The sequence below is a fragment of the Microcaecilia unicolor genome, chromosome 5, assembly GCF_901765095.1.
Source record: "Microcaecilia unicolor chromosome 5, aMicUni1.1, whole genome shotgun sequence".
Lineage (NCBI taxonomy): Eukaryota > Metazoa > Chordata > Amphibia > Gymnophiona > Siphonopidae > Microcaecilia > Microcaecilia unicolor.
Genome location: NC_044035.1, coordinates 164,027,222 through 164,099,310, shown reverse-complemented (window position 1 = coordinate 164,099,310; position 72,089 = coordinate 164,027,222). Strand labels below are relative to the sequence as shown.

General features: G+C 43.2%; 1 protein-coding gene across 3 annotated transcripts; it reads left to right on the top strand.

Annotated features, from left to right (window-relative positions):
• The first annotated feature begins 39,077 nt into the window (after positions 1-39,077).
• On the top strand, positions 39,078-65,466 carry FAM241B (family with sequence similarity 241 member B). 3 transcript variants are annotated; one of them, XM_030204907.1, is made up of 3 exons: positions 39,078-39,152; positions 52,339-52,462; positions 64,996-65,466. In XM_030204907.1, the coding sequence occupies exons 2-3, from the start codon at positions 52,373-52,375 to the stop codon at positions 65,254-65,256; spliced, it is 351 nt and encodes a 116-aa protein (XP_030060767.1). In that variant the 5' UTR covers positions 39,078-39,152; positions 52,339-52,372; the 3' UTR covers positions 65,257-65,466. The 3 variants fall into 3 exon arrangements, with proteins under 3 accessions (XP_030060767.1, XP_030060770.1, XP_030060769.1); XM_030204910.1 differs by lacking the exon at positions 39,078-39,152 and adding an exon at positions 39,271-39,324; XM_030204909.1 differs by lacking the exon at positions 39,078-39,152 and adding an exon at positions 52,139-52,175.
• Positions 65,467-72,089: the final 6,623 nt, after the last annotated feature.

Genomic DNA, 72,089 nt, shown 5'->3' with positions numbered 1-72,089 from the left:
AACACACCCAGCCTTTCTCTCTTCAATATTATTCTTTCCCCTATCGACACCTGGACATTGTTTTAACTCAACTCCTCATAATGTAACCATAATCAAGTAATAACTTATTGTACTTCCATCGTTACAATGTATTGTAAGCCACATAATCATGTAATAACTCATTGTACTTCCATCGTTACAATGTATTGTAAGCCACACTGAGCCCGCAAATAGGTGGGAAAATGTGGGATACAAAAGCAATAAAATAAATAAATAAAAATCAAAACAACAGACTTTAAGTTTAATTCGGGCATCAACCATCAGCCAATGCAAATCAGAAAGCAGAAGAGTCACATAATCAAATTCAGATCTACAATAAATCAATATAGCTGTTGTATTTTGGATTATACATAGTTTTTTCAAGAGCTTAGAGGACTTGGATATACATATAAAGTATCACATACCATGTAAAATGAGTTTATCTTGTTGGGCAGACTGGATGAACCATTCAGGTCTTTATCTGCTGTCATTTACTATGTTACTATCAGGCTTATTTTTGAAAGAGAAGGGCGCCCATCTTTCGACACAAATCGGGAGATGGGCGTCCTTCTCCCAGGGTCGCCCAAATCGGCATAATCGAAAGGCAATTTTGGGCGTCCTCAATTGCTTTCCGTCGCGGGGACGACCAAAGTTCATGGGGGCGTGTTGGAAGCATAGTGAAGGCGGGACTGGGGCATGCCTAACACATGGGCGTCCTCGACCGATAGTGGAAAAAAGAAGGGCATCCCTGACAAGCACTTGGGTGACTTTACTTGGTCCATTGTTTCTTATGACCAAGCCTCAAAAGGTGCCCAAACTGACCAGATGACCACCGGAGGGAATCGGGGATGACCTCCCCTTACTCCCCCATTGGTCACTAACTCCCTCCCACCCTCAAAAAATAGTTAAAAAATATTTTGTGCCAGCCTGTATGCCAGCCTGAAATGTCATACTCAGGTCCATCACAGCAGTATGCAGGTCCCTGGAGCAGTTTTAGTGGGTGCAGTGCATTTCAGGCAGGTGGATCCAGGCCCATCCCCCCCACACCTGTTACACTTGTGGTGGTAAATATGAGCCCTCCAAAACCCACCACAAACTCACTGCACCCACATGTAGGTGCCCCCTTCACCTGTAAGGGCTATGGTAGTGGTATACAGTTGTGGGTAGGGGGTTTTGGGGGGGCTCAGCCCACAAGGTAAGGGAGCTATGTACCTGGGAGCAATTTCTGACATCCGCTGTAGTGTCCCCTAGGGTGCCCGGTTGGTGTCTTGGCATGTGAGGGGGACCAGTGCACTACGAATGCTGGCTCCTCCCATGACCAAATGGCTTGCATTTGGTCATTTCTGAGATGGGCGTCCTCAGTTTCCATTATCGCCGAAAATCGGGAACGACCATCTCTAAGGATGACCATCTCTACGGTCGACCTAAATTTTGAGATTTGAGCATCTCCAACCATATTATCGAAACGAAAGATGTACGCCCATCTTGTTTCGATAATATGGGTTTCCCCGCCCCTGCGTGGGAACGTCCTGCGAGGACGTCCTCAGGAAAACTTGGGCGCCCCTTTCGATTATGCCCCTCCATGTAAAAGGGCAACCAAAATGATTAAGGGGATGGAACTCCTCTCATAAGAGGAAAGGATTAAGAGGTTACAGCTCTTCAGCTTGGAAAAGAGTTGGCTGAGGGGGGATATGATAGAGGTCTACAAAATTCTGAGTGATATAGAAGAGGTAAGCATAAATTGTTTTTTACTCTTTCAAAAAGTACCAAGACTAGGGGACACTCAAGGAAATTACATGGTATTACTTTTAAAATGAACAGGAGGAAACATGTTTTTACTCAATGAATAGTTAGTTCTGGAACTCATTGCCAGATGATGTGGTATCAGCGGTTGGTGTATCTGGGTTTAAAAAATGTTTGGACAAGTTCCTGCTTTTAAGATAGACATGGGGAAAGCCATTGTTTGTCCCTGGGATCAGCAGCCTGAATCTTGTTACTATTTGAGAATCTGTCAGATACTTGTGACCTGAATTGGCCATTGTTGGAAGCAGGATACTGGCCTAGTTGGACCATTGGTCTGACCCAGTATGGTAATTCTTATGAAATGGTGTTACAGTCTCTCCATAATGACATGTGACACCTGGGGACAGAGAGAGTCCTGCAATTAATGAGGACAGATTTTATTGGTCCAAACAGGCCAGAGATGTTAAAAGGTACTGTAAGCATTGTCCCAGCTTTATAAAAAGGAAGATTTTGCCACAGAGAGCAGCAGGTCTGGTGCACATCACTAGCCAGGGCCTTATGGATTTAATATGTATAGATTTTTTGACACTAGAAATGGATTCTCAGCAAGAGGAGCATATTCTAGTGGTAATAGATCATTTCACTAGATATGCACAGGCATATCCTACCCGGGACCACAAGGCAGAGAATGTTTCTAAGGTTGCGTTGGAGAAATTCTTTGTGAACTATGGACTCCCAGCCCATATACACTCAGTTCAGGGGAGTGATTTTGAGAGGAGACTTATTAAAGAAATATTACAGGTGGCTGGCATTAGAAAATCTCACAACTGCTTATAATGCACAGGGGGATATGCAGTCAGAGAGGTTTAACAGAACCAGGGCTTTTTTTGAGGGGTACTTGGGGGTACTGAGTACCGGCACCTTTTCCATTGTGTGCTGAAATTGGCCCATGGTCCCCAAGTTTTAATGAAAGAGCTCAGGTTCTACACACCAATTCTGTCTTGTCATAGATTCTGTGACTGGTTGCAGGGGTCCTGGCTATTGTGGGGTGAGTCCCTCAGTGATCACCTCATCCCTGAAGGGTGGCCTGACATTTGAGTACCGGCACCTTTTTTGCTAGAAGAAACACACTGAACAGAACACTACTGAATATGCTGCGTAATTTGAGACCAGTTCATATATGAGAAAGAGCAAAGATTTGGATCTGGAATGTGAGGAGAGGAATGGATTATGATGGGAAAGTTTGTATTGAAATCTTAGAGTAAAGAAAGTAATGAAGAAATAATATATCTTCCTATAGATAAATGAGAGATTTAGGAAGGGGAAAGAGTGGAACCCATATATAAATTTGGTTTGATAGAGGATAGTTTGTTTGTTAGTGAAGCTGGCATTTTGATATGTGATTTTCCTCGCGGAGCAGAAGCAGTGCGATAATTGCAAATCAAACTGAGGAAGAACGGCCATCACCGAACAAGCGAAACAGACAAAGAATGGCTCAAATACGTGTCAAGGAAGCAGCAGAGCGACGTGCAGCCAGACTTGATGATGCACGGTTGTGTGCACAGCAATCACGTTCTGCAGCTTCAGATCTGCTTCGTTCTCAACAGAATCAACGTGACAGGCTGAGAGTGGCTTAAATCTCCGAAAGTTCTTCACCGATTGCTTTGAAATTACGCGCATGTTTTTATATACCTACTATTATACAGATGTCACAGCTGTCATACTCGCGGAGCGGAAGCAGTGCGACGAGTAATTGCAAATCAAATTGAGGAAGAACGGCCATCAGCGAACGAGTGAAACACACAAAGAATGGCTCAAATACGTGCCGAGGAAGCAGCAGAGCGACATGCAGCCAGACTTGACGATGCACGGTTGCAAGCATGGCGATTGCGTTCTGCAGCGTCAGATCTGCTTCGTTCTCAACAGAATCAACACGACAGGCTGACAGTGGCTTTGAAATTTTGACACAACGTTGCATTCAAATACGTGTGTGTTTTTATATACCTACAATTGCAAATCAAACTGAGGAAGAACGGGCATCAGCGAACGAGCGAAACAAAGAATGTCTCAAATACGTGCCGAGGAAACAGCACAGCGAAAAACATCGCTCAAGGCTCTTGATTGATCATTGCAAGATTTGCGTGGAAACATCAGACCATTTGGGAACACATTAATATTGCTTGCAGGAGATTTCAGGCAAACATTACCTGTAGATCCTCGATCGACACCAGCGGACGAAATAAATGCTTGCCTAAAATACTCTACTTTGTGGCAACACGTAAAGACATTAAACTTAACTACAAATATGCGTGTCCAGCTATCAATCAGCTCAGATATTCTCACATCAATTGCTGAAAATTGGGAACGGAAAGGTGCCGGTTGATCTGACCTCAGGACGAATTTCATTGCCTCATAACTTCTGTAATTTAGTGACCTCAAAAGAACAATTGGTTGAAAAAGTATTTCCCAATATTCAAACCAATTATAAGAATCACGATTCGCTGAGTGGACGAGCTATTCTTGCGGCCAAGAACAAAGACGTCTACGAACTGAACAATATTATTCAGTCTAACATTCAAAGTGAGCCACTCATATACAAGCCCGTCGACACTGTTCTGGAAGCAGATGAAGCGCTTAATTATCCAACAAACTTTTTCAATTCACTCGATCTGCCAGGGATGCCTCCGCACGTACTGCGATTGAAAATCGGCGTGCCAATTATCATGTTGCGAAATATCAACCAGCCAAAGCTTTCCAACCGCAAGCGGCTTGCAGTAAAAAAATTAATGACCAATGTCGTACAAGCAACAATCTTGACAGAACCTTTCAAAGGTGAACATGTCCTCATTCCTCGCATTCCTATGATTCCAACAGATATGCCATTTCAATTTAACAGATTGCAATTCCCAATTCGATTGGCATTTGCAATCACCATCAACAAAGCTCAGGGCCAATCATTAGAATTCACCCATTTACATCTACACACGGATTGCTTCTCACATGGACAATTATATGTTGCATGTTCTACAGTTGGCAAACCAGACAATCTGTATCTCTGCACACACAATGGAACAACAAAAAATATTGTATACCCACAAGCATTGTGAAATTAAACATATTAGAAACTTGCGCTTCCTCTTTTCTTTCTTTTCCATTTAACCAGACTGAGCCACAGCAACATGTGGCCGGGTAGAGCTAGTAAGTAAATAAATAAATAGATAGATAGAAACTCTGAATGCTGAGCACCTGATTCTCATCACATGATGTCTTTTAGTGGCCCTTTACCAGAAGAAAAAAAATCTCTGCATGAATATAACACATGCTAGATTGTCCCCTCCAAATGACACTGATTACGATTTATAACAAATTACTACTCTACCTATGAAAAGTTATTCCATTATTATAGTTCCTCTGTGTACATTCGTATGCTGCACAAAAATATAAGTGAGATACCAACAACATACCCACAAACCACAATCTCAACAGACTACCCAGAAACAATATATCCCACCAAAATAACAACAACCAAAACAATAAGAACTACCACACGCGGACAAAATCAATACAAAGGAAAGAAAGGACATAACAAACTCAGACTGCAAGAGAACAGACAACTAACAAAAATTCACACAACTTCGAACTTAACCGACCCCTACCAAGCAATTCAAGTGGGATATATAAACACCAGATCAGTAGTCAACAAAACAACAATAATAACAGACTGGATCACGACAGACTACCTCGACCTTCTATTCATCAGTGAAACCTGGATCCATGATTAAAGTGACCCCATAATTCTAGATCTATGCCCCCCAGGCTACAAAATCACTCATTGGACAAGGAAAGAAAAAAGAGGAGGACGCATAGCACTAATCTATAGATCCCACTTCACTATAACAACAACAGCCGAGTACATAACACCCCAACTCGAAATCGCCTCAGTCAGAATTCATCATACAACCTTGCTCGACCACCTAAACGTTGTTCTGGTCTATAGACCACCAGGTAACTGGCATGAATGCCAACCACTCCTCATGGACTTTATATCGAACACATGTGTATCTAACTCCAATCTACTTATAATAGGAGACATAAACCTACACCTAGAAGACCCTAACTCAACCAATGCACGTGAATGCAAGGATTTCCTCCAACTATGGGACCTCAACTGGCCAAATATGCAAAAACCCATGTCAAAGGACACACACTCGACCTCATCACATACAAACTGTCCTCAGATCTAAACCTAATACTAACAGATACAAATTGGATAGACGTACCTTGGTCAGACCACCACAAATTAAACCTACCCCTACAATGGCGAAAAAAAGACTCACACCACAATCAAGAACGCAAAACCTACACCACAAGAGGCCAAATTGACCCAGTAATATTCTGGCAACAGTTCTACAAGAATGAATGGACAGTACAAACAGACTCAAAACACTATCTCCTAGATTCGGACAACAGATGTAGAGGCACATTAGATAACATAGCACCACTACAAACAAGAACCTCACGAAGACACAACTCAATACCATGGTTTAATGAAGAGCTGAAAAAACTAAAAACACAAGTCAGGAGGTTTGAACGAGCATGGAACAAAATAAAAGATGAATACACACTTAACGCATGGAAACAAATGCAAAGAAAATACAAATATGCAATAACACAAACCAAAAGGACATACTACAAAACCAAAATAGGGCCAGACTACAAAGACACGCATAAAGTTTTCATACTCGTGAGCAAACTACTGGATACCCACCAGTCACTACAACCAACACAGACATCCCATCAGCAGACAACCTTGCTAAATACTTCAACGAAAAAATTGTGAAGCTATGGCTCACATTACCACATAATACTACCAACCATGAAAAATTCATTGACTGTCTGGACTCAATCCCCGATGAATATCTTGCAGACAGAATCTGGACAACCTTTGCCATACTTACCGATTAAACCGTCACCCAAGCGATCAACAGGTTCACCAAATCCCACTGCAAACTTGATATATGCCCCAACAACCTAATAAAATTGCCCCTCAACACTTCATAACAGACCTCACGAGGCACCTAAACTACATGCTACAACACAGACTATTCCCTAAGGATAAAGGAAACATACTACTTACACCAATACCTAAAGACACAAAGAAAAAAGCAAATGACATAACCAACTATCGCCCAGTAGCATCTATCCCTCTGGCAGTCAAACTAATGGAAAGTATGGTAACCAAGCAACTTACCGATTACTTAAACAATTTCTCAATATTACATGAATCACAATCAAGATTTCAAACCAACCACAGCACCGAAACAGTACTAATCACTCTCCTAACCAAATTCAAGCAAGCAATTGCAACTGGCAATAGTGTACTTCTCCTACAATTTGACATGTCCAGCGCATTCAACATGGTAAGCCACAAAATACTATTAAACATCCTAGAATATGTCGGGATTGGAGGAAGCATACTTAGTTGGATCAAAGACTTCCTAACTGCAAGAACATACCAAGTGATATCAAATTTGAATACATCATCACCATGGAAACCAGAATGCAGAGTACCCCAAGGATCACCGCTTTTACCGACCCTTTTCAACCTAATGATGATACCTCTAGCCAAAGCACTATCCAACCAAGGCCTCAATCCTTTCATCTACGCAGATGATGTCACGATCTACATCCCATTCAAACATGAACTAACAGAAATCACAAATGAAATCAAACACAGCTTCCAAATCATGAACTCATGGGCGGATGCATTCCAACTAAAACTCAACGCAGAAAAAACAGTGTCTCATCCTCTCATCACAACACAACACGAACAAACCCACTACTATAATCACCACAAATTTTGCCCTTCCTGTTTCAGATAGCCTGAAAATTCTAGGAGTTACAATTGACCGAAATCTCACACTAGAAAGCCATGCGAAAAACACGACAAAGAAAATGTTCCACTCAATGTGGAAACTCAAAAGAATAAAACCTTTCTTCCCAAGGAAAACATTCCGTAGCCTGGTACAATCAATGGTACTAAGTCTAGATTACTGCAATGCAATCTGTACTGGATGCACACCCTTGCACACCTCAATCCCATGGCCTTTTCAGAAAATATTTTATTTACTAGCCTAATACCCTTTTCAATTAACTTCTAAAACCTCATGCCTCAGGTCAAGTCAGGACAGTATAATGCTGTTATGGTATCCTCTCCTGACCTGAGAAAGGAAGTGCTGGTCTCTGAAGGCTAATCAAAAATGTTTTAAGATCAGTGAAGGTATCACCTTCTTTTCTATTTTGTGTTTTATTTGCATTTATTAACTTTTATTAACACAGCTACCAAATTACTTTATCTTAAATTAAAAATAAATTATTTTCTGAACCTTTGTTGTCTGGCCATTTACTTTTTCTAATTGTGTTGATCCCAGTCTCTTGATTCTGCTTTCCTTCGTCTTCTCTTAACTCTCTTGCCACGGTTTCCCGTCCATTTGTCATTTTCTCTCCTTTTTCTTTGTTTTCTTCAATTTATTTTTCTGCCTCTCTCTCTATCCAGGTTTAATTCATTCTTACTATCCATTCTTTAATGTCCCTCTTTTTACTTCATCTACCTATGGATTTTCATCTTTTCCTCACTTTTGTTCTCCCCATACCTCTTCCTCTTATTCTCCAGTCTTTCACTAACTCTATCCTCTCCCCCTTTCCATCCAGCATCTCCCCTCTTTCTCTACCCATCCTTCCAGTATCTCCCCCTCTTTCTCTCTGCATCCTTCTATCCAGCGTCTCCCTTTCTCTTCCTATCCTTCCATCCAGCACCTTTCCTCTTTCTCTCTTACCTTTCCATCCAGTGCCATCCATCTTTCTCTCCCCATCCTTCCACCCATCTACCCTCTCCCAATCTTCCATCCATTGTCTCCCTCTATCTCTCCTTTCTTCTAGATAGTTCTCTCTCTATCTCTACCCTTTTCCGTCCAGCATGTCCTCTCTCTCTCTCCCCATCCTTCCAGTGTCTTTCCTCTTTCTCTCCCAACCCTTCCATCCAGCATCTTCCCTCTTTCTGCCCCTCCTTCCAGCATTTCCCCTCTCTCTCCCTCCTTTCATCCAGCATTTCTCCATCTGATCAGCTAGGGTCTCCCCCAATTTCTCCCCATGTTTCTTCCCAGCAGATTCTCTCTCTCCTGCCCTTTTCCATGTCCCCTCTTTCTCTCCCCATCTTTCCACTCATATCTTTCTTTCTTTCTCTCTCTCTCTCTCTCTCTCTCTCTCTCATGAGAGAATTGGCGAGAGATAAGTCTTTTATAACATAACATAAAATTATGTATTTCTCTAAAACATTTTTATTTGATCAATATCTCAACTCCTCCTTTGGGATTGGATTTCTCACACATTGTGTATCTCTTTGTAGAAATACTGCTGGTACTACTGTTTATCATTTCTATACATACATAGAAGACTGACCCTGTTCTGGGGAGCTTACAGTCTGTTCGGGAGAGATATACAGGAAAAATAAGAGAACTAGACAGTTTTGTTTTTTGTTGTATGGTTACAAAACATGCATATGACCAGGAGAATTAGGTGTTAAGTTTTAAAAGCAGCCTAAAAGGTGAGCATTTAGACTGGATTTGAATAGTACCAGAAAGGGAGCATGATGGATCAACTCAGGAAGTTTGGAAAGAATGGAGTTACCGGTGGAGAAGGGCACAGAAATGACTGACTTGCCTGATGAGCGGAGTTCCTGAGGAGGGATATAAGAGAGGAAAGGTAATGAGGAGCTGCTGAATGAATGCACTTGTAGGTGAGTAAGAAAAGTTGAACTATATACAAAAATGCATTGGGAGCCAATGAAGTGACTTGAGGAAAAGGAATTTTATGATTGTAGTATCATGGGAGGAATATAAATAGTGCAGCTGGGTTTTGAATAGATTGAAGTGGAGAAAGATAGTTTAGTGAGAGCCCTGTGAAGAGGAGTTTGCAGTAGTCTTAGTAGGAGCTGATAAGAGTGTGGATAAAGGAATAAATTTTACTGGTGAGAGAGAGAAATGATGGGTTTTAACAGTGTTTCAGATATATGTTGTAGAGAACCAGAGAGAGGATTCAGAGGTGGTGCCAAGCTTACAAGCTGAGGTGACTAAGGTGATAATAGTGTTAGCCAAGACTTAATTTGTAAACAAAAAAGATATGGAACTGTGAAGTTGGGGAAGGCAGGAGGAAGAGAGCAGGCAGCCCAGAGGAAGGGGCAGTAGGAGAAGGGGGGCTGTTTTCTGCTTTGTTGCAGGCTCACCCAGTAGGTTGCCTGGAAGGAAAAGGCAGGAGCACAACATCCCTGCTACACTAGAGTCCCAAAAGAAGTGGCAGATCTGTGTTCCAGGGCCTTCCCCCAGAAATTAAGTCTTGATGTTTTCCAAAGATATATAAGTAGAGAGGTGTGGTAGCCGTGTTAGTCCACTCTTAAAGGTTATCAATAGAAATCAAACAAAATAAAACATGGAAAAGAAAATAAGATGATACCTTTTTTATTGGACATAATACATTTCTTGATTAGCTTTCGAAGGTTGCCCTTCTTCCTCAGATCGGAAAGTCCTGATAAGTTTCATATGGCAGCGGCACATCATAACATAATATAGTAAATGACGGCAGATAAAGACCTGTACAGTCCATCCAGTCTGCCCAACAAGATAAACTCATTTTACATGGTATGTGATACTTTATATGCGTACCCGAGTTTGATTTGTCCTTGCCATTCTCAGGGCACAGACCTCAATACCTATGTGAAATTTACTACTACGAATCATTTCTATAGCACTACTAAACATATGCAGTGGTGTACACATTATATACAGGTACTTTCTCTGTCCCTAGGGGGTTCACAATCTAAGTTTGTTTTTTATGTAGCTGGGGCAATGGAGGGTTAAGTGACTTGCCCAAGGTCATAAAAAGCTGCAGTGGGACTCAAACCCAGGTTGCCAAGATCAAATCCCACTGTACTAACCATTAGGCTACTCCTCCACTGGTGTAGAGAGATAAAGATGATGCTGAGAGCCATAGGAGAAGATCAAAGCACCAAAGGAACAAGTAGAGAGAGATGAGGTCCCAAGACAAGAGCCCTGAGCTACACCAATTGATAGTGGATTAGCACTGAAAGAGGATCCACTAGATCATTCCCAAAAAGTGCAATGGGAGAAATGGGAAGAAAACCAAACCAAAACAAAGTCCCAAAATACAAGTGAGGACAAAGTTTCAAGGACTGGGTGGTGATTAGCAGTGTTAACAAAAGCAGATGTTGGGAATAAGGAATGTTGGGTTTAGTCAGGAATAGGTCACTGGAGACTTTAGCAAGGGCTTTTTCTGTAGAACATAGAGGATGAAAGCTAGATTTGAGTGGTTCAAGAATGGCTTGAGGTGAAGGAAAGTCAAGACAGCAGAGGTGAGCAGCATGTTTGAGTAACTGATGTGAAAGGGGTTTGGGATGATAATTAGCAGGATAAGTAGGTTCCTGTGAAAGTTTTCAAGGAGTGATGTGATCACAGCATGCTTGAAGGCAGCTATAACAGTTGCAGAAGAAAGTAGTAGCTTGAGGATAGGATATGATAGCAGGAGAGAGAGAACTGAGTAGCTGGGTATGAATGGGATGAGAGGAACAGGTAGTGGGTTTGGAGGAGGAGAAAAGATGCACAGTTTCTTCCTCTATAATTTTAGAAAAGGAAGAGAGGTGGCAGGAAATTGACAGAGGAATTGCATTAATGTAATACGTTGATTTACCTAATGCTATTATTTGCTTTAGCCACTGGACCTACAACTAGTGAGAATAATTCACAAGAAAAATTCTGAAAGTGTAAACGGTTTATCTTCCTTTCTTTTACTCCTTTTTTAATGTACTCAGTCCTTTTGATGGTTGAAGACCCAAGATTAATTCTTATTGGCAAAATCATGTGTGATGTTGGTGGTTCCTGGTTAGATTCCTCCCTGTCTTTTGATCAGTCACCAGAGCTCACACAGGCTGACAGGACAAGATAGGATATAACATTGGAGAACTCTCTAGATCACCTGCCTATACAACAATCCCACCAAAATTTCTGTAACAATCACAGTTTTTGCAAAACCCATTCTAGTTGCTTGACCAGAATTCATATAGACAAATTAACTTGGGTGTAAAATTTAGTGGAATGTGGCACTATTATTATGTCATGAATGACCCTCCCAGTAACTGGATTGCTATTATATTTCAGTAGTACGCTGATGTCTTTTTGGTATCATATAAGCTATTATAAGTGTATCAAAATGCATTTATATTGGGTTTTTATGGTACATCTATGAGCAACATTTACTTGGTTTAACAGTTCTGGTACATGGATGTAACTCATCTCTGAATAAATTTAGCACATTAATGCTATTTCTTTACTCAGCACTACATAATGTAATATATTAAATAATGGGTCCCATATGGTGCAGAGAAACTCAATGATTATCTTCTCAGCAGGAAGAAGAGCACAATTTGAGTACAGAAATAATGATCAAAATTCACTGCACTCCTTGGGTTGCCATTTATACACCTGAACCTAATGAAGGAAGAATTACAATGCTTAACTTTGTTCTTAGCATTGGGATCTTACTTGAAGTGAGAAATACACATTTATTCATGTTATCTAAATCTTAAATAGAAAAAAAGCCACATCTGTCTTTCTTTTAAGTTGGACTGGAAGAAATTTAACAGCTTTCCTTGATGTATGATGTTTTACATCAGCACTCAGAATCATACTTAACTGATAAATCTGGTAACACCTCTATATCACTTTTATAATCAACTGTCCAAATAATCTTGGAAAATGAATTTGGGATTTTAAGTATATATATAATATATGTATGCCTACAACTGTTGAGAGAGAATGCCAAGAGAAACTGAATGACTTCTGAAAGTTGACAAAATTATGACGCTGGAAGGGATACATCCCAGGATATTGAGGGAGCTCAGAGAAATCCTGGAGGACCTCTTAAGGATTTATTTAATAGATCTTTAGAGATGGGAGAGGTTCAACAGGTTTGGAGATGAATGTATGTGGTCCCTCTTCACAAAAGAGGGGAAAGGAAAGAAGTGGGAAACTACAGTCTGGTAAGCCTCATATCGGTGGTAGGAAAACTAATGGAGTCACTGCTGAAGGAAAAGATAGTTTATTTATATTTTGCTCACACCTTTTTCAGTAGTAGCTCAAGGTGAGTTACATTCAGGTACTGTGGATATTTCTCTGTCCCAGGAGGGCTCACAATCAAAGTTTGTACCTGTGGCAATGGAGGGTTAATTGACTTGCCTAAGATCACAAGGAGCAATAATGGGATTTAAACTGGCCACCTCTGAATTGCAAGACCAGTGCTCTAACCAGTAGGCCACTCCTCCACTCCTAGAATCCAGAATCCAAAGGGTTGCAGGTTCCAAGGCAACATGGCTTTACCAAAGGAAAATCCTGCCAACTGAATTTGATTGATTTCTTTGACTGGGTGACCAAAGAACTGGATAAAGGACATCTGCTAGATGTAATCTACTTAGATTTCAGCAAAGCCTTTGATACAGTTCCTCACAGAAGACAAATAAGCTGAGAGGGCTGAACTGGATTTGAAACTGGTTGACCAACAGGTGACAGAGGGTGATGGTAAATGGAAGTTGCTCGGTGGAAAGGAAGGTGAGTAGTGGAGTACCTCAGGGTTCGGTACTGGAGCTGATTCTGTTTAATATATTTGTGAGAGACATTGCTGAAGAGCTAGAATGACAAGTTTGCCTTTTTGTAGATGACACAAATATAGCCAATAGAGTGGATATCCTGGAGGGAGTAGAAACCATGAGAAGAGATCAAAGATCTGACAGTTAAAATTTAATGTGAAGAAGTGCAGACTGATGCACTTGGGGTGCAGAAATCCAAAGGAGATGTACGAAATAGGAGGAAAAAGATTAATAGGCACAGCTCAGGAGAGGGACCATGGTGTGATGTTGTCTGAGGATCTCAAAGTGACGAAAACAATGCAATAAGGTGGTGGCTACAGCCAGAAGAATGCTAGGGTGCATAGGGAGGGGTATAACCAGCAGAAGAAAGATGTTGATGACCCTGTACAAGTTGTTGGTGAGGCCCAGTTGGAGTATTGTGTTCAATTTTGGAGGCCACATCTTGCTAAGGACGTAAAAAGACTTGAAGCAGTTCAGAGAAAAGCTACGAAAATGTTATGGGGTTTGCACCACAAGGTGTATGAGGAGAGACTTGATGACCTGAAGATGTACACCCTGGAGGAAAGGAGAGACAGGGGTGATATGATACAGACATTCAAATATTTCCAGAGGAGGGAAGGTAGAACTAGAGGATATAAATTTAGTTTGTAGGGGGGGGGGACGACGACTCAGGAATAACATCAGGAAGTACTTTTTCATGGAGAGGGGTAGATGCATGAAATTCCCTCCCGCAGGTGGTGGTGAAGATGAAAACAGTAATAGAATTCAAACATGCGTGGGATAAACATAAAGGAATCCTGTATGGAAGGTATGGAACCAAAACAGCTTAGAAGTGATTAGATTGCAACCAGTAAGTGAGAAGTGTAGCTGTGGTTAGATGGCAACATCAGAATTGAGAAGCAAAGTCAGTGCTGGGCAGACTTCTATGGTCTGTGCCCTGAAAATGACAAGGACAAATCAGGATCAAGTATGCATATGTAGTATCACATCATACCTTATGCTATGAGTTTATCTTGTTGGGCAGACTGAATGGACCATACAGGTCTTTATGTACCATCATCTGCTATGTTACTATGAGAGGCATAATCGAAAGGGGTGCCCAAGTTTTCCTGAGGACATCCCGCGAAGGGGCGAGGAAACCCGTATTATTGAAACAAGATGGGTGTCCATCTTTTGTTTCAATAATATAGTCGGGGACACCCAAATTGCGAAATTTAGGTTGACCTTAGAGATGGTCATCCCCAATTTTCGGGGATAATGGAAACCGAAGACGCCCATCTCAGGAATGACCAAATCCAAGCCATTTGGTCATGGGAGGAGCCAGCATTCATAGTGCACTGGTCCCCCTGACATGCCAGGACACCAACCGGGCACCCTAGGGGGCACTGCAGTGGACTTCAGAAATTGCTCCCAGGTGCATAGCTCCCTTACTTTGTGTACTGAGCCCTCAAACCCCCCAACCCCCCCCCCCAAAACACACTCCGCACAACTGTACACCACTACCATAGCCCTATGGGGTGAAGGGGGGCACCCACAATGTGGGTACAGTGGGTTTCTGGTGGGTTTTGAAGGGCTCACATTTACCACCACAAGTGTAACAGGTAGGGAGGGGGGTGGGCCTGGGTCCGCCTGTCTGAAGTGCACTGCACCCACTAAAACTGCTCCAGGGACCTGCATACTGCTGTCAGGGAGCTGGGTATGACATTTGAGGCTGGCAAAAAATATTTAAAAAGGTTTTTTAGGGTGGGAGGGGGTTGGTGACCACTGGGGGAGTAAGGGGAAGTCATCCCCAATTCCCTCCGGTGGTCATCTGGTCAGTTCAGGCACCTTTTTGAGGCTTAGTCGTGAGAAAAAATGGACCAAGTGAAGTCGCCCAAGTGCTCGTCAGGGACGCCCTTCTTTTTTCCATTATCGGTCGAGGATGCCCATGTGTTAGGCATGCCCCAGTCCCGCCTTCGCTACGCTTCCGACATGCCCCTGTGAACTTTGGTCATCCCCATGACAGAAAGCAGTTGAGGACGCCCAAAATCAGCTTTCGATTATGCCAATTTGGGCGACCCTGGGAGAAGGACCCCCATCTCCCGATTTGTGTCAAAAGATGGGCGCCCTTCTCTTTCGAAAATAAGCCTGTAAGCTATGTTACTTTTTTCTGGCATTATGAGGTTGATGCAGAAGATCACGGAGTAGAACCATGCACTGATGGCTCAGTGTGCGTTTAACAAGAAAATAGTCTGCAGTGATACGAATAAGATACAAATTCAAAGGGTGCAAAATGTGCACACTTATCAGGGAAGGTCTGCTGGACACATGCACACAAAGGTTCTGCAATAAGGGCGGCTTCACTGTGTGCAGGTTCAAAGAAAATGAAGGTGCCAGTGTAACTCACTCCTCTCACCCAGAAGCAGGTTCACGCTCAGGAGGTGGACTCTTTGAGTTGATCTTGGGTTTGAGAGACTGGGCGCACACTACTCACTTCAGGGTCCCTCCAGGTCACACATAGGAACCACACAGTAACCAGGAGAGTCAAGAAAAAGTAACTGAAGTTTATTTAACAATTGGAACACTGCAGCAATAGTCATAGTAATCCTCAGCACACAGCTATGATGGTAATCATTCACGATCTTATGCAGTTACAAGAGCAATTAGTCTTTCCTTATTGGGTTATGCACTCACACAAAACCACTGTCGCCTGACCTGCAACCAATTGACACTCTACAATCACCTTCTCTGATGTATCTTCATCAGCAGGGGAGAATTAGACCCAGTATTCACTGTCCAAGCCTTTCAGGGGTTTATCCTGAAAGGAATCACCAGCCACGGGCAGACAGCATCCTAACCTTAAGACCGGTTTGCAGTGAGACTTCCCAATCTCCAGTCCGCAGGTTGGCTTCTCTATTCGGCTCAGGAGATTCACAGCAATAGCTTTGATCCTGCTCCCCTCTCAAGGGTTTCTCAGCAGGCACCCCCTCTTTAGTTCCAAAGGGTCACTTGGTGGGGGTTTAGACTTCATTGACACAGGCTCCCAAGGACAAGTTTCATAGCACTGCCCTTCCTTAAATAGTAATTAATCAGCTCCACCCCACACTGACACTGCACGAATCAAGACATCCTCCAGTGTGAGATGGACTCATGATTATTTCCATGCTGGGTTCCTCCCACACAGGGCTTCAATATAACAGGGGCTTATACTAGCAAACATCTGTACATGAACCACAGTGTTATTCTACACATAAATATTAGACTCACAAAAATTTCTTGCACATAAAAGTTTTGCAAGGCTAACAGTGATGTGCAGAACAGCATTCCAGTTCATGTGTAGATGTGTGCTGGTATTGTCATTTTCTTTGAACAGACACACAGAGTTGTTATCTTCCCATTCTGCTTTTTAAAATTGCATATTTACAGGGCCGTGCCAATATGGTAAGCATGGTAAGCACCGCAGGGGGGCGCCGACCTCTGGAGGGCGCCGTCGCAGTGCTTACCCTCGCCGCTTACTTGAGCTCTGCGCCGCCGAGGCCTTTAAACCTTTTACCTCCGAGGCTCAGACGGTCGCAGCAGCGACAGTGAAAGCGCTGCCGACATCTCCCTTCCCTTTGCGCTCGTTGGTTCCCTCAGTGTCCCGCCTTCTTCTGACGTCAGAAGAAGGTGGGACACTGAGGGAACAACAAGCACGAAGGGAAGGGAGACGTCGGCAGCGCTTTCACTGACGCTGCTGCGACCAGACGTAAAAGATTTAAAGGCCCCAGGGCGCGGAGCTGAGGTAAGGGAAGGGCAGAGAGGCATGGATGGGAGGGCAGGGCCCAGGGAGAGGACAAATTGCTGGAAATGGAGGGGAGGGGATGGGAGAGAGGAGAATTGCTGGTTATGGATGGAGGAGGGTAGGGCAGAGAGGGACAAGGATGGACATGGATGGAAGGACAGGGCCCAGGGAGAGGAGTAATTGCTGGAAATAGAGGGGAGAGAGAAGAATTGCTGGCTATGGATGGAGGAGGGAAGGGCAGAGGGACAAGGATGGACATGGATGGAAGGGCAGGGCCCAGGGAGAGGAGAAATTGCTGGAAATAGAGGGGAGAGAGAAGAATTGCTGGCTATGGATGGAGGAGGGAAGGGCAGAGGGACAAGGATGGACATGGATGGGAGGTCAGGGCCAAGGGAGAGGAGAAATTGCTGAAAATGGAGGGGAGGGGAGAGAGGAGAATTGCTGGCTATGGATGGAGGAGGGAAGGGCAGAGAGGGACAAGGATGGACATGGATGGGAGGGCAGGACCCAGGGAGAGAGGAGAAATTGCTGGAAATGGATATAGTGCAAGAAATGAAGAAGAAAGGAGGAAAGTAAAGAAATAAATGGAAAGGAAGCCCTGGAAATGGAGTTAAGAGGACAGATAGCAGCAGAATCAGATACTGGGCCAGCATGATCAGAAAAAGAAAGTCACCAGACAACAAAGGTAGAAAAAATCATTTTATTTTTATTTTAGCGTTTGGAATATGTCCACTTTGAGAATTTACATCTGCTCTCTTATTTTGCAATGTATAGCAATTTGTTTCTAAGAATATTGCTGACAATTCCTGTCAGTGTGGCAAGTGGTGAGCGATCATTTTCATGGTTAAAAATCATAAAAAATTATTTGTGAACTATTTGTTGAGCAATCCCACAAAGATGCACTCCATCTTTCAGCTCCTATTTCCTTTGCATCTTGTGCATCGGGGTGGGGGGCACCAGAGACCCTAGGGACGGCCCTGCATATTTATTTATTTAGATTTTGCTCACACCATTTTCAGTAGTAACTCAACATGAGTTACATTCAAGTACACTGGATATTTATTTGTCCCAAGAGTTTGTACCTGAGGCAACAGAGGGTTAAGTGACTTGCCCAAGAGCACACAGAGCAGTAGTGGGATTTGAACCAGCCACCTCTGGATTGCAAGACTGGTGCTCTAACCACTTGGCCACTCCTCCACTTGCTATGGTCACAGAAGAAAAGAAAAATGGCATAAACTGGCATTAAATCCTCTTGCCTAACCCCTCTACGCTGCCTTGGACCTGGCGGTGAATTTCTCGCATTATGTGCACATTAAAATCTCCTGTTGACTTCTGTGCATTGCAGACAAATACCTAATGGCCTCATTATCATTCATTTTTATATACTAAGAGGCCAATATTCAGCCCATGGGAGGCAAGCCAACTAAGTCCCACGGTTGGTGCTGAGCCCGGGTATTTAATGCCGGGCCGTTTCTGGTGATCAGCATTGAATATCTCGTGGGGGGAGGAGGGGGGTTGGCCACTTTAAACTTAACCAGCTAAGTTAATAGTCAGCACTGGCTAGTTAAGTTTATAATGGCCAAAGATAGGCCTGCTATTTATGTGGTCTGATATAGCCACTTAAGCAGCAAAGTGCTAAATATTTGCGCCTAGCCAGCTATATTGCACAATATAGCAGTCAGCTGCTATGAGCTCACTGTGAATATTCAGTGGGAGATAGCTGGCTATCCCATGCTTATTATTCATGGATAACCGGTAAAATGTTATTTAACCGGCCAGGAGCCACTGCTGGCTGGTTAAATCATTTTAAATATCGGGGGGGGGGGGGGGGGGGGGGGCAGGCGCCCATTTGTACCACACAGATTGATTTCATGCTGAACCTCTTTCTGTATTTTGTGCCCAGTAATGCGTGCATATACATGGTAACCGTGCACTTCTGCTCACGGTAGTTTTCTGCATCAGCCTAACATAGTAACATAATACATGACGGCAGATAAAGACCTGTACAGTCCATCCAGTCTACCCAACAAGATACAGAGTTTGATTTGGCCTTGCCTTTCACAGGGCACAGACGTAGAAGTCTGCCCAGCAGTGTTCTTGTACTAAGTTCTGAAGCTAATGTTGAAGCCCCTTAAAATTTACACTCCAGCCCATCCCTATCTATTCAGTCACAATCAGAGCATAGACCGTAGAAGTCTGCCCAGCTCCCATTTTGTTTCCCAATTACCGGCGTCGCCACCCAATCTCCGCTAAGATTCCGCAGAACCATTCTTTCTAAACAGGATTCCTTTGTGTTTATCCCACGCATGTTTGAATTCCATTACCGTTTTCATCTCCACCACCTCCCACGGGAGGGCATTCCACATATCTACCACCCTCTCTGTGAAAAAATACTTCCTGACATTAGTCCTGAGTCTGCCCCCCTTCAACCTCAATTCATGTCCTCTAGTTCTACCACCTTCTCGTCTCTGAAAAAGGTTCATTTGCGGATTAATATCTTTCAAATATTTGAACGTCTGTATCATGTCACCCCTGTTTCTCCTTTCCTCCAAGCCTCTATGTCTTTATCTCTGTTACTTAGCAAGATAGAGTTTGAGGTTGCCTCCTCCCATTTTCCATGCGGAATGCACTATTAGGGAGCTCTTTTGTGATGTAATTGGATTTTTCCCCTTGTTACTTTGCAATGAAAATGTCATCTCTATCTGGAAAGTAGAACAGGAGTGCCCTCGTTTTAAATTACGTTCATTTATCTCTTCAGTGTGCTGTGAAACTCTTCACACAGCAGGCAGATGTGACAGAGCATCTCTTCTCATTGACAAAAACCTCCATGTGCGCTCTCCAGTCTCCATCTCTGAATCTAGAGCCAGCTCACACCGATTGTGGTAAGCCCCAGTTCCTGCTGTGGAATGGAAACGTGTTTTGCTGTTTGTGATATAGTGTTTATATAAATGATTTGATTTCCCTTTACTTCACACAATGAAGGCAAGTGGTGAACATGCTGGAAACTTGCTGGGGGGTATGCTTTCAAAAGTCCAGAAAGTGCAACCCTTCTTCTATTAAGCCAGTTAAGTGCATCCTCTCTTCCCACGTCTGCCTCTTGTCATTTCTTTTAGTAGCATGTTGTTCTTTTGCTTTCTGGAAAGAGCAAGAACAATTTACTAACAGGATTAGGTCTATCACTGCAGCTGAGAATGGTGACCCCCAGGGTAGAAAGCCCATCCGTGTCACAAGGTTTCAAATACATTACTTTCCCAGGGATAAAATGTTGCCAGAGGAAGCTATTGGTAAAATTGCAGAGCCATCTCCCTTATTTTCCCTCCACATAATATAAATCTGTGGGGCCCTTTTACTAAGCTGCATAAGGGCCTATGTGCATACAGCGCACGCCAAATCCGAAGTACCGCCTGGCTACCTGTGGAAAACTATCTTCACTCTATTCAGACATAATGTTGGTCCAATGTTAGAGACTTATACTGTAGATGCAAAGGCACTTTTCTGTCTTACCCTCTATTTTTATTTAGTTCCACATTCCCCTCCTTTACTGTCTCTTGTTATTGTTATACTTGGAAAACTAATAAAATATTTTGAAAAAAAAAAATGGTGCATGCTGAATCCTACGGTAGAAAATAATTTTCTATTTTCTACCGCGGGCCACTTACTCGGCAGTAAACAGCAGTTGACATGTGCTGCATGATTACCATGCAGGTAGCGCGTGAGACCTTACCGCTAGGTCAATGAGTGGCAGTAAGGTCTCAGGCCGAAAATGGACACGCACTGATTTCAATTTTAGTGCACGTCCATTTTCCAGCCCCTTAAAAAAGGCCCTTTTCCCTAGATGCAATAAAAAGTGGCCCAGCGCATGCCCAAAAGACGCACTTGTACTACTGTAGGCCACTTTTTACCGCGGCCTAGTAAAACGACCCCAGTGAGAGGTGGAGCTAACATGGGGCTAATTGTCAACTTTAAGAATGTCCCCAAAATGTCTATATGAGCATTCCCAAAGTGTCCCTTACTAGTTGCATTATTGTCCCTGCTAACAGTGAGTAGATGAAGTGAAAGAGGAATATGCTGTATTATTTTTTTATTAGGATTTATTAATCACATTTATGAGGAGATTCACCCCTGACAACGTATAGCAAGTACAGTTTAGCATAAAATTTACAATTTTATTAACAGCATAACTATAGTTTCACTGTTTACCTGATATTCCGAACATAATCTTTCTATACTTGATTGCTTAATTCTATTATGTTAGACATGTTCTTTATGTAATACCAACTGTATCTTTTTACTCTGGAATGGCGATTGCCATGACGGAACATTGTAAGTCACATTCAGCCTGCAAATAGGTGGGAAAATGTGGGATACAAATGCAACAAATAAATAAATATATAGTAAAATGAGCAAACACAAAAATAAATATAATCAATGAGGTAAACTCACCAATGAGAGGTTTATTATTATTCATTAATTTGATATACCACCTCTTTTGAGCACACAAGTTATCAGTAATCAAATGAAGAAATTCACTTTGCTGTATTGTGGAACACAATTTATTCATTTGATTACTGACTACAAGACATTGGGGCCCTTTTACTAAGCCGCGTAAGCGTCTACGCGCTCCCAACATGTGCCAAAATGGAGTTACCACACAGCTACCACGTGGCTCTTGCAGTAATTTCATTTTTGCTGTGTGTCCGATACACGCATCCGAAAAATACGTTTTTTCGACCACGCATATCGGATGCACGTCAAGTGGGATTTGGTGCGCATAGGTCATTACTGTCCGGTTACCGCGTGAGACTTTACCGTTAGGTCAATGGCTGGTGGTAAGATCGTAGACCCAAAATGGACACATGACAATTTTGATTTTGCTGTGCATCCATTTTCGGCAAAAATTTTTAAAAGGCATTTTTTACAGGTGCACTGAAACATTATTCTGCACACACCCCAAACCTACGCCTACACTACTGCAAGCCATTTTTCAGTGCACCTTAGTAAAAGGACCCCATTGTTATCATATACAATATAGAAATGATACAGCAGTGTGCAACAGTTTCTTTTATATGCTACACTTCCGAATTACATCAAACTCCTGATGCACGCCATACAGCCAAAACACTGCAGTGTCAAGTCTTCATGGAAGTGAATAACGTTTGCTGTACATGATTGGTCACTTCCCTTTTTTATTGTCCTTTTTGGGTTTATGTCCCCCAGGATCATTGCTGGGATTTATATCTGCTCCTAGGAACATTTATACTCCACAAATGTGTTAATTTTGTGCAGTAAGTATTCTGTTGGCGAGGTTAGAGGAGGTTGCCCCCTAAATCACAATGCTTTTTGCCATCCTCCTCTCCCCCCACCATGTTTCCATGTTGACCCCATGTTGACCCCATTGATATTTTAGACATTGACAGTTGAAAAATGGTTGCTGCCACTGGCTCATATACTCCCATTCCAGTATGTGTTTTAGAGAAGGCTCTACATCAGTGGATCCTTTTCTAAAAATACTGGCAGAAATTGACACGTTCTGACTTGGACGTCTCAATCCCAATTTGTATGTCCTTCCTAAAATCTGCCTTCACATCATACATCTTTCTGTTATCTTCTTGTTGTTTATGAAAATGCCCTTCCTTCTAATTTACTTCTGGAGACTGTGTACTGACAGCGTTTTTTGAGCTAAGAAACACTACCTACATCAGAGATATTGTATCCTGCCTATTTGGTTATATATACATCTCTGAGAAAGTCACAGACAGGATTTTCTGATGTTTACAGTGCACTGCACTGAACACTAGACTACTCCAGGGACCTGCATGCTTCTCTAATAGACCTAGCTATAACATCTGAGGCTGTCGAAGAGGCTGACTCCTGAAGCAGGCGTCATTTAACGCTGAAACACGGCCCGTGTCGGGTCATTTATCAATAAAATACTCCTGTTGTCTCAGTCTTGAAGGCCCAGTGTTGCTTTTCTTGTTTGTGTACTTTCTATGTATGCTGGTTACCCTCTCTGTTTGGCTTCCAAACTAACAGTATGCAATGTAAGTTTTGAGCATTGGTCAGTAAAGGGGTCTGAACGTTCCTGGTGCATGTCCACAAGAGCTGTGCAGTAGGCACAACTCTTATGTGTATATCTAGGGATGATTGGACCAGACCCCTCCCATCCCCCTCTCAGTAACCAAAACATCCCTGGTGGTCCAGCGGACCCCTTCCCGAGCTGCCCAAAACCTTGCAAAACTCCCTGGTGGTCCAGCAGAACCCCCCCATAAGCAAACAATCCCAGGAGGTCCAGTGAACCACCCTCTTGAGCCCCTTCACACCCACTACCAAAAAACCTCTATGGTGGTCTACTGACCCCCACCCCTCCACATACCTTGACAGTTGTAGGCAGGAGTGCAGGAGCAATGCCTACTCCCTCCTGCCTCTGGGTCCACCCTTGTTAAAATGGCAACACCCAGCCCCTGCCCGGTGCATCCTGGGATGAACTGGGAGAGGCTTAGCACCATATAAGGAATTTTTTCCCTTATATGGTACTTAACCCCTCCCAATGTATCACAGGTTTAAGTGTCTTTTCTAAGATCTCAAGGAGCAGCAGTTGGATTTGAACCCTGGCTTCCCTGATTGTCAGCCTGCTGCTCTAACAATAATTTATTTTTTTAATTTACTTATAAAATGTATATCCCACCTGAATCTAAGCAGATAACAATGTAGCATTCACAAATTCACATATAACACAAACAAGGACAATACCCACTGTTTCCCAACCAACCAGAAACTTTAGAAAGTCTTGCCACGATATATTAAAAGACCTGAATAGATAAGTGAGTCTTCAAAAACTTCTTAAAATGTTCTGCATTAGTACAGTAGCATAGATAAATAGGCAGCGCATTCCACAATCCAGGACCTGCAACCGAGAAGGCTGATACTCGTGTACAAGCATAGTTGAGCTTATCAATGAATCAGTTGCCAGTTTTTTTGTGAAGTCAGGCCTCAACCCCCTTGCAGATACAAACAACTTGATCACAGACCGAAAATACCATGCAGTCTTACCATACACAACTTGATGGAGAAAATACAAGATCTTACAATGAATCCTATATTGCACAGGCAGCCAGTGCAGATGCTTCAAAGCAGGAGTGATATGCTCATACCGCGAGAGCCCCATAACGACCCTCACCCTCATAAGGTGAAGCTAATACAGATAATACATAATCCAAACATGTTTGGTAACTCAATAATAAAGGACAGCAGTTCTGAAACCTGGTGGCCATTTGGCAACCTACTAAGATATTGATGGACACGTGATTTTATCACTGACAGTAACCATTGGATTTCTGTCCAGTGTTTTTGAACATCACTGCTCAAAGGAAAATGCTGGACTGGGAAGCTACAGCTGACTAGGAGTGTTAAAGTACCGGTGTATATTTCCTATATGCTGCAAATATTATTCTGTTTAAAGTGTTCTATTTTGGTGCTTTATTTTGATTTTTGTGGCACATAATTCACTGGAGTGTGTTCAGTGTACATATTACCATCAGAAATACAGGTGCAGGGGGATGGGGGAGGCAGCTGGTGCAGCTGCACCAGAACACAGTGAAGGGGACTTTGCTATGTCCAAAAATGTACAGGTGCTGCAACCCCAAAGATTTAAATTTGTCCTGCCATATCCTATCCCACCTTGAATTAGCCCCGCCCCCAACTACACTCCACTCTAGCCTCCCCAAACATCTGAGTCACCAACCACCTATAGGAGGAAGGCTTCTGATGGTGAGGCTTGGGTCCTCTGCCAGCCCAGGTATGTGGGGTTGCAGCGGGGACAGAGAGTGGTGGAGAAGCAGGGCAAAATGTGCCCCCTCCCCCTCTTTGGGCTCCCCCCCCCAAAATTGAGGTCTGGCTACACCCCTGCCCTGGACCTAACCCACTCAGTACTCCTGGGTCTCCTCTACTGACAAGAACATTACAAACCAAAGATGGGTGCCTCTCCAAAGAGTGCTTTTGCTAGAGTGTGGTTAATGGAGATACTTCTAGTTTTTCTCATGATTTTTGAACTATTTTAAGATTTTTTTTTGATTTTTGGTATGGATTGCAACAGAACTCAATGTAACCTTTGTAAAATTATTCATCTGTATAAAGTATCATGGTAAACTTTTCTCCTGTGGGAAAAATCCCAAATTGGTATGTGGTTTAGTTTTTGTTCTGTTGGGATTAGCAATATTTTCCAAAATCTAAGTACCATGGAAGACTACCCCCCCCCCCCCCCCACACACACACACACACACACATACACACACTTCCCTGGCAGGAAAGAATTCCAGGAGTATGGAATATAAAACGTTTACAGAGAAACATAGCCAAAGACCCCTTCCCCTTCTGCTCTCCCCTCCCTCTCAATAAGCCCACCCGACTGTTTCCACCTACCAAAATAGCTAAGAAATGATTTACTCTGTTCTGAAAACAAGGACATCTCATCATGCTATGCATCACCATGTCCAAAATATAAATGTCATTCTACTCCAACTCTTCTATGTTGAGCACCTGAATCTCGTAACATGATGTCTATTTTGATGGCCCTTTACTAGAAGAAAAAAATCTCAGGACCAATACAACACCTATAACCAGCCCCTCAAAATGAAACAATGAATATGATTTAGGACAAATTACTACTCTAACCAATGAAAGGTTATTCTGTTGTGAAAGTTCCTCTGTGTACATTTGTATGCTGCACAAGCTTGCATGTTTCTAAATATAACTTAGATAAAATAACAATGAACAACAACTTGGATACAGCAGCAACTGATAGCCTCCTTGCTTTGTTTTGGGTGTACCAATATGGCGGATCCTAGGAGATACCAACTTCAACTTTGTGACCTCATGTTGTCTATTGTTCTTTCTCCAAACTCCTTGTAATAACCACTGAGAGATGAAAGTTCCATGTCAAAAAGCAACATCAACCTTTTTGCCAAGCCCTGAGAAACAACAGAATTAGAGAATCAGAAATATGAGTAAACAAGCAGCCACAAGATGGCAGCAGTCTCTAGGTTAACCTCTGAAACATTTCTACATGCAGAACTTTTATTGTAATTGATCTACATATCAAGGCACCCTTTTACAAAGTCATGCTAAAAAGTGTCCTGTGCTATTTTTAACATGTGAGTTTCCCTGTGCACTAAGGCTATTGTAAAATGGCCACAATTTCTATTTTTCCATTCATGGCCATGCACTAATTTCCCAATTAGCGCATGGCCATTAGCGTGGCCACCTATTTACTAGGCAGTAAAGGTTCCCACGCTAAACCTGTGCTAATCGGCAACGAGTAGCAACTAAGAACATAAGAACATAAGCGTTTGCCATACTGGACAGACCGAAGGTCCATCAAGCCCAGTATCTTGTTTTCAACAGTGGCCAATCCAGGTCACAAGCACAGCCTGCTGTAGTGATTTTTAACCTGTTAGTGCTTACTGCAGCTTAGCAAAAGGGCCCCTTGGTGGTGTGAAATATTAATAGGAAAAACAAATGAATACGTACAAAACATAACAGAAATCCCAAATAGTCACCCTCAACATCAGATATGTAACTGTATAAGTATAGCGTTCGAAAGATCGCTGCTATAGTCTTGCTGTTTTGCACAGGCTCTTCACCATCTTAACAGCTGACTCAGGAATTGAGGTCTACTATCCTAAATCACTCAATAGAGCTACCCATAACATGCACAGTGCACTTAACACTTGATACTGGCTTCTGCCAGCATATCTGGGAATGATTCAATTTCTCAAAAGTCTAAATAATGATCAACCAGCAACAGAAACTCCTTTCCAGCATAATTGGATAAATTCATACTGACAATTTGCCTGGACCCTGAAGATAAGTTATGCAAAATCACAGTTTCCTTCTGCTGCACACATGTAAATCTGTGGCAGGTAGAACATGCTCACAGATTGTTTAATCTCACTTGCAGGTTTGGCCAGTATAGTGCATAGAGTACCTATAAGAAGCCTCACATTGAGCAGAAGATTTCAGTGTATTATCTACAACAACACCTAGATCTTTTTCTTGGTTGCTGATCCCCAAGGTGGACCCTAGCATTAGATAACTATGATTCGGATTATTCTTTCAAAAGTGCTTCACCTTGCATTTATCTACATTAAATTTCATCTGCCATTTGGATGCCCAGTCTTCCAATTTCCTAAGGTCTTCCTGCAATATTTTACAGTCCGCACGAGCTTTAACAACCTTGAATAGTTTTGTGTCATCTGAAAATGTAATCACCTCACTCATCGTTCTGATTTCCATAACATTTATAAATATGTTAACTAGCACTGGTCCCAGTACTGATCCCTACAGCGATCCACTGTTCACCCTCCTTGAAGAGGAGTAGCCTAGTGGTTAGTGCAGTGGACTTTGATCTTGGGGAACTGGGTTCAATTCCCACTGTAGCTTCTTGTGACTCTGGGCAAATCATTTAACCCTCCATTGCCCCAGGTACAAAATAAGTACCTGTATATATGTAAACCACTTTGAATGTAATTGCAAAATACCATAGAAAGGTAGTATATCAAGTCCAATTTCCCTTTATGCTGATTTTATGCCTGAATGACCAATATTTTCTTCAGATTTCAGGAATATCCTCTTTCTGCTTCAGCCATCCATTCAGGACTACAAACCAGTTCTTCTGAGGTTTCATGAAGGATATCTGATACAGCCAGCAATCTGAGACACTCAGATAGTTTATTTGAATAATTTGGCAGCATGTTCCTACTGTTTCTGAGATATCTTGAATGAGCCAGAGTATGCAGTGGACTGTAGATTGTGTTCCATGGTAGCTCTGCAAAGGGATCACTGATAAACATCCAAATCACACTGAGATTATAAATGTAGCAGTGCAACCCAATGCTTTTGTAGTCACTTGGGTTTGTACAAGTGAGTGCTACCATTAGTTTAGGCACTGGCGTAGCCAGAAGGCAATTTTTGAGTGGGTGGGCCAAAAGCTTGGATGGGTGGGCACTAGATTGCCAACTTTTTGAAAGAGAAATATTGGCCACCTGATGCATCCATGCTCTATCCCTACCCAACCCCATACTCCACCTGTACCCCATTCCCAATAACCTCAATGAGGATAGCAGTGCAAGCCTCAGTGACTGCAGACCAATAGAGGGCTAGGGGAAGCACAATAGACCGCACTCTTCAGCCCCCGTTGAGCCACAGTTCCCCAACACACATATGGTATTGAAACCAAATACATTCTGCATCCACAGAACCTCCTAGCCCTCCACCAACAATGGATACAGAGCAGAGCTAGAACATTTCCCCATAAAGCTCATCATACAAAGACATTTTTTATTTCTAGTATAATCTTAATAATATCATAAAGTAATATTTAAAAAAAACTATAAATAAATGCATTTTCTTTTCTACTGACCACAATACAAAGACATCTACTATGCACATTTCTCAAAACTAACATATTTCAATTAATACATTCAAAATAAAGGGGTCCTCTTACTAAGCTGCGGTAAGCACTAATGCACGCTTACCGCAGGTTAAAAAGCACTACCGTGGAGCGTGCTTAGGCATCCTGAGGTAGTCTTGGGATCAGTGCGCACAACCCACATGCTAAAAACTAAAGTAGAATTTAACTTTTAGCACTGGAGCAGGTCTGGGAGGGGCTAGAGTAGGCGTGCTGTGTGCTAATTGGTTAGGGGCCCTTTTACAAAGGCACATAAGGGCCTACACACGTGAAGCATGCGTCAAATCAACATTATCGTCTGGCTAACATGTGCCCCTGGCGGTAATTCTGAGTTTGACATGCGCTGAAAACCCACAGTCGAAAATAATTTTCTATTTTCTATTACAGGGGCGTTCTGGCAGTAATCGGCAGTTGGCAGGCACTGGACAGTTACCGCGCTTGTAATGCGTGAGCCCTTACCGCTAAGTCAATGGGTAACGTTAAGGGCTCAGGCCATAAATAGAAATGCTCTGGTTTTAATTGTGCCGCTTGTCCATTTCCCTGCCCCCCCCCAAAAAAAATCCCTTTTTTCCAGACGTGGTGGAGAAATGGTCCAGCGCATCCAAAACATGAACCCACACTACCACAGGCCACCTTTTGGCATGCCTTGTAAAAAGGCCCCTTAGTGCAGCTACATGACTGCAAACTAACTGATTAGCGCATGGTTAGTGCGTGAGCCCTTATCATCTACTAAATAGGCTAATGGGAAAATTAGTGTGTGGCTACTAATAGGAAAAATAGAAAATAGGGCCATTTTATCGCTATGCTAAAAGTGGCCTCGGTGCACAGGAAAGACCTGCTCTGGGGATAGCACAGGCCACTTTTTAGCACGGTTTGGTAAAAGGGCCCAAAAATGCTTTATTCTACCTTTGTTATCTGGTCAATTTTTTTCCATCATGTTGGTTCCAGTTTCGCTTTTCTGCTTTCCTGTCTGTCCTGTGCTAAATCTCCTTCAAGTGGCTCCTGTCCATTTGTCTTCTGTCTTGTTCCATTCCCTCACTGCACCTGCTTCTTACATTGATCTTTCCATTTGACCTATTTCCTCTTTTTTTTTTCTTTTCTGTCTCTCTGTTCACTCAAATTTCATTCTCTTTCTCGCCCTTCTCTCTCTCTCTTTTTTTTTTTACTTTTCAACTACCTATCAAATTTTCATCTTCTTCTCTCACCCACTAGTATTTCCATTCCCCATCTCACTCCTTTCCCAGCCTTCTATTCCCTTCCATCTTCAATTGACTCCTCATTACCATATTCTACCCCCTGTAATCACTATCCTCCTCTCATTCATTTCCACTCCGGCATCTCTTACATGATTCCATCATTTCCAGTATCCCCTTCCCTCCACCCTTTTAACCCAACATGTGCTCCCTCTTTCTCTCCTCCTCACCCTCATAGCCTGACATCTTCCTGTTCCTTCCATTCCACTCTCCCCCACCCCTCATCTTCTTGTCCCTTCTCTCTTCCCTCCTGTGCCCTCCTCTGTGGTCCAGCATTTCTGTTCCTCTCTCTTCTCTCCCTCCAATTGTCCAGCATATTTTCCTCAATCCCTTCTGCTCCTGGAGCCATCTCCTTCTTTTCCCCCTCCCTCTTCCTCTCCTCCATATCCATACCCAACATCTATTCCTCATCACCTTCCCTCCCCCCTCTCTCTCTCTCCTTCTTGAGCCCTGGGTCCAACATCTCATGCTTACCACCCCCCCCCCCATGTAGAATCTTTCCACCCTTCCCTCCCCTCCATTGCCGTGTCCAACATTTTTCTCTCTCTCATCCCTCTTCCCAGGGCAACATTTCTCCCTCCCACCCCTCCACCCCCATGTCCAACATTTCTCCCTCTCTCGTCCCTCTACCCCAGATCCAACATTTCTCCCCTCCCCTGTGCAGCATCTCTCCCTCCCCTTTACCCCACCCCATGTCCAAATATTCTCCCTCTCTCTTCCCCATCCCTGTCCAGCATCTCTCCCTTTCCTCCCCCATGTCCAACAATTATCCCTCTCTCTTCCCTCCTCCAGGTGCAGCATCTCTCTTTCCCTCCCTCCCCTCCACCCCACCCCCATGTCCAACAATTCTCCCTCTCTCTCCCCCTTCCCTTCCCCTCCTCCATTTCTCTGGAACATCCCCAGTCTGGATCTCCCCCCCCCCTCTCATCTACCCCAATATGCATCTCTTTTCAAGGGGTCACTGGCAGCACCAGCAATTCCTGTATGCTGCCTATGGTTGAACCGGAAGCCTTCCCTCTGCCAAGTTCCACCAGGTGGAAACAGGAAGCTGTGTCAGATGGGACAGGAGATAGCAGACAGAAAGCTAAAAACCATCCTTGAAGTGTCATTCCTGCCCTAAACAGTGCATCAACATTAGCATGTTCTAACTGGTTAGTGCAGGAATACCATGTGAGCCCTTACTGTCTACAAAATGAGTGGCAGTAAGTGATTGAAAGTTATCGAGCATTATAAATTGAGTGCCTGGTCAATTTTCTGAAGCTTTTTCCTTCCTTTTACTTATAACCATTGCTAGATTTTTTTAAGTGGGTAATTTTAATTTGATTTCAAGTTTGTGTGAGCCTAACTCACCTCTTTTTGTATTGGTTATTAACATTAGTACATGGTCATTAAAACAAAAAATAGGAAATTGCCCATTTTACAGCTGTGATAAAAAAGGCCTTAGCACACAAAATGAACCTGCATAACGGCGTACTAAGGCCACTTCCTACCACAGCTTTGTAAAAGGACCCCTTAGACTAGTAACAACTCTTGCCCCCTCAGTTTGGGATTCACCCATGTTTGTGGTGATTATTATAACCCTACCCACCTTCACCCGCAAACCACAAAATGGAAACTACACTCAAAAAGTCTAATACGGAGCCAAATATCAAAGAAAATTGACCCCTAGAACCAAATACAACCTCATTCACTCATAAAAGCCTCATGAAGAGGCTCACAACAGGGCAGATGAGCCTATTTGGCATACTCCTTTGGCGCAATGCCTCAGGAGCTGCTGCAATCTTATATTGCAGCAGAAGATGTCATCTATATGTGCTCAGGGCACCAAGTCCTTCCTCCTTCACTCTGGGAAAATGCCCTGAGTTGGATCATACAGTTCCCACCAGGAGTATGCTGAAAAGGCTCTTGAAGAACAGATGGTAAATCCCTAGGTGAGTGTCAGATAATCATAAGGCGGTAAAGTCACCTCAGGAGCAACCATGATCTTATACTGCTTGTCAGAGTTTGGGATTTCTCCAGTCTAATTTTTAACATCCCATCAAGGGTAATTTTATAAGAAGTCACTTATGCACTGATGATCAAAAGTCAACGCGAGTGCGCAAGCCCATTAGCGCCATTTTTGCGCATGCTTTTAACAATGTGGGATGATCAACATGGTTACCACCATAAACTGCAAGCGCGCCAGGCACTTGCGCACATGGCATTTAAATGTAGTCAATCTCATGTAAATAAGGTCATTTCGCGTTCCTCCTGAATGATCGAAAACTAGCGCCTCATGAACAGAGGTGTTGAACAGCACTATGCTGAAAAACAGCGCCACAGAATAACGCCAGATCCTAGCTGGCGTTCTTGTGGCTCAGGTCCCATCAGAGCTAAAAAAAAAAAAAAAAGTTAATTTCCTCTTCCTTCCTTCACGTGAGCCGGAAGTGCAAAGCTGGAAGACAAATTATAGCTAACGAGCAGCACTTCAGGGTGCAGAGGGTGCTCATTAGCCTGCTGCAAAGGGCCATACAGGGAGGAGAACAAGGCCTCCCTTGAGAGACTTTGTTAAAAAAAACAAAACAAATTGTACATTGTTCTATTTTTTGTTTTGTTAAGTATATGTTTCATACCATAGCGCCCCACACCACAAAGTTGTGTAAATAAGAGATTTGTTGTCACCAGACCCTTACATCACCCCAAAACTTTACACCACCCCCTAGAAAACAACAAAAAACCCTGGAGGAAGTGAGAAAACCCAAACAGTTACCAGCAAAGGCGAACAAGGTACAAACAATACAATGCAAAGCCACCTCGATCAACAGGGAACCAATGTTTTATGGCATCATGTGGTTGAACCCACTTTACGACAGGATGCACTTTACGACAAAACGACAAGTAGCCATATGCACATGTGTGCTGTTCGTAGCCTAGCGTGTCTGATTAGTGCGCATGCGTCCTGGCTACTTAGCTTCATTTAACTACGCTGTCTACAGGGGTTAGTGCCGCTACACCGCTGCATATATCTGCTTATATTAACTTCTGATCATGCCATAGCGCTACATTGTGCTACTACAGCATTGGAAGAGCGGTATTTCCAGAGCGCTATCTAAAATAGCGCCGGGGCTTGATCATCTACCTGTTAGGCAGGGCAGGCACATAGGTGTGTATATGGTGCCTCACTGGCACCACCATTTCAAAATGATTGGGAGTGCCAAACACAATACAAATTAGCCCTACCTAGACACAATGATGAAGTTTGCTCAATAAGGGGGTGCTCTGAAACCACTGTCACTCATACAACAGGGACCTGTTTATGTTTATTAAAACTTGATATACTGCTTGACTTTGGTAGAACACAGCAGTTTCTATTTAAAATATACCATATCTAAGAAAAAAGGAACTCCATACATTTCTGATAGAAAAGCTTAAAATAGACATCCAAGAATCAGTCATATCAGATCATAAACTGTAAATTGCAGTTCCACTGTATCCTTCCTTCACCATCTAGATAAATACCAAAGGTTTATCGAAAAAAGAAAAATAACAACGAAATCTTAAATTTGTTTAGATTTACTTTGGCGTGAATATATTCCACAATGACAGCAGTAGCCAAAAAAAGAAAGCTTTAGTCCACATTGATTCCCATTTGCCTCTAGTCAAGCGAGGTATGACCATTCTCTGATCCCGTAAGGATCTCAGAACCCTAGAGGGTGCGTATGGAATAACCAATAAGTACAGGTAGGAAGGTTACTGCTCATAATATGCTTTGTGTGCCATTGTCAACAGTTTAAAATGTATTCTAAAAGATATGGGTATCCAATGATATTTTAAAAACAAAGGAGTAATATGTTCCTGTGTTGTTCCTATTTGAAAAAGGCAACATATACATCTATTTGATAAAATATTCACATTTATTAGGCGGGGCTGAGGGTGACCGCTGAGGCTGTACAAACAGATCATTTTTATGGGTGACTGTGGTTACTATGTATGTACTTTGCCTTTTCTGTTCCCCTATACATTCACACAAAGGATTACTGGTGGGATTAAATACCACTCTCTCACTCACCTCCAGGTCTATATGGACCCAAGCAGTTTTCCAATACAGGCAGGAAAACAAAGGAGTCTATTAACAATTTAAATTATTTTAAAAATATCCATTTACTGGGCACCTTTGAAATGGAAAAAGATACAGTCCATAAGAAAAATGTGTCCAGATTGAGATTGCTCTCTGTTTGGGTATTCTTGTTCTGTCTTCCAAGCAAATCTCCTCTTGCAGATTTCTTGTTGTAGAGGGTGTTATGCCCTTCTCTCTCTTTTTTGTACTCACAGCTTTTTGAACAGATTCAAGTAGCTCTCAGAAGCTCCTTTTCCATACAGCTGAGACCCCTGTCATCTCTCCTTCTAAGTGCAGTTACGTAACATCTATACAGAATAATCCCTTGCTCTCTCCATTAGGGACACGTTCACTTCCCCATCCAAGTCGCACCAGTACCCTCTGAGCAAGGGCAGCAGAATTCACCAGGGCTTTAGTCCTACCCATTTCTTCCATATTGGGTCATTCAGCTGCACTCTCACTCTCATCGTTTCCAGCTCCTTTCTGGGACTGGAACTCTGGCAGTCTTACTCTTCATCTCTGTGGGATCTATTTATTTAACTTCTTACATACCGCCAGGGCCCAGATGCCATTATAGAATAAGCTCTCACCACGTGGCATCAGGGCACCTAAGTGAAGGTACACACATAGAATTGCACCCTGGGGGTTAAGTTGTAGTGGGCTAAGTTCCCCAAACTCCTCAATCCTTTCTTTCTTGAGAGGAAAACCTCACCACGAGGTTTCTTCCTCCCCCCCCCCCCAACTGCTGTGGAGTAGGACAATGAGCCCCTTCCAAGATTCTATTTTATACTTCTTCCAATTCTGAGACACATCTTTTGCTGGGATCGATCAAAACAGAAAGCACAATTTCTGGTGGACTCTAGTTGAGCAAACTTAGGGTCAGGTAAAACAAGTTGGTGATCATTGAGAGAAGCAGGAGAATAAGGAATGGTAAGTGTATGGAAGCCCCACCCTGTGTGCAAAAGAGGCATGTAAAATTAGGCTACCTACTTTACCTGAGAATACATTGCTTCGATAGCTTTTGGGCTTGCAGGTGATATTCGGGAATAACGTCATCAGTGGTGAGCATTTTATGGCTGAATATTAAGTGATATAAATAGTACTTAAGTGGTACTTAAGTGATATAAATAAATAAATATACATTAATGCTACAATGTCATTAAGCTTCAAGAAGACTGGGATGCCAAACATAGGCAGGGGAGATTTTGGAAGCTGCCTTTCAAACCTTAGTAGCTGTGGGGATTATCAGCTATTATCTATTAATTTGACCTAAAAAAGGACTCGAGTTATAGCATATTTCTTGTTGCTGTAAGAAGTCAAGCTGAAGATGACTAGGCTTGTGAATAGGAAAGGGTTAAGAAGTCAGGTAGAAGACATATGGGAAAAGGAGGTTGTTGGGGGCTATAAAATACTGGAATTTCAATATATATCTGGAACCAGTGGAGAGATGTGACCTGCTCAAAAGCCTGGATGGAACACTTTGGTCTTGATGTGTCACTATGTTACCATGGACTACATTAGAATATTAACAAATGGAGAATATCAATGTTGAGACACCTTAAAGCTAAGCAGTGAGAACTACCCAGGTGAGGCACTCCAGCTTTAGACCCACCCGTGTGTCAGTGCAATAGTGCTGATGTTGCCACTGAGAGCATCTGACATCAATGTGTGCTTCCCACAAAACCTTGTGAACAGTACAAGTACTGGGAAAATCAGTGTTGAGGGACCTTGAGGCTAAGCAGTGAGAACTTCCTGGGTGAGGAGTTCCAGCCATTAGATCCACCTGTGTGCCAGAGTGACAGTGCCAACATTGCTATTCACGTCATCTAACATCATCAGTGTACACTTCCTGTTTTTATAAATCTTTGTGACCAGTGCGGCACACCCCTTGGAGCACAGAGGGATATCAGCAGCGAGAGAAGGCAATTGTGGCTTGTTTCGTGCAGGGACGTAGCCACACAGCAGATTTTGGGTGGGCCTAGGCAAGAAGTGGGTGGGCACCAAACGTTCTCCCTGTCCCACCAAAAAAATATCTCAGCTGGTGGGAAAATGCTTCTCTCCACTTTGGCAGTCTGCAGCAGGCATGTGCTGAAAACTGAGCATGCACAGGTACCAGAATCGTGGAGAGCAGCGTTTTTGTTACCATCAGGGGGAAGTTTTCAGCTGGCGGAGCTTGGGATTCCCACTAGCTACTGCTAAACATGTGCTACTGTTGGGTGGGCCTGAACCCTAACTGGGTGGGCCCCGGCCCACCTAGGCCCACCTTTAGCTACGCCACTGGTTTGGTGTTTCGAAGTAATGGTGCAGTGTCCAGGGAAGCAGGAGCAAAAACAAAGACATTGAAACTGGTCTGGGCATTTATACCAATACAATTTCCCTCTGAGAGGTGTCGCCTCCTACCACTCATCATGGCAAAAAGAGTCAATCCCTTGTTCCAGAAGCAGTGGGGGTATGTAAGAGTCAATGTACAGTGTTCTTAGTAGAGCCATAAGAGGCCTCTGTGCTCCTGAATGGAACAGAACCCCGGGATCTCTACACTTGTATTTAGTATTTGCATGTAGTGAAAACTACATGCATTTAGCATTTAGAGTTAGGGAGTGTTGTGCTGCCCAGAGCTGTGGAAAATGTGGTAATTAGTAAAATCTTTAAACCTCAATTGCTCTATAACTATCCATTTCCACAATCCCTTTTTGGGTAGGAACTTAAGAACTCAGCCAGAGACCCATCCTTGTAGGTACATGCATAAGCACTACAATGTTTTCTGACATTATTGTGCATAACAGAAAATACTAAGATATCCTTTTACTAAGCTACAGTAAGCATTACCACCAGGGGCAGACTGACCATACAGGCATCTGGGCAGTGCCCGAGGGCCCAGGGGTTCTGGGGAACCCAGTGCATCTCTCCTCCCTGCCCTCCCCAAGCCTCAGTGGGTCATCCCTGGGCCTTCTTTGAAGAGCCCTGATGGTCTAGTGGCCTCTTCGGGGCAGTAAAGCCCACTCTTTCTTCAAAATGGCTGCCACAGGAAGCCTCGGCAGCCATTAAAAAGAAGCAGCAGCGGGCAGGAAAGAGTAGGGTTCTTTTCTACCCCCGAAGAGGCTATTAGACCACTAGGGCTCTTCAAGGAAGGCCCAGGCAGCTGTAGTTTCAGGGGTGGGGGGATGCTGGAAACAAAGGTGGGGGCAGCGGCGGCAAGGGCCGCTCCAATGAGTTTTTCTGCCCAGGGGCCCAGATCACTGCCAATCTACCCCTGGCTATCGCATGCTTACTGTGGCTTAAAATGGTTTACCGTGGGACATGCGCAGGCATCCTGCAGTAATCTCCCAATCTGCGTGCACAAATCACAAGCTAAAATTTTTTTTTAGCATGGAGTGGGCGTCTGTGTTAATCAATTAGTGTATCTACATTTACAACATGATCCCTTATCACCTACAAAATAGATGTGGTAATATTTTTTAATGGCAAAATGCTAATGGCAACATTAGCACATGGCCATTAATTAAAACAATTGAAAAATCAGCCATTTTACTGCTGCAGTAAAAATAACTTTAGTGTATGGGAAAAATCCATGTAAAGGAGCACTATGGCCACTTCTTACCGCAGCTTATTAAAAGGACCCATAAATAAATTGCTCTCCCGCACTGCTAATCCCATGGTAAGCAATACCCCAGAGTTCCCAGGCACATTTTTATTAGGTATTCTTCAAGCAATTTGCATTTTTCCAAACTATCCCACCTCCTTTTGCAAAGCCATGCTAGCAGCTGCCGGTGCAGTAATGCCAACACAGCCCATTCAAAGTGAATGGGCTGTGTCAGCATTACAGTGTGGCTTTGTAAAAGAGGGGTATGAGAGTTGTTTTAACAAGTGTACTTTATAAAAAATTTCACTCATTTCAGTTATGCATTTTAAAAGGCTTCCATGTAGTTTGTACCCATTTCTGCAGGCAACAAAGAATACCGCAAAGAATACTGCAACTGTGTTAGAAAATCCACAAAAATGTCTGTTTCTGCCAAGGCTAATGCACACAATGAAACCCACTTGGCTATATTTGAGGAGGACAATTTTCAGACAAGCTATTTTATCTGGATAAAAGCCTTGAAAACTGCTCCCTTAGCATCTTATGCCCCTGCTACAGTAAGTCTCCCTGCTCCTGCTGCCTTCTTGTCTTGAATTCAACTGGAACACCTAGAGCCCACTTTAGGGAGTGTAATCAAGGCAGCTCTTTTTAAGCTAAAGAAAGCAAATTCCAATTTGAGACCTGCCCTGGGCCTCAGCATATCTCTAACAGCAGCCCTGGAAATACCCCTGTAGACATTATTTAATTTATGTTTCTGCTGCACAGAGTAGGATTAAGGCACAGGCAAACTAGCTTATGCCTAGGGCACAACCACCTAGAAAAAGCTTTCTGAAATGTGTAGTTTCAATGGTTTCCAAGACGATATCTAGTCTGGTAAAAATCAGATGCTGGCAGAAAGGCGAGGAAAGGGAATGGCTAAGAACAGTCATCTCTGTCCATAGTTGGCAAGAATTGGTGAGCCTTTATTTCTTAATTGCTGCTTCTTCCTCTGCCATAAAACTCATTTATATTACTAGGGGGAAGTGGAATACTCTTGGTTCCCTAGGGCCCACTAAAGAATTAATCCTGCCCTACTCTACTACCACTACCTTACTTTTAAACCGTCACATTACTCAAAGAGCAAGAACCTTATCTAAAAAAGAAACATGAATGGTAGCATGGAATGTTGCTACTAATTGGGTTTCTGCCAGGTACTTGTGGCCTGGATTGGCCACTGTTGGAAGCAGGATACCGGTTTAGATGGACCATTGGTCTGAACCTGTATGACTTATGTGAGTGACTTATGGCCCTCGTGTTTATTTGTGGGGGGGGGGGAGGGTAAACAAAACAATCCCCCATCAACATACTGGTTAACGCACACACTAGGAGGGGACGGAGCTTCTGAAGCCACCCAGCCGCAGCGATTCACCCTGGGGCCTACAGAGGGCAGTAGCGTGCGGGATCAGCAGAGGACGTGCTGGCTGGTGTAGTGTCTCTGTTGGAAGCGTTAGTGGGGGATTCCTCGCCTGCGCCGGCGGAGAGAGTTAAGCAGGTGGGTGTCATCGATGACGTAATCAGCACGGTATATGCGAGCAAACCAAACATCTCGGCTTATACCTAAGCAGAATCTGCGCGGCTGGCGTACGCTGTATGCATTGTGTAGGGTGTGTGGGCGTGAATGATGTGATCCGAGAAGATCCCCTAGTGCGTTATGCAGGGCAAGGGTGAGGTTGAGACAGAAACATGGCTGCTGGGAAGTGTTAGTCTCTGCCTAGCTCTCTGGTTTAAATCCGTGCAGGTTTCAGTTCGTATCTGGTTTGGGGTGGGGTAGCATCTTAATAGAGTCAGTAGCAGACTCAAGTCCTGCCGTCTCCTTCTAAAGTTTCCTTCATATCCTTTAAGTAGGTGATTGGTATTTCACCGTCCATCCTTAAGATCTATTTCATGCCAGCAAGTCTATTATTAGCTTTTTTTTTTTTTTTTAATTATTATTATTTCCAATCTTGGAAGTTGGAAAGAATTATGCAAAAGGTGTCGAGAATGTCTCGTTTGTGCGGGGGCAGCAACTTTCAAAAAAAATTAATGGAATAAGATGGAACATGGTACCCTGGGAAGACCTGTAAAAAGATACATGGTCCAATTTTGCCCACTTTTGAACTCCCAAGGTTCCAGAAAAATATGCCCCCACCAAATGGTGTGGTACATTTCTATGGGACTGAAACTTGGTGTGTGAAAAACTGGTAAAAAGATACAGGAGGGAGATTTGAGTTAGTCCAGGATTTCTCACAATTCCATCATGATATCTGGCAGCATTAATTTCAATGTTTAGAATTAGGGGTTACAAGTACCACATGCTTCTTTGGAGTGGCTTAAAAGTCTACCACCCTCGCTGAGCATAAAAACTTAGATACAGTGGAATGTAGCTGTTATGGAGTTTCTCCTTTCAAACTACCCATCCCTGTTCTCTATTCTTCTGGCACTCCAAAATATACGGCTGCCAAAACTGCAGCATCCCAGACATTACCGTTAACAACCACCCTACCTCCCCCAAGCAGCTGCCAACCCCTAAAACTATCACCATAACCCAACACCCTGCAAGCTGCCACATCTGTCAATTATCTCCTCACAAACCACAAGTACCTCCAAATACCCTGCAAACTGCCACACTCCCAAAAATGCCCCTTGCAACTGCCCTGACTCCCCAAATTACACCCCTACAACTACTCCATTCTCAAAAACTATTCTCTGAAACTTACCCAAAACCCCACAAACTGCTCTCTGCAACTTTACCACTGCCCTGCAAACTATCCCACCCTCAAACTAGCACACCAATGCCACATCATCCCTCAAAATATCTCATCTGCAAATTTTTAAAATCAATTTATTGAATTTAAATGTTAACAACAGAAAATTAATATATAACAGTATAACAAAAGAACAGTAAGAAAAATGAAGAGGAAAGTTCATTGCTTACATATTAAAAGGTAAATGGTCTGAATGTCAGCAGTTATTACTCCTTGTCAAATCTTCAGTTGAGTTCCAAACAATTGAAATAGTAGCATAGTGTGATTTTTCAGCGGCGTTCAATCCATGTTTATAGGTTGTACAATTCATATTCCACCGGAAAGTTGGATTTAAGCAGGTTATTTCTTTCTTGTTACTTAGTAAATATTGACTAGATATAGAAACTAATGGTAATATATTATCTTGATGATCAGTTCAAATCAAATTTGGTTGTAACAATTTGAGACAGAATATTGAATGTACGATTGAACTAATATGAATAATTTATTTAATACTAGTAAAAAAGCCCCGTTTCTGATGCAAATGAAACGGGGGCTAGCAATGTTTTCTTCTGTGTGCATGTGGGAGTGTGTGTGTCCCTGCCCTCTGGCCTCTCTCCCCTCCCCCCTCTGAGTCCTTCACTGTTACAGAGCCAGCGATTTGATTTCGTGCTCTGCTGTTTTCCTTCACTGACTGTGTTACAGAGAGGGCGGGGCAGACACTCATAGGGAAACCGGATATCTCGCCCCCTTCACACTTCCGGCTGGAGGCTTCATAGAACGTTGGTGTTGCTTTTTATATAGAGAGATATTTCAAATACTTTTCCAAAAAGAGTTCTTCATACCCCCAAATCTCTCCTTCAATTGCCTCACTGTACTATTCTACACCCAAAAATACCCCTGCAACAGCCCCACCACCCACAAAAACTACTTTCCTACAACTGCCCCACCACCTCCTAACTTGCCCCATCCCCAAAAACTTGCCTCCACAACTGTCCCCCTCCCTGCTAACTGCCGCACATCCAAAAAAATACTCCCCTGCTACCCCAAAGGCTACACACACAACTGCCCTAGCTGCACAGCTACCCCCCCCCAAAAAAAAAAAAAATTTGCCCCAGCAAACTGCTCCCACTTCTCAAAAATTAACACCTGTAAACTGCCCCAATTGCCATTTCCATGTCTAAAACACAGACCTTCTAAAACGAGTACCATAGCATTGTGAGTATAATGTTCTGAAACTAGGCTCTGTGTTGTGACATCGCAAACTAAGAATAGCAAATATGTTTTTGTCTCTCTGATTAGAACCCCTAGGTGGCCTCACAGAGTCGGTTAGTAGAATATTTTATGTAACACTAGTAAAAAAGCCCCGTTTCTGATGCAAATGAAACGGGGGCTAGCAATGTTTTCTTCTGTGTGCATGTGGGAGTGTGTGTGTCCCTGCCCTCTGGCCTCTCTCCCCTCCCCCCTCTGAGTCCTTCACTGTTACAGAGCTAGCGATTTGATTTCGTGCTCTGCTGTTTTCCTTCACTGACTGTGTTACAGAGAGGGCGGGGCAGACACTCATAGGGAAACCGGATATCTCGCCCCCTTCACACTTCCGGCTGGAGGCTTCATAGAACGTTGGTGTTGCTTTTTATATAGAGAGATAATAATCTGATGTCCAGCAACCTTCTTAGGGCACCAGAGACATGCTGCAGTGTGGGATAAACACAAAGGAATCCTATATAGAAGACATGGAACCAAACAAGTTTAGCAGTGATTAGGTGACAACACCAGTAATTGGGATGCAAAGCCAGTGCTGGGCAGATGTCTAGGGTCTGTGCCCTGATCGTGGCTTGACAGGTTTGAAAGGACTGGATTGGGGCTTTGATGACAACTTCAGTAACTGGAGAACAAGGCCCGTGCTGGGCAGACTTCTATGGTCTATTCCCTGAAAATGGCAAAAATAAATGAAGATCATGCATACATATGTAGTATCGCATCATAGCTCATGGCATATCTTGCTGGGCACTTCAAAACAGAAAAACTCTTCTGTAGAATTTCAAAATCCCTTCAAACAAGCCACTGTAGAGTATAATAGATTCCCTTAAAAACAAAAAATGGAGGAAAAGACCTCAACAGCCCCGGGTGCTCAAGTGAACTTGTACTCCCAGCACTCAAAAGGGCCATTATGTTATCATTGGCCAAAAACCTCCACAAATGTATTTTTATACTTTTTTAATACTCAAAAAAATCACATCTTGCTCATTCAGATATGTGAACAAAAACAAAAATGAGTAAATAGAACGACTTAGCTTCTTGTTTGATCTGCTGATAACATAACTCCCAATGGGGACCTGTTTCTCCCTCTGGCTTTTTCAAGGGAGATAGCAGATGCGCTCTAAAAATAAACATACTAAATGTCACAAAACATACATCGGCAACCTGAATGACCGGTGGTTAAGTTTATACAGAGTCTAATTCAAAACTTACTTGTCTTCTTCAAAACAAACTTGCAGCACACAGTTTCAAAAATGGCACCTCCAAATAAATAGGACACCCACAAAGGAATACACCAATCAGCTCCCACAAGCCGAAGCTATGGGAAACATGGCAGGACAACCAGTGGAGTTTGCTTTAAATGTATTATTCCTTTTGAAATTTTTTGCTTTCACTGGCACAGCTAGTCATAGGTCTTGGTGCTGCTGTCCAATATATTCTTCAAGGTGAATTTTCAAGAGGTGCTGTGCTGAGATAAGCTTGTGGTCCATCAAATGCAGCATGCTGTCTTGACAGATGCCAGTCTAGGCCATTTGAACGACTGCGCAGATCTTAATAAGAAACTCCATTCCCTACTTCTTGCTTCCGGAAGTATGAAGTGGAAATGTCTTAAAGCTGTCTGGCTAACAAGACAGATTCTTAAACAATTTTTCCAAACTATATTTTTTTAAACTTGGCTATACTGCCAGCCTTTGACCACATTTTTTGTTTAGCAGGTTCTCCATACTGTTGAACATTTGATTTAAATCTGTTGCTGGTTAGTTTTATGGAATCTCTTCTAGTCTTCTTATTGATTCCCTATTAACTTGTTCTACACCATTCATGGTTTTGTAAACCTCTGTTATAGCCTGTCTCTTCTCCAAGCTGAAAAGTCCACACCTGTTGAGCTTTTCCATGTAAGAGAACCATTTAGGCTTCTTTTTTTGTTGCCTTCCTCTGTACCTTTTCAACTTATGCTTCGTTCTCTTTTTTTATTTAAGTTGCAGTGACCAGGATTAAGCAGCTGTATCATAGATCTGTACAGAATCTGTTTTACTTTCCGTTTTTGAATACTTCCTAATGTTTTATTTGCCTTTTTTGTTTAAACTTTGATTTCCAAATGTTCATATATAACATTATGTAAACAATGATTCAAGTAACATCTGTTTACACCAAAAAATTAGAAAACCCCATAAAAAAGGAAAATTCAAAAGCATCCTAGATCATAATCCCCCTGATTCTATAAAAGTTGCCAAAAATTGTGTGTGCAAATTTTGGCACGCCCCCGATTTGCGCATGCAATTTAATAGAATAATGAGCCAATTAGTGCAACTTACTGGCACTAATTAAATTTAATTGGGGCCTATGTGCATACATTTAGCCACAGCCTGCTAAATGGGTCATTGAAATGGGAGGGTCAGGGGCAGATTGGGGGTGTGATTTTCAGTTACGCTTGTAATTATAGAATATTGGTGCTCCATGCATAAATTTAGGTGCAGGCATTTGCATCACATTTTCATTGGGTGCAAATGGAGGCGCTTAAATTTACATGCAAGCTCTCTGCATAAGCATCAAACATATAAATGGCAAGTGACCGACTCACCTGCAAATGCGCAGTAGAGATTTCTCTCTCTGTCCCGTCCTCGCGTCAAGACGTGATGATGTCAAAGGGCGGAACACTACTACTACTACTATTTAGCATTTCTATAGCGCTACAAGGCATACGCAGCGCTGTACAAACATAGAAGAAAGACAGTCCCTGCTCAAAGAGCTTACAATCTAATAGACAAAAAATAAATAAAGTAAGCAAATCAAATCAATTAATGTGAACGGGAAGGAAGAGAGGAGGGGGTAGGTGGAGGCGAGTGGTTACAAGTGGTTACGAGTCAAAAGCAATGTCAAAGAGGTGGGTTTTCAGTCTAGATTTAAAGATGGCCAAGGATGGGGCAAGACGTAGGGGCTCAGGAAGTTTATTCCAGGCGTAGGGTGCAGCGAGACAGAAGGCGCGAAGTCTGGAGTTGGCAGTAGTGGAGAAGGGAACAGATAAGAAGGATTTATCCATGGAGCGGAGTGCACGGGAAGGGGTGTAGGGAAGGACGAGTGTGGAGAGATACTGGGGAGCAGCAGAGTGAGTACATTTATAGGTTAGTAGAAGAAGTTTGAACAGGATGCGAAAACGGATAGGGAGCCAGTGAAGGGTCTTGAGGAGAGGGGTAGTATGAGTAAAGCGACCCTGGCGGAAGATGAGACGGGCAGCAGAGTTTTGAACTGACTGGAGAGGGGAGAGGTGACTAAGTGGGAGGCCAGCAAGAAGCAGATTGCAGTAGTCTAAACGAGAGGTGACAAGGGTGTGGATGAGGGTTTTGGTAGAGTGCTCGGAAAGAAAGGGGCGGATTTTACGGATGTTGTAAAGAAAGAAACGACAGGTCTTGGCGGTCTGCTGGATATGAGCAGAGAAGGAGAGAGAAGAGTCAAAGATGACCCCAAGGTTTCGAGCTGAGGAGACAGGGAGAATGAGAGAGCCATCAACAGAAATAGAAAATGGGGGGAGCGGGGAGGTGGGTTTGGGGGGGAAAATGAGAAGCTCGGTTTTGGTCATATTTAATTTCAGGTGGCGTTGAGACATCCAGGCAGCAATGTCAGACAAGCACGCTGAAACTTTGGTTTGGATGCAAGGTGAGATATCAGGGGTAGAAAGGTAGATTTGGGAGTCATCAGCATAGAGGTGGTAGGAAAAGCCATGGGATGAGATTAATGAACCAAGGGAAGAAGTGTAGATAGAAAAGAGGAGGGGACCAAGAACAGAACCCTGGGGTACGCCGACAGGCAGAGGGATAGAAGTAGAAGAGGATCCACCAGAGTGAACACTAAAGGTGCGGAGGGAGAGGTAGGAAGAGAACCAGGAAAGGACAGAGCCCTGGAATCCAAGTGAGGACAGGGTATCGAGAAGTATGCTGTGATCGACAGTGTCAAAAGCAGCGGAAAGATCAAGAAGACTGTCGGATGCTGCCGCTGGAGCCTGGAAACAAACCGCGCGCACCAACCTCCATCCTCCCCCCCCATCCCCGCTGCTGCTCCTGCCCCCCTCCGTATCGGGCCCCCTGCAGTGACCTGACAGCGCCTCTCACCTCCGTGTGGAAGCACTGCAGGCAGCAGCTCGCTTTCACACGGAGGTGAGAGGCGCTGTCAGGTCAGTGCAGGGGGCCTGGCACGGAGGGGGGAGGGAGCGGCGGCGAGGAGGATAGCTGGAAATCTCGCCCGTAGGTCGGCTTATAGAATACCGCTTAAATGGGGGGGGGGGGGGGGAGGTTTAGTGCCAATGGGTGTTTTAGGTGCTATTTATAGAATTCACCTCAATATGGGGAGAAACAAGAATTCCAAAAATTGAAAAAGAAAACTGATAGGTCAGATACATCACTTTATATATAACAATGCAAATGCAGGACAGAATATAAACTGTGCTAAAGAGATGCCTCAGAAGGTCTCTTGTTTTGAAAAATGTTTAATTGCTTAGAATCCCAGACTATATGATAAGCCTGCTGATATTTCAACAAATAGGAGCCTGAGGAAAAAACTGTGCCCCTAAACAATTCACGGCGAATACTCAGCGAAAAATGCCCTTTAACTGCTCCTTGAAACATCTGGGAATATTGAGGTTTTAAACCTCAAAAATAATCTTGCACAGCAAGTTTCTTTTGTTGGGGATATGTAGGTGGTTGATCGAAAATTAGGATGAAATGAATGTTGCATCTTTTGGGGAAAGAGATTTCCTTTTTTAATGATGTAGAATGGTGGTCTGTGTAAACCAAAGTAAGTTTAAAGAGGAAATGCAGACATGCCAAGGGTGAACCATCATAAAGTGATTTTTTTTCAACAACGTATCTGGGATATAAATCTAGAAATATTCAAATGTAATATTGTTTGACAAATGAAACAAAAGCAGCATAAAAGTGATATTTGCTTTTCTTTGGCGCTTCTGAAAAGATATAGAGTATGCAATATGAGACAGTTTTCAAAGGAATTTGTCCAGAGAACTAAGCAGTTGTGTACATTTTCTTGACTGAAAAGTGCCCTCCGCTCAGTAGCTAAGAGGATATGTGTAGGTTTCAGATGCAGGGAAAAGGAATAAGTCTGGGGAGGCTAAGTAAAGAGGAAGGTGTGCTTAGATTTCTTCCTACTGGTTAGGTTACTTGGCTTTGGTCCTCTCATCAGAGTAATCAGAATCCATGCACTAGCACTGTAGCTGTAATGAGTGAGAGAAGGGGCTCAAAGAGTGTGAGATTGAGAGACTTCAAATTAGTTTGATACACTCCTAATGAGAAACTAAGCATCTCTGGAAATGGCTGGTAAATGAAATGTTCCTTCTATATCCTTTCCTGATGTTTGCCTTCCGAGTTGATCCATCTTCCTGTTAGTCAAGCAGATTTACTTTTATCTTAGCACTGTGGTTTATTGTTATATTTGCTTAAAAAAAGAGAATATTTGCCATATGGTGCAAAAATCTTTTCAAAAGAAATTTAACATAAGAATAGCCATACTGGGTCAGACCAATGGTTTATCTAGCCCCGTATGCTCCTTCCAGCAGTGGCCAAGCCAGGTCACAAGCAGTGGCATACCAAGTGGGGGGTGGTGGGGGCGGTCCGCCCGGGGTGCACGCCGCTGGGGGGGTGCCATACGCCGGTCAGCGTCGTTCGTTTCCATGCTCCCTCTGCCCCGGAACAGGAAGTAACCTGTTCCGGGGCAGAGGGAGCATGGAAACGAACGACGCCGACCGGCGCGCTGCACCCCCCCCCCCCACCAGCGGCGTGCACCCGGGGAGGGTTTCTTTCGCTGGGGTGGGGGGTGTCCTTTCGCCAAGGGGGGTCGCGCTGCACCGGGGGGGGGGGGGGGTGCTGCACCCGGGGGGCGGGGCACATCGGCGATCTGCCCCAGGTGTCAGCCCCTCTAGGAACACCACTGGTCACAGTTACCTCCATTGCCCCATGTAAGCCGCATTGAGCCTGCCATGAGTGGGAAAGCGCAGGGTAATAAAAATGTAGTAAAAATAAAATAAAAAAATACCTGGCAGAAACCCAGATTGTATCAGCATTCCATTCTACTAATCCTAGGGCAAACAGTGGCTTCCCCATGTCTATCTCAGCAGCAGACTATGGACTTTAGAGTGTCTAATGAAAGTGCTAATAGTGTAACAGAGGTGTTTTCAAAATTCAATAACATTTGCAAAATTTGAATTATTGATTGGTTGCTTAGGCTGGTGAGCCTGCTCTCCTTGTATTAGAATCTTCGAATGTTATATATAATAAATTTGTTCGATAGGTGGCAAAGTTTCCACTGTATAGTCCAGAATTTACGGTAAATACTGCCTAAATATATATTGAAGTGAAACCAGGACTTCTTAGGAAAATTAAAAAGTTAGAGATTAAGGTGTTCATTTTCAAAGCAGATGGATGTCTTAAAATGCCTTAAAAAGTCAATGCTCTAAAAATACCCAAATCCTGATTTTGGAAAGTCAGAATTTGGACATTTCACACTGCAGTTCATCCAAATAGCAAAGGGGTGTGCTTTGGGCGGGACTAAGGAGGGTCCAAAAGTAAGACATCCAACAGGGATTTTCGAATGGAAAGAAATGTCCATGTCTCAAAAGGAGGTTTAATAGACAGGAGTGGAAGTGAGCCTATCTAGTCCACTGTATGCAAGGAAGCCAATTTGATTAATCTCTGTTTCCACTCCCCTGCACAGCCGTCATTGCCATACACAAAACAAAAGCAAGCAAACCTTATTAGCTGCTGCATCCACGTTGTCATTCTTTATTGTTGGTCCATCTGTAACAAGTCTAAAGCTGTTTCATTTGGATAGGCAGTGCTTTAAAAGGTGGAGGAGAAAAGAAATAACAACTGAATATCACTAATAGAGCTTCAAAAATGATTGTAGCTGGTAGAGAAACAGCAATTATAAACTCTGTAGTTTGTGCTCATTTTTCTTCACTGCTCTTCTATACAATACAGGTGGCCAGATTTCAGTGAGGATATTCTGTTTCCTGATAGGTTCATCTTAAATATTGTTGTAATCTGCTTTGGGAAGCCTGGTGTTATAAAGATGATGGAATATATTCAAATTAAATGGAAGTAGAATTAAACTCTCTTTTATTTTTTTTGTTACATTTGTACCCTGCACTTTCCCACTCATGGCAGGCTCAATGCAGCTTACATGGGGCAATGGAGGGTTAAGTGACTTGCCCAGAGTCACAAGGAGCTGCCTGTGCCTGAAGTGGGAATCGAACTCAGTTCCTCAGGACTAAAGTCCACCACTAGGCCACACCTCCACTCCTTTTCGTTGGGGCACATGGAATCACATCTTCATCTGTTTTGTAGAAGTTTACCTTTTAGATATACAAATGGATTATTCTGTTTTGAACTTGTTTCAGGGGCAAGTGGTTTTATAAGTCAAAGTAAAAATAGATATTTTTTTCATGCAGATCTCTTTTGTTTAAACATAAATGGGCTATAAGACCCTAATGCAGCCCGTTGGTTTTCTTATACTTTGTTCTTGTGATGACTTATACTGTTCCAAAACTGAAAACTCTTATCTCTATCATGTCGATAATAAAAGAGCTTATTGTGATCACTATCCATCCTAAAAGGCTGTTTTGTGGCTGTGCACGAGGAATTGTGATATTGAATAAATAAGTGTATGTTTGTGTCCCTAGTCATTCATTTTCACATGCTGACAATGGGAGGAGGAAAAGAATGGGAGGGGGGGGGGGGGGGGGAGATACCTACTAGGAGGAGAAGGAGAAGAAAAAGATAGGGGTAGGGAAGAAAGGGGATGGGGAGATGCTATGCTACAAATATGTGAGGGGGGGAGAGGGAAGACGATTGGCTACAAGAGTGGGGGTGGAGAGAAAGAGAGAGAGAGGAGATGGGTTGTGAAAAGGGGAGAGAGAGGGAAGATATTGCGTTAAAAGTGGTGGTGGTAGTGGGGAGGTTATGTGGAATATTTGTGGGATGATGTACCTTGACAATTTTAATGCCTTGTTAGTGTGCCATGAGATGAAACAGGCTGAAAATCACTGCTCTAGAAGGAACCCAAGAATCCTCTGACTCTGCTCCTATTCTTTTTGATTTCTAAGCTACCAGCAATACAACCTACTCTAAGTGCTCTCCTTTCAGCATTCTGTGCCTGCTGTCACCTTCTCCAAATTGTTTGTCTCCTGCATTCATTATTCTGCTTTCCACCACCTCCAGGCTCTTTAAAATTCAGCAGCTCATATCCTCTCTCCTCTGTCCCTTCATTTTCATGCTTCACCTCGCCTTGGTGATTGGTGCTGGTTCCCAATTACATCTTGGTGTATAAATGAGTTTTAATGATTCAACTTCTTTCTTTCATGTCTCTCTCCTCCCATTCCCGCCACCTTCACACATTCCCCACCCACCTACAATCTTTCTATAGAACCATCTCACCCTAATAACCAGAAATCATCCATTTTGACTACCTTCAAAAGTATGGTAAACTGAAAACATAGGCCTCAATACTTAAGCAATTTAACTGGGCAAGAGAGACTTCTGCCCGGTTAAATGGCACTCAGCACCCTGGTCACTGATATTCAGTGACATTTAACTGAGATTGGCTCTGATCACCATGCACTGTCCAATTAATGGCAGGGCGGTCTCTGGGCGAAGCTTGGGCTCAGCCGGTACTTAAGCAGTTGGGGTGGGGGTGGGGGCAGTTATCAATGTGGGCTACCATGAAACCGGGTTATTTTAACAGCCATTCTATTTTAGCACAGGATCTGATTGCATAAAATGGGACCCTGTGCTACAATGGCAAAATAACCCATCTTAACTGTAGCCCACATTGTTAAATTCCCCCCTTAGCGGTGATATTCAATCCGCTAATCAGTTACATAAACATATAAAGTTTAGTCAGCAAAAAGACTGTTCTAATTTAATCCACCAAGTTAACTGTATATCGGCCTGACCAGTATGTGGTTAGCTTCCAGGTGGCCATTGTAACCTGGATATTCAGTGTTGGTGCCCGTACATGGGCTAACATTGAATATCTGGGCTCAATTCAGGCCGTGACAGCAGCTTAAAAAACACTGACCACCTTGGACTGACTATTACCGCTACATTTCTTTTGTCAGACTCTCCAGTTAGCTCTGTAATGTAGTGCTGACCAATTCATGATTCAAATCTATTTCGTTTTACAAAAAATCGGGAGTCCCGATTCACGACATCCCCACCTCCCTCCCTCCCACCATCACCCAAGCCACTTTGCTGCTTCTCTAAAACAGCAGCAACTGTGAAAAAAGAAGGTAAACTCACCACGGGCCTGTCTCTGTATTGGTGCAAGCTGCCGGCTCTGCCCCAGAACAGGAACATAGTAAAATAGTAGATGACGGCAGAGAAAGACCTGTACGGTCCATCCAGTCTGCCCAACAAGATAAACTCATATGTGCTGCTTTATGTGTATACCTGACTTTGATTTGTATCTGCCATTTTCAGGGCACAGACCGTTGAAGTCTGCTCAGCACTAGCCCCGCCTCCCACCACCGGCTCTGCCACCCAATCTCCGCTAAGCTTCTGTTGATCCATTGCTTCTGAACAGGATTCCTTTATGTTTATTCCACGCATTTTTGAATTCCGTTACTGTTTTCATCTCCACCACCTCCCGCAGGAGGGCATTCCAAGTATCCAGTGACATCAAGAGAGTGGAACCGACAGCCGTACCAATGGAGAATATGGCCTCATGGTGTTTCTGTTCCCCCTCTTACCCCTGCTGTTGCTTCTCTACAGCAGAAGCAGCGGCAGAAGAAGCTAAACACCTAACATCTAACAGATGCTAGATTGGGGGAGAGATGGGATGGTGACTGGATGGAAGAGGTGGGGGGGGGAGAGGGCAGAGGCTAGATGGAAAGGGGGCAGAGAAGGAGGGTAGACACGATTCAAGGGGAGAGAGAAGGTGGGCAGACACTGGGTGGAAAGGTGGGGAGGAGGAGGGCAGATGCTGGATGGAAGGTGGAGGGGAGGATAAGGGAGAAGGAAGGGAGATGCTGGTCCTGGGGGAGAAAAGAAAAAAGTGGAGGGGGAAGGAGGAATAAGGAGATAAATTGAACATGAGGAGGGATAGACACATAGAGATGCGATGCTGGACACGGGGAGGAGGGAAGGGCCCCTGAGGGGTGTTGCTGGACAGGGCAAGAAGAAAAAGAGGGGAGATGCTCAACATGGCTTTAAGATAAGGGCAGGGACACAGAGGTGAGTTGAGTGATGGACGTGGACAGAGAAGAAATGCCAAATGGACCAGGAGACCCTTCCAAAAGAGTTAAGAGAAGACAGAGGAAAATGGAAACTAAAGATACGATTACAAAAATTAAGACCAGACAGCAAAGGTAGAAAAATGTATTTTATTTTCTGTTTATTGATAGGAGCCTTAAGGAACTGAATCGAAAAATGTTAGGCCGAATCGGACTGCAATACTGTAATGAGCATTCTTGTTTTTCTCGTCCTAATAGCATCATGGCAAAGACTGTTGTTTTTTAGGACACTAGATAAGTACGTATATAAATAAAACCATTTCATACAAGGTCTCTGACTGCCTGATGGGACAAAATTGAGCTTCGATACTCTCAGGAATAGTGTTTCCAAGTGGGATTGCTTTGTGCATATCGTGACAGGAATGAACATCACTCTGAAGCCAGCATTTGATTTATTCCAGGTGTGAAAGGAAGAAAGAAGAAAAACTGTTGAAGATGGTGTGGATTTTGGCCAATGGTGATATTGTCCAAAATGATGACCCACGAGTTAGGGCAGCTCAGTACCGGGACAATACCCCACGACAGGTAAGAAGGACCAGTGTGTAATGGACAAAAACACTCGTCAATCATATTAGCTCAGGATGCTGATCAGTTACATAATAACCAGGCCTCAAATGCAACCACTGGGCAGTTTTTTTCCTCCTGTAACTGGTGCTTGGACCACTTGCTGTATAATGGGTTAGAGTCCAAAGGAATAAATGTTTTAATAAAATGTCATTTGCCTTAGGCAATAAAATAATATCTGGCAGAGACAATATATTTCTTTATCTCCCCTCTCACCAACGTAGCCTTCCACAGTGTGCTTAGATCATTCTCATTATTCTATACTTTAACATCAAGCAAGCTCAAAGTGAGTTGCATCAAGTTAGACTACACATTAAGCAAAGTGCATAAAGCTATAGTATAAATAGGGATATACTAAAAGTATAGTTCAGTATGCTGCAGCATATCAAATAAATATTTCTGCTTAGCAGTGTAAGGATGGTAAGATGCAATTTTAATGGAGGGGAAGAAATGGGAAAATTTGGGAATAAATTGTACTTGAGCAGCAGTATAATGTAGACATGTTTTATTAAATATTTTTGTTTGAGCAATTATGAAGAAACCTGATACACAAAATTACATCAAAAGCAATTTTACAAAAACAATCACACAAAATACACGAATATAAAATAGGTCAGAGGTGTAACCACAACCCCTGGTTTACTGTGGAAAGAGTTTGCAAATTCTGTGGCAGTTGCTTGGCAGCATATTAAATTATGTTGCTTTTTATTCTTTCCAACTCAACGGATGTTGGAAAGAAATTTATGCATAAGGGGTTTCTCTGGGGCCAGAATAATTGTCTGAAATTTAACAGAATATGACCAAATTTAGTGTGGGGGCATACTTGTGAAAAGACATACTGAGTTCAAAAATGGACCAGATTGGGCTAATGTTTGACCAAGCAGCAAATAAAGCGTCTTTCAAGCACTGTTTCCTGAGTTGGATTTGTCTTTTAGTCAGTCTCTACCCTTGTTTGTTTGGTTTGGTCAACGTAGAGGTTCCTCCTGTTTGCTGTTCCTGATGTTTCCATAGAAATAAGTGTCCCAAAAAAACTGGCCCAGTGCATTTCTGTGGGAGAAACAGTTCCAGCTTGTGCAACATAGAAACTTTGATACAGTGGAATATAGCTGCTAGGAAATTGCTCCTCACAAATTGCCTCTCCCTTATTCTGTACTGTCCCACTCACAGGTGCAGATATAGACACAGACATGGGCAGGTTCACACATACACAAGCCTTGGAAATAATTCCGTGAGCCATGCTCTTCATGTTTCCCTACCATGTATCCCCTTCCAATGCTACCAAACCCCTATCCTTGATGGGCTGTCTCTTAGTGATTCAAATGTTTATTTTTAATTTTCTTTATTGTGAAACCCACTGACTGAAACGTATAGCATTCGGATTGGTTACTGTGTATACTGCCAGCTAGTCTCTGTTGCCGTGAGTCAGCAACACCCTGTTGTTACACTGTAAAATCCATCCTTTGACCCATTACCACACTTATTTTCATTTTAATATTTTTTTCAACTTGCTGCTTCACACCCTTCCCTCTCCTCTCTAGGTCAGAGATGCACACATAGACACACAGACACAAAAGGTTGGAAAGAATTCCTGAGCTATGTTCTGTATACTTTCTCTACTTGTTTTTTAAAAGGTAGACTTGAATATAGTGCAAATGTTTGATTGGTCACGTGCATTTGTACCACAAAATCTGAAATAATCCATTTCGCTATTAATGAAAATTGATGCTTCCTTAAAGCAGCACTACATTTTCTAATTCTCCTCAACTCATTCCAGTTAAATAAAGGTTGAATGCTACTAGGCTGCAGTCGGTACTTCTGGGAGACGTCTGCACAACTGCACATTCCTTAGCGTCAGCTATACACAATAATCAGCAGTAGGCAGAAGCAGTGGCTCCTCTCCCTTCCCAGCAGCAATTGTGCAGCAAACCGAGGCAATGAATGGCTGCACTTTGGGCCTTATCTTCCTCTTCTGCTATCCTGGGCCTAACTGCTGATTTGAACTATATGGCTGTATGAAGTCTCATGCAGTTCAAATTATCAGTCAGGCCCAGGAAGATGATATGGCCCAAAGTGTAGCTGCTCACCGCCATATCTTACCACATGTGATTGAGGTGTATGGGGGGGGGGGGGGGGCAGAGCAAATTGGCACGCAGATGTGCCAAGGGAGAAGAGGGGTTTGAGTAAGCTGGGAGATGGGGCTAGCTCAAGGAGTTGAGGTGTCCTGAGCCACCTTTCCAACTTCTGTTTTGGGCCACCCGACCCCCCCCCCCCCCATTTTGAAGCCAGTTTTGCAGCCACCCCCCCCCCCCCCCATTTTGAAGCCAGTTTTGCAGTCTGAACCAACTGGTTCGCATTGCTATCAGGACTCAGTGGCAGTTCAAGGCAATCTACTGCCTGAGGCACTCAAAATTGGGGGGGGGGGCCTCCTCAGGTCTACTTGTTCACAACACTGATTAGGGAAAAAGAGAGCCGCATATTTCTAGGCTATATAGGGGTTAGTTTTCAAAAGACAAGTGGACATTTAGCATAGAACCAAGTGTCCAAATACCTTTCTGGCAGGAAGTACACATATAGCTTTATAAGTGAGGAAAATGGGGTGTGGAAGGGTCAACCCAGGGACTTCACCAAGATCACATATTCTCTGCATGTGTAGGTGCCAATATTCAGTGCCTGTATGGTAGCTTATACGCTTGGCCCAAAGATGGCAAAAAATCAAGAGATGAGAGGGAGGGGAGAGGGGAAGAAAGGGAGAGAGATGCTGAACCCATGGGGGGAGGGAGTGAAGGAAAAACGAGGAGAAGACCAGACTTGGGGTATGAGGGAAGAAAAAGGAGGGGAGAGATGCTGAACTGTGTAGGGGAGAGAGGGGCAGCGGCGTACCAAGGTGGGGGCGGTCTGCCCCGGGTGCACGCCGCTGGGGAGGGTGCTGCGCGCCGGTCAGCTTCGTTTGTTTCCATGCTCCCTCTGCCCCAGAACAGGTTACTTCCTTTTCTGGGGCAGAGGGAGCATGGAAACGAACAAAGCTGACCGGCGCACGGCACCCCCCCCCCCAGTGGCGTGCACCCGGGGGAGGGGCTTTTTCGCCGGGGTGGGGGTCGCGCTGCACCGGGGGCGGGGCGCATCAGCAATCCGCCCCGGGTGTCAGCCCCCCTAGGAACGCCACTGGAGAGGGGAAGAGATGCTGGTCCTCGATTGGGGCAGTGGAAGGAGAGAAAGAGAGACGGGATAAGCTAGACAAGGGACACTGAGAAGCATTGCTAGACAAGGGGAAGGGATAGGTACACTGAGAGGAAAGATGCTGAACATGGGGAGAGGATAGAGATGGGGACATAGAGGGGAGACTCTGGACAGGACAGATAAGGGCAGTGGTGTGCTGCAGCCAGCTCGCAAGAGCCGGTTGTTAAATTTTTTACCATCTTGCAAGCCGGTTGTTCTTCAGGACGAGCCGGCTCTCCTCCCTCACTCCCCTGAGCTACAGGGTCCCAGGCTCCGAGTCCAGTGTACATACCTGAAGAAGGCAACCACCCTGGTTATCCAGTGGATTCTTCTGGGCAGGCAGGAAAGATCCCCAGTCTTGCCTGCCGGCGCTGACCCTCCCCCGCTGCCAGATCGCTCTTTAAAAATGGCCGCTGAGACTTCTGCTGAAGTCTTGGAGGCTGCCCTTGTAAGTCTCGGCGGCCATTTTGAAGAGCGATGCAGTAGCGCAGTGGGAGAGTCAGCGACGGCGGCAGGCAGGAAAGACTGGGGATCTTTTCTGCCTGCCCCGAAGAATCCACTGGACAACCACGTTGCCTTCTTCAGGTATGTACTGGACTTAGAGACTGGGACCCTGTAGCTCAGGCGGGGGAGGAGGAGAAGAGCAGAGCCGGCTTGCCTTGTACCACAGAATCTCAGTCTTTCTGGAGAGAGTAATGCATTGCCCCCCTCCCAGGCTCTCTCCCCGGCTATAGCCAGCTCTGCAATTTGGGGGGGTGCAGAGGTGGACCAGGGAGACAGCCCGTTGTGGGGGGGGGGGGGGGGGCGCGCAGAGGTGGACCGGGGAGAGAGCCTGTTGTGGGGGGGGGGGGGGCGCAGAGATGGACCGAGGAGAGAGCCTGTTGTGGGGTGTGTGGGGGCACAGAGGTGGACCGGGGGGAGAGCCTGTTGTTAAAAATTTACCAGCACACCACTGGATAAGGGACACAGGAAAGATGGATGGTGAACATGGAGAAATGTGAAATTGACAGGAGACCTTAGCAAGAGAATTGAAAAGCAGAAAAGAGACTCTGGGGCCAAAAGAAATTCAAAAATAAAATGCTCAGACAACAAAAATAGAAAAAAAATATTTTATTTTGAATTTATTGATTGGAATATGTCAGCTTTTGGAAATATTCATCTCTGATACCTTGCATTTCAGTTTCTATTTCTCTAGTATTTGCTGTATATGTAAAGTCTGATTTCTTGAGGTTTTCAGTTGAGTTTTTTGCTTTCATATGATTTCTTGTTTTCATATTTGTTGAGGGTTTGGCTTTGTTTTGTGCATGTGACCAAGGTGTGGTATTCTTCCTAATGTTTAGCTTCTGTATCAGTCTGACTTCTGTTTTGGGGTTTTTTTTTTCCATTAGGAAGTATATTGGTATTCTAGGGTGCTGCTGCCTCTTTATAGGTAGAGTTTCTGTTATTTGAGTCCTGGATAGTTTATCTCTCTAGTCCCTGCTGCTCACAAGCAGAAAGCGCTGAAAGGCTTATGGAGCAACTGCAATGGTTTTGATGGCAGGCCCTAAATGGGGTGAGATTGCTAGTGCCATCCCTGGCTCTTTTGAGCCAATGGAGGATAAAGTGGCTTGCCTAAGGCCACAAGAATCCACTGTGGGATTTGAACTTGGGCCCTCTGATTCCCAAGCTGCTGCTCTATCCATAAGGCTACACCTCTGCCCCATGCTTATTAACTGCTTTATTATGACAGGTTTTCTATATAGGTCTGGAATATGTGTGTGTGCATGTTTGTGTTTTTTTGTTGTTGTTTGCTTGTTTTTTTTTTAAGGTTTGGTTACTGGAGCTCTGTTTCTGTTATGTAAAGTTTGTGAAATAATCATAGAATTTACGTGCATATAGCATTTTTTATTTTTCCGAGATGATGATGCTAGTGCAGACAGTTGAGTGTAGAGGGGCGTGGCAGGAGAAGGATGCAACCAAGGACGTTGCAGACAGGAGATGGCAGGAGCATGCTTCGCCCATTATCTGGGTTGAAGCCAGTAGTCGGAGCTTGCTGCCATATTGATATGTCCAAAACATTCGCAGACACTATTGAATACAATAGCAAACTTCTGCAGTTTCTATTGATTTATTAAACCTCATTGGTATGTAGGGGGAGTTTGAGGAGTCTGTGAAGGGGCAGGGTTATATTCAAAATGGGTTTTTTTGTCAATGCTCCAGAGCTTGCTTTATTTGCATTGCTGTATTGTGGATTTCATTGCTGCACTATATGCCTTTATTTTTGCTTATGATGAGAATAAAGTTATTTCTACATAAAAACAATAGCAAACGCTTATGACTTCCTATGTATGGTGCGTCTGTAAAAAGTCTAAAGCTGTTCCAGTTGAATAGGCAGTGCCTTAAAAAGTGGAGGATAAAGGATTATTTTATGTATTTGAAAGTTTCCTATATCTATCTATCTATCTATCTATCTATCTATCTATCTATCTATCTATCTATCTATCTATCTATCTATCTATCTATCTATAATTGAAAGTTACTAAAACGGCATAAAAAATTATTGTAGCTGGAGAGGCAGGGTCTCATTCAAACATACTCAGACACAGGTCTGTTATAGACATACATCAGATCCTACAAAATGCTCCAAAACCCTGTCTAATGTTGATCAACTAAAATTGTCACCTCTGTAAGGCTGACACACAATCCTATTAAGCTGCACAGGAGTAGAATAAGCCAACCGCAATGTCCAAGAAGACCAAAGTTTATTCTTCAAACAAGTTGTACTGACCCAATAAACCCAACACAGGCCGTGTTTCAACATAAAGTGCCGTCATCAGGGCTTCTTATAAGCCAGCAAACCGAATATAAAAAAAAAGGTTGTCAAGGTCAAAACGCCACAGAGAGTAATGTGACTCACAGCATACACCACGCATCCACGGAGCTTTGAAGATGCACTGTGTGGTGTATGCTGTGAGTCAGATTACTCTCTTCAGCGTTTTGACCTTGACAACCTTTTTTTATACTTGGTCTGCTGGCTTATAAGAACCCTTGACGAAGGCTTTGTATGTCAAAACATGGCCCGTGTTGAGTTTATTGTGTCAGCACAATTTGTTTAGAGAATAAACTTTGGTGGTCTTGGACATTGTGGTTGACTTATTCCACTCCTGTGCAACTTGTAGGTTTTATTTTGGGGGGGGGGGGGGGGGGGTGGAATACTTGAGTGCTTTGTTTTTGGTTTGGATTGTACACAATCCTATTACTCAACAGACTTCTAGAAATAGAATCATGAATAATGATTCTGTTACAGATCTAACTCTATTGTAGCATGACTCTCGCTCTCCGCTTTACTCTCTTACCTGTGAGGTCCCATAAGGCTGAATATTAGCACCCATCCTATTTAACATCTTTGTCCTCACCCTGGCTGGATCAGTGCAGACACTGGATCTAACTTTATTCATATACACAGATGACAAAGTTTGACTAGTCTGGATCCTTCATAATTGCAAATAATATTAGCTCTTAATAACAAACTCAATAATTGAAGCTGGTTGCTAGATCATAGTAACATAGTAGATGACAGCAGAAAAAGACCTGCACGATCCATCCAGTCTGCCTAACAAGATAAATCATATGTGCTACTTTTTGTGTATACCCTACCTTGATTTGTACCTGTCCTCTTCAGGGCACAGGCCGTATAAGTCTGCCCAGCACTATCCCCGCCTCCCAACCACCATCACAAATTAAACTAAGTCCAAATAAAATGAAGACCTTTCATCTTTTCACAGGGAATAGATATTAATCTAGCCAGGCCCCTCTCTATAGCTAACACAAGAATTGAAATTGTTGACTTCTTAAGAATCCTAGGTAACATCAGGAAACATCCTCACATTTAGCCAGTCTCTATCTGGGTCCAATTTCGAAGTAACTAGCAGTGTTGAGGGTATTGCAGTTTCTTCCGTAGAAGACCCCAGAAAGGCAGCACGCTCTAAACTGTCCTCAGAAATCAGTGATGTTTTATCCTTACTGCCTACACCAGCTTTTTTCTTTAAAAAATGGTAAATAAAAAAAACTGTTGCTACTGGTGGCATAGACTATATTGAAACATGAAGAACTTCTGTCATATACTGTTTAAACACTTTGAGCAGAAATTTCTGGTTCTCTTGGAAAATGTATCAATTACAAGAAATTTCTGTGTCACACAATATTCTTTAAGTTGTCAAATTTAGACTCCAAATTTAAATTGTCCTTAACTATATAACATTATCGAGATTCTCCACCTTATCTTAGTTTCAAGATTTTTAAATCGATTTTTCATAACCATCAATTGAGCCTCCTTTCAATTCTTGTTTCCAAGGTTAAAATTTTAATCCTGTTTTGTATTAACTACTGTGTCAAATTCTGTCCAAGAGAGATAAGTACTTTGCAGATTTCCTGAAATGTAAAGTCAGCTGGTCTTACTGGATTGAAAGAAGAAAAAGGCATAGAGGCTTCAGATCCATCAAGTCCCTTCAAACTTTGCTGTATGTTGTTTCCAGCACCTCTGTTATACACCCATTTATGCTACATCTGTAAGCTGCATGTCAGCATATTTCCAAATATCTCTCTATATAAAACGCACCTCCAGTGTTCTGAAGCCTCCACAAGTCCCAACGTTCTAAATGCATGGTGGTGAAACCAGGATTTCGCCCATGAGTGTTGGCCCCGCCCCCCATGTAAAACGTCATGACGTCAAGGGCGGAGCAATGACACAACCAATCGCATCGCGAACCCGTTACTAAGCGACGGAAAGTGACATAAGACACATCGTGGAACAATGAAAACCAGCAGCAACAGTTGCTACGCGACGTCAACAGCAACGCTAAAAGGACCATATAGATCTCTGCTCTCCACACAAACAACGGACACGGAGGGCATATGAGGGAAGGAAAAAAACCAGCACATACACACACACTCTTATTCTTAACTGGCTATAATGAGCAACTGACCTGCCACTATCACAGGGACTGCTAGCACCTCTCTCTCTCTCTCTCACACACACATACACACGGGACACAGAGGGGATGGAAGACAAGGAACGAATTGTTGGGTATGGAGGGGGCAGCAGGGGAGATAAGGCAAGAATTGCCTCAGATGTTTGTGCTGTGCTATGTACAGTTATAATGCTATCTCTTCATTTTGACCCTACCCTTTCACACTCACTTTCACACACACGCACACACACACACTTTCACTGTCTGTATCTCACACACACACGCACCCACACACATATACACACTCTCTCACACAGACACACAAACACGCCTCAAATGGTTCAGCTGTCCTATGTAAAATTTCACTGCTGTCTCTTCATTTTCACCCTACCTGTGCACACTCTCTTTCACACAGAGACACACACACACACTTTCTCTGTGTCACACACACATACATATACACACTCTCTCTCTATAGCCTTGCTAGCGCCCGTTTCATTTGTTTACGAAACGGGCCTTTTTTTACTAGTAACTGACATAAAACAACAATAAACAATGACAACGTGGATGCAGCAGCTGATGGTTTGTTTTGGACTTACCAAGATGGCAGCTGCTGGGGGAACCAGCTTCAGCCTTCTGACGTCAGTGCATCTCCTGTCTTATTAAACCTCCTTGGATGCAACAGTAGGCATGAGAAAGGGTGACACATGGGCAGGGCAGGTGTTGGGTTTTTCATTGTCAAAAAGTTGGCAACCCTACCAGGGGGCCAAGGGCAATTTTCCTAGTCCCCCCCCCCCCCCCTTAACACTATCCCTGACATGTGCTATCTTTGTTTTGTACAGTACTGGAGGCAATGAATCTCTTTATTTTTCTGGTGATGTTCTACACACAAGGTTCGGCTTCTTGGGCTTTTGGTTTAATTTCTGTTTCTAGTTTGTGGTCAGTTATTTTGTATTTGGTGTTTGTATTCTGTGTGTGTGACCGAGGCCAGGTATTCCGTTAGTGTGAATTTTCTACATAACATTCTGTAGTAATTTGACTGGTTCAGTTTTCCTGAGGTGTTATAGTATTTTAGGGTCCCACTGAAATATTTAGGGTACTTTTCAGGGGTAGGATCTTTGTTTTGGAAGTTAGTACTATTGTAGTAGGTGACTTTTTTTTATATATATATAAATTTTCGCATTACTTCGTGATATGCCAGTACTGAGAGGGTTTATATTGCTGTTACTGAGATTACAATAGAATCATAAATTTCTTTGAATGATGAGTTTCTTACGGGGAAATGTCCTAGTTCTGCGCTGCATTCATTATTGGGGGAGGACCAGAGTGTTCTGTGGATTCAGAATTTATTTGGCTTTAATGCCATATGGGGGATGCATATGTGTGTTAGGGCACTGTAGCTCAATGGCAATTGAAGAGTGCAATCTCTTGTACTTCCCGTAGACCTCAATGTGGCCTGCACACATTGAAGCTTGCACTGCAACCCTTGCTGCCGGTATTGGGGATGGGATAAGGGTGTGGCAGGGACCATTAGATGGCGGGTTTTTCGATTTCAAAAATTTGGCAACCCTAGTGCCCAGCCGTCCTACCTGTTGGCCACCCAGAAATTGTCTTATGGCTACCACAGCTCTCAGCTCCTGTGTCTAGCATCTTCCCTCCATATCCCTATGTCCTTTTGTCCAATATCTCCCTTTCATCTCTGTATGCAATAACCCAATCCCAGGATGTGCCCTACATCTACATATATCTCCTCATATCTTCCATCTCCCTGACACCCCCCCCCCCCCCCCCCCCCCCGTACACCTGGACCAGCAACCCATGCTGTCGCTTCTGGGGATGCCACCAGTCTCCTGCACCTCCATAACTCTGCAGCTTCTACCAGCAAAGCAAGAAACGTTAAATATAGGGCCTTTGAGACTCTTGCATGCTTGAAAGGCCCAGTCACTCCCACCCCCTCTGACACAAACCTCTGGCGCATCTTTGATATCAGAAAGGGAGAACCATTTTATTTACTTCAGCTTTTCCGGCTTAACTGTTCACTGCATTTGGTGCAGCTTCCCAGGCCTCTGTTGTCTGTATATTTGTGGCCATGAGCTGATGTATGAGTATGTGTTTTTGTAAAATGTTTGCTACTGTCCTTATCTTTTGATGATATTTTGCTCAACTTTTGCCTTTCCTATTTATTTTGTAGTTCCTTCCTTTTCTGTTTGATTATTGATGTACACCGCTCAGGAGGTCTCCGATGGTGCGGTATATCAAATTATAATGAACTTGGAACCAGCAGGGTCTTAGAAGCACTCAAATGTCTCACATTTACTGTTTCTTTATTCCGCTCCACAGATGCAGATTTGAGGAGATTGGGGGGGGGGGGGGGGGGGAAGGCTGGCTGTGGTTGCAGGTGTGGGTCAGGGGGCAGAGGAGAATGTGAAGACGACAATGCTGATAGCTGAGAAGCGAAGTGAGGCAGCCACTGCAGAGTTGTTGGTGAGGCAGACTTTTGGTACCCTGAGCCACTGCCTCCTCTGGCTCATGCCTTGAGACGGCCTTGCTGGGAGATGTGCCTTACGGTGGGAAGGCAGAGTAAGCTGAATCTGTATAGCATGGTTATGTTGGGGATGTGTGCCTGGGTAGGGTAAGAGCGAGAGCTATGAGAATATGAATAGGAGGTGGGAGTAGAATAATGAGAGTTTGGGGTATATGTGGGGGGGAGGTAGGCTTTGGATAGGAACAGGCTGCTGGCACTAACATTTAAAAAGCAGCTTTTAAATTAGGATGGGGGGGGGGGAGTCGACAGTCACTCAGGAGTGCTTGGTTCATAATGAGGTATCCTTGAAGGATAGTATTATAACAGGACATTTAGGGAATCCCAATAGAAAGGTTTCAACAAAGGTGAAAAAAAGCCAGGAGTGTTTAAGGAGGGAATGGGACTTGATATACTGCCTTTGTGTGGTTTTTGCAACTACATTCAAAGTGGTTCACATAGTATATACAGGTACTTATTTGTACCTGGGGCAATGAAGGGTTAAGTGACTTGCCAAGAGTCACAAGGAACTGCAGTGAGAATTGAACCCTGTTCCCCAGGATCAAAGTCTGTTGGATGAACCACTAGGCTACTCCTCCACAGACCAAAGGTTGCAAATTATCCCTGTCTACTTCTAAGCAGCTTGTAGTGCAAGGATAAAACACACTTCAAATGCAGAAGCCTAAAACATATATGATAGGAGAGTTAGAGTATATAGTATAATAAGTATCTCAGAGACCTGGTGGAAGGAGGACAATCAATGGGACACTGTGTTACCAGGGTGTAAATTATATCACAGTGATAGGGTAGATCAAATTGGAGGGGGGTTGCACTGTATGTTAAAGAGGGAATTAAGTCAAACAATTGAAAAATTTTACATGACACAGCAACATGGAATCCTCCACCTCTTGTCAGTTTCTGGACCAGTTGCTCCAAAAAGCAATCATTACATCTAGGAATTTTACCTCCCTAGTGCTCCCTGAAGTGGTATTTAACCAGTTAATATTGGGGTAATTGAAATCATCTCTTATTATACTGTTGCCAAATTTGCTAGCTTTTCTAATTTCTGTTAACGTATCTTCATCCATCTGATCATTCTGGCCTGGCGGACGGTAGTATAGCCCTAAATATATATTCTTTCCCTTCACACATGGAATTTCTATCCATATTTAGGGCTATACTACCGTCCGCCAGGCCAGAATGATCAGATGGATGAAGATACGTTAACAGAAATTAGAAAAGCTAGCAAATTTGGCAACAGTATAATAAGAGATGATTTCAATTACCCCAATATTAACTGGTTAAATACCACTTCAGGGAGCACTAGGGAGGTAAAATTCCTAGATGTAATGATTGCTTTTTGGAGCAACTGGTCCAGGAACTGACAAGAGGTGGAGCTGTTTTAGATCTAGTCCTTAGTGGAATGCAGAACTTAGTACAAGAGGTAATGGTGTTGGGTCCACTGGGAAACAATGATCATAGCAGGATCAAGTTTGACTTAATAACTGAAGTGCAGTCACGATAAAATGAGGAAAATGGTTTAAAAAAAAAAAAGAAGAAGCTGAAAGGCTCAGCTGCATAAGTTAGGACTTTAAATCCAAGGAATATACTTTGCATCACTATTAATGGAATATGCTGATTTACCTTCATTATGTCACCATAAAAGCTGAATATTAACTTTTGTAAACATTTAAAAATATGTGAGACCTTGCATTACTTTCTGTTTCACTGCTCATCTTGAAAGAGTTCATCTTCAAAGGTTGATAACTTTGCACTTTTCTCTTTTTTTCTTCTCCTCATCTCCACAGGTTATTTATAATACAGCACAGAATGTGGGGGCACCTCCACAACAGCCCCAAGAGCCAGGAGCCAGGCCAGAGGGTCGCTCGCCATTCTCAGAACTCAATCAACAACTGGTTAACATGGGTTTCCCACGCTGGAATTTTGGGAATCAGGTGGTGGAGCCAGTCATGTCTATCGTCCTGCTCTTCCTCATAATGATAATGGGTGTGCGAGGTCTGCTGCTGGTGGGCCTCATTTACGTGATATCACACCTCAGCCAACGATGACAAGCGCCCAAACTGGTGATGCTAGACAGGCGAGGGCCCATGCAAGCCTCCTGATATGTATTTTGCGTGTGTGTATGAAAGGATGTGCGTGTCAGAATCTGTATTAGTGTGAGTGTGTGAATTTTAGATAGGTTGGTGGGGTAGGAGGATGGAGGTATAGGTGATAAAAGCCATAATTGACAAGTGTGGTATATGACCGTTAAAAAAAAATCCAACCGTTGGCTGAATTATCATAGGGTTTTACTCACTTGGAGCTCTGTTTAGTGTCGACTGTTCAGCTCTATAGTAGAGGGAGGGCACAAAGGGATAAAAGAAATATTCAAATATTCCTTTTATAATAATCAGATTTCATTGATTTATCAGTAGCAGTGGGCTTTCAGAACAGAATAGCTATAGATATTGAAGGCAGGAGACCATGGCTGGGAGATCTCATATCACCTATATATTGGTTGAGTCCAATATTTATCTGGATAGGAAGGGAATAAGAAATTACTTATTGTAGACATTTCAATTTTTACATATACTCAACGACGCTGTCCATTTAGGCAGCACTGCTAAATATATAGGTGTAAGTGGAACATTCAAAGTAGACATTCCATTATACCCACTTTTCTGGCAGCATAGCTAAATATATAATCTACATGTGTAGCAGTTGAATATTGACACGTGTATAGATTTTACATTTACACGGTGCCTCCTCCAGAGCGTCCCAACCCCTTTTTTTCCATTTATAAATCTACCAAGGTTTAGAGCTGGCCACAAACATCAGATGCTAAGATGATTACATGATCTTTTCCATTTTAATAACTTCCAAAAACGAATGCTGAAGACATGGAGGGGCATTTTCGAAAGAAACGTCCAAGTTGCGATTTGGACGTCCTTGCAAAACGGCAAAATCCAGGGGCAGGGAAGCCCGTATTTTCGAAACAAGATGTACGTCCATCTTTCGGTTAGAAAATACTGTTAGAGACGTCCAAATCCTTAAATTTGGACATCCCTAGATTTGGACGTCCCTAGACATGGACATTTCTGACTTTTGGCGATTTTCAAAACCAAAGACGTCCATGTCAAAAACGTCCAAATGCAGGCCATTTGGGTGTGGGAGGAGCCAGCATTTGTAGTGCACTAGGTCCCCTGACATGCCAGGACACCAAGCGGGCATCCTAGGGGGCACTGCAGTGGACTTCATAAAATGCTTCCAGGAACATAGTGTAGATAAACACAGTTATGCACCCTGGAGTAGAGTCAAAGGGCAAAGGCCATAAATCATGAGGCCCAGGAACTTATGATCTGAGATGATATCCTTACGGGCAAACAGGCCTGGGAAAGGAGGAAGCATAAACAAACATGAGAATATGGTCTAGCAGGTGAGGAAAACCAGATAGTTTTGAAAAAAAAAACCAGATCCCGAGTAAGATAACTTGCTGAAGCCTTGTAAATCATTGTTAAATACAAGTGTATAAAAATAGCTGTTTCATTTCAGTATGTTGGAGTGATAGATACAGAGAGCATATGTATGCAGTAGTTCTATCCTCCAATGAGAAAATATTAATTGTATCTATACTTGGTAAGTAAATAAATTACTTTTCTCATAAGCAGCAGCCTCGGTCTTTTATCTCTACAAATTGTGGGTAACTGGTATATGAAGATTTGGAGAGGTGGTAAAAAGACCTAAGCATTTACACTGAATTCAATAGCTCCCTTACCTTGTGTGCTGAGCCCCCCAAAACCCACTACTCACAACTGTACACCACTACTATAGCCCTTGCGGTTGAAGGGGGGCACCTATACAGGTACAGTGGGTTTGCGGTGGGTTTTGGAGAGCTCATTCTTTCCTCCACAAATGTAATAGGTAGAGGGGGTATGGGCCTGGGTCCGTCTGCCTGAATTGCACTGCGGTACCCACTAAAACTGCTCCTAGGACCTGCATGCACTGTCATGGACCTGAGTATAACATCTGAAGTTGGCATAGAGGCTGGCACGACATATTTCTAAAGATGTTTTTTGAGGGTGGGAGGGGTTAGTGACCACTGGGGGAGTAACGGGAGGTCATCCCTGATTCTCTCTGGTGGTCATCTGGTCATTTCGGGCACCTTTTTGTGCCTTATTCGTAATAAAAACACGTCCGGGTGAAACGTCCAAGTGTTCATCAGGGACGTCCTTGTTTTTTTCAATTATGGGTCAAAGACGTCCAAGTGTTAGACACGCCCAAGTCCCTTTTTTTCTACGCCTCCGACACACACCCTTGAAATTTGTATGTCCTTGCGACAGACTGCAGTTGGAGATATCCAAAATTGGCTTTCGATGTGGACGTCTCTGGGAGAAGGACGTCCATCTTCCGTTTTATGAAGTCCACTGCAGTGCCCCCTAGGGTGCCCAGTTGGTGTCCTGGCATGTCAGGGGGACCAGTGCACTACAAATGCTGGCTCCTCCCATGACCAAATGGCATGCATTTGGTCGTTTCTGAGATGGACGTCCTTGGTTTCCATTGTCGCCGAAAATCAGAAACAACCAAGTCTAGGTACGACCAAATCTAGGGACGACCAAATTTAAGGATTTGGACGTCCCTGACGGTATTTTTGAAACAAAAGATGGACGTCCATCTTATTTCGAAAATACGGGTTTCCCCGCCCCTGGATCAGGATGTTTTGCGAGGACATCCATATCAAAACATGGACGTCCCTTTCAAAAATGCCCCTCTTGGTGGATCATAAATTTACTTTCATATTCCCCATCTTACAATGGGAATACATGAATATGAAAAAAATTTCCATGTCAGGTTTTGCAACTGTCCCAAGGCATACGCAGTTACCTGTTTAGACCTGGGGAATAAGGAAAGGGGCAGGTGCAAACCTAAGTAAAGCCAACCCCTTAATATCCCTGAGCACATATTCAACCCACAAATCCCGGAACCTCCCAACCTCTTCCAGCATTGCATCTTACCTCCCCCTCTTGACATCTGCCATCAATCCCTCATGCCGGCAGTTTCACTTGTCCAGTGGGGGACAGAAGCAATACCTAAATGCTTGTTCTCCTTCTATGCCTCTGACACCCCAAGATGTAGTCTTATGGCACTTCCACCAAGGGTCAAAGTTAAATAAATGTATGTGCCCTTACTTAGCTTGAGCTTTAGCAGTAGTACTATGAAACTACCGCTAAGGGGAGGGGGCAGAGGAGCCATATTGGAACCCAAACACCAATGGGGTAGGAGCACACAAAAAGTTTGTGTCCCACACTAGACACCAGGGAAACTTCCAGTAAGAGCCAGGTGGGGGGTTGAAATGTGTGTTAGGGGAATGACGTGTTGGTAGGGGGGGAAGTGTCTGTGCTGGGTGATATAAGTGCCAGCAACTGCAGTGTAGGTTGCAAAACTGATGTCTGCATGTGTAGTTTGCTGTTGCTTACATCTGTAAAGTCCTATGGGACCACACTTTGTGCATGTCTGTAGTTATAAAGTCATTACTGCCCATGTAACTTGCCAGCAAATATGTTTTGCCTCTATCCAGATAAAGATTTTTATAAAAGACTGCATTCAGCAAAGATTTTTATAAAATACAGAGGGAATTGAATGTGTCCTTGCACGTCTGTTGCCATCTCAATGAGCTATCTGAAATGAGCCTTATAATGGATTATACATTGAGAGCTATACATAGAATAGCCTGAAAAAAAACACTTAATTTTTCTAAGCTTCTGAATATCAGCTTCATTGTGGTAGTTGATAATAGTAAAGGAGTTGGTGGTCTCTAGGGTGTAATATGGGCATCAGTTACAGTTTACATTTTATATGCTGCTAACACCAAAAATTTGGTTTAAAGCAGTTTACAAATAAAAATTGAAACCGTACATCATAATAAAGAGAATAGGAACACAAAAGAAAAACCTAACCAGAGGTAATTAGGAAGTCCTTAAAAAGAGCTGTTTTAAGCATCTTTCTGAAATATATATATTCTAAATTGACCTGAAAACAAGTGGCATATAGGTGCCAAATTTTAGGGGTTTGGTAAGCCTGATTTTACTGTTGGAAAAGTAGTGAGTTTGGAATGTGCATAGCTGCAGCACTGTGGCTACAATTGCTCTATATGTCCTGTGCCCCACTCCAAGGTGGATTTTGTCAGTTGTTCAAAACGTATTCAGGGATGGAATCCGTATGGATAAAGTTTAATATTGTTTTGGGTCTGGGACTCAAAAACACTTTGGTGGCAGCCTTCTGTTAGCTTCATGGTGGCAGGGGGCACCGGTGCTGCTGATTTAGTTTTGATGAAGGATTAGCATAGACTGAATTTGTGTCTCAGCTAGGTAGCTGGAAATCCCAACTTCATTTTCCTGGAACATGGTACATGAATGCGTTAAAAATAACATCTTCCTGGAGTCCATCAATGCCAAGTGACTCAATGGCTTGGTTTTTGCCAAGCTGGTCTCTGTGTCTCTTAATCCTTCTTAGAAAACCCATTAAGAGCATAATTTTATTAAGTGTACTAAAAGTTAAGCACCAAAAATCAGCGGTGCTAAGCTAGTATTCCGTAATAGCAAATTTGCATGCCAAATCTGTTATAGAATATTAGCATATCAGCAGTTATGTGCCAACACTTATACCATGTCAATAGGCGTAAATGCACATGCCTAAACGTGGCTTCTTGTGTACCCAATTGACAGTATTCTGTAAGATGCATGCGTCGCTTGGTGACACACCCGTGGCCTCCTAAGTGAACATCCCCTTGGCACTTACATTCTAGAACACTCAGATGCCACGTTACAGAATAGTGTCTCCTTACACTTACAGACGTACCTGCCTTTTCACCCCCGTTTTGGCACATAACTTTTGACGCACTGTAGAGAATGAGTGGGTAAATGTCTAGGGCAGGGGTGGGCGACCACGATCCTTGAGGGTTACAATCTAGCTACGTTGGCAAGATTTCCACAACGAGCTGTAAGCAAATAGATCTCATGCATTATTCTTTTTGGAAATCTTGAAAACCCGACTGGGTTGTGGCCCTCAAGGACTATTGTTGTCCACCCCCCTGGTCTAGGATTTATGGGTGGGACCAAAGAATGACCAGTCAGTCAGAAAGCATTTTGATTACTGATTTTGCTTATAGACAAGATGTGATATTTCCATTATCTCAGGGTGCTGTACTTTATGGCAGATTGTAAGCATAAGGTTGAAATCTTGTGTGATGGTGCTCATTAAATCTCTAATTTTATAAATAGCTGATGATAACTGAAAAGTGATCATGTAAAATACTAAACAAATTGTTGCCTTCAAGGGTCACATGATCAACTAATAAAAAGAATGCTATCTAATTGTTTAACATTGCCTGTTTTCATTGGTCGGTTATTGACACGGCCTCTCTTCAGATTTTATGTGAAAGTTCCACAGGCTCAACTTTTATCAAGATTTGTACCTTATTGGCCTAGTCTAGAGTTCACAAAATGAGCAGACGCCTAAAAACTTGCAGAGGCAAGAGAACCAAATCTGATCTTTGTTTCATATCTGGTCAAAGCTTCTAGAGTGACTACTGGGCAATTTCTTGCCTTTGAAATCAATAGAAATAAAACATGGACAAGAAAATAAGATGATGCCTTTTTTATTGGACATAACTTAATACATTTCTTGATTAGCTTTCGAAGGTTGCCCTTCTTTGTCAGATCAGAAATAAGCAAATGTTGGTAGATGACAGTATATGTAAGTGAAACATCAAAGCATTTCAGTGACAGTCTAACAGCATGGGGGTGGATAGGTGAGAGACAGGGAAGAGTTGGATGGATGAGGGACAGGGAGATATGCATGGAAACAGGAGGGTGACAAAGCAGTACAATTTTATGGTTTATAATGGGCTAGAAAACTCAGATCTTTGTTAAGTCCTGTCTGGTGGGTGTCAAAATATTTAATCATTCTGACTTCAAAGGTCTTACGTTCCTGCATTGTTTTAAAGTTACCTTTCAGGATTCTTACCATGAAATCACTGGTACAGTGTTCTGGTTTTGTAAAGTGCTGCTCCACAGGCATGACATCTTTATTGGTACTAGCATTTTTCATAGTGTCTATGTAAATTAAATCTCTTCTTTAGCATCTGACTTGTTTCTCCAATGTAGCAGCCTTAATTGCATTTTTTACACTGAATGATATATACCACATTGGAAGATGAGCACGTGAAAGATTCCTTAATGTTGACTATTTTTCCTTTGTGAATGACCTTGGGGTCCTGTGAAATGTTTTGGCATAGTTTGCAGCTGAATATATTACAAGGATGTGTGCCATTCTTTTGTTTTTGAATCTGTGTTGGGAGCTTACTTCTAATTAGCTTGTGTTTTAAGTTGGGTGGCTGTCGGAAGGCCAGCACTGGTGGGGATGGGAATATCTCTTTCAGTAATTCATCCTCCTAGAGTAGAGGCTGCAGATCTTTTATGATTTTTCTTAATTTTGCCTTTGAGAAAAATAGCCTAGATGAGGGAAAGCATTTACTAAGCAACACCTGCTTTTTCAGCCTTAATGTCTGTGTTATGTAGAGGCAGTGAACAGTGATGCATTCTGTCCAGTTTAACACAGAGACTCCTTCAATGCTAAGCATTTAATAGTATGGCTGAAAAAAAATGGGAACGTGCAGAAAACATTGTCATTCAGGAAAGCTCTTGATGTCAGAATATTCACACAGCTGTTTTAAAGATTCCCTGTGCTCTGGTTTGAGAACAGAAAACACAGGCAGTTCCTAAAAAGAACTTTATTTAAAGCAGACCTTGACTGTTTTTCTTTGAATCTGCCTAAAAATTTAGGGGTCAATATTCAAAGCAATTTAACTGGCCAGAAAAGACTCCTGGCCAGTTGAATTGCCTGT

Coding starts and splice junctions, on each gene's coding strand:
- FAM241B (XM_030204907.1), top strand. CDS start 52,373: ATGGTGTGGATTTTGGCCAATGGTGATATTGTCCAAAATGATGACCCA. Junction 52,463..64,995: donor GGGACAATACCCCACGACAG/GTAAGAAGGACC, acceptor TCATCTCCACAG/GTTATTTATAATACAGCACA.